This window comes from Diuraphis noxia, unplaced genomic scaffold (genome assembly GCF_037042655.1).
Source record: "Diuraphis noxia isolate RWA-SAM2 unplaced genomic scaffold, SU_Dnox_SAM2 contig0001, whole genome shotgun sequence".
NCBI lineage: Eukaryota > Metazoa > Arthropoda > Insecta > Hemiptera > Aphididae > Diuraphis > Diuraphis noxia.
This window is the reverse complement of record NW_028301711.1, coordinates 83,661,916-83,734,004: the sequence shown is the minus strand read 5'-3', so window position 1 is coordinate 83,734,004 and position 72,089 is coordinate 83,661,916. Positions and strand designations below refer to the sequence as shown.

Below are 72,089 nucleotides of genomic sequence, written 5' to 3'. Positions count from 1 at the left end.
AGAAGGGCTAACCTTTTTATGTTTTTACGTAGCTCTAATAGCTACCGTGAATTATACCTTTATTTTTATTATCTATTAATTTTTGCTGTGAATTTTATTATATATATTATTTAGTATCATTTATACTTGATATACTGAATTATACGGGCTACAGCTCTAATAGCTGCCGTCATATTATATTGTCATTTGCTTGGCCATAAGGACCGCTCATTTATATTTATATCTAACCTAACCTTGTTCTGTTGGGCCAGAAGGGCCACAATATATTATATACTGTTATAGCCATAAGGGCTTTAATTTATTATACATACCTACCTATTATATTTTTATACATTTGTGTTGCTGTGATTTTATTATTATTATTATTATTTGTATTATACAACAACTATATATTTACCAGCAATTGTGTTACCCTTTATTTTTTATTTTAGTTTCATTAATTATACACACATCACATATAAACACACTCGTACACAAAAACACACCTTTCGCACAACACGCATTACGTAGTTCTACAGTATTTGCCCGGCAACCCCGACCACTGCTGTTTGAGCTACTACACCACTACACACCCAGCTATCTCCATATTATTTATCCGCCCTAGGTGTTAGTGGTGCCCTAAAGCATTGGCGTTCGGGCACGCGTAATATTATTTTATGCTTCCGGCGCGTCCAATAATAAAGATATCTGTAAAGGTGTTAATGTCCAAGATGAAAATCTGAAATTTAAAAGTGAAACCGTGTACATTGATGCTACATACAACTGGAGGCATAAAAATTGCTCTATTATACTTCCAGAAGATAATAAAAAAATTTGTAAATCATGCAATTTGGTTAATCAGTTATTTAGCAATAAAAAATATGGTAAGGGGTATGCAATCGCTTTTAAAAACTCCAATTTACAATAATTAGGATTGTCGTTTATTCGTTGTTGAATTGATTGCAATCTGAAATTGCGTTCCACACCATATTTCTTCTTCTTTATTTGATGACCGGATATTAACAGTTCAATCTGTGATTCAGTTTCAGCTTGAATTTTTTGCACAATTGTAATAAATTTGTGAAGCCCTGAATAAAATATATAAAATAAAATATTTATGAAACAAAAATATAAAAATATGACTTTTACCTGAATGAGGAGATGTAAGTCGATTTAACTTTTTGTGCCACGATTCAGCTGTATTGGTTGTTCTCGGAAGTTCTAACCTAACACGATTGGAAACTGACCAAATGTCTGGTGAAAATAATGGAGGATTACGTGAAGGCACATTATTAGGCCTACCCCTTGTTCTCATACCGATTTTTCCAAGTACGTAAGTTTCTTCAACATATGTTATTAGACTATTTTCTTCATCATTATTATTGAACAAAGGGTTTAAAAGAGACCATGCTTCTTGAATCTAAAATCAAAATAATTATAAAAATATCATAACTAAATTAATATTTTAATTATCTAATGACTAATACCGTACCATGTCAATGGAAAACCACAACCGCCCAACCCGTGCAAATACTGCGGAGGGCCTCACTGGAACAGTGACTGCCCCGGGTACACACCGGCGTCGGGAAACGGCAACTGAGTCGGCGGACATTTGTCCGCGCCGCCGTCTCACACACACACACACACACACACACACACACACACACAACAACGCCACCACCAGCAACACTCGGCATCACGGACGGGGATATAACTGTCAAACGCGCATCAACAAGCTCGGCGTCATCAGATATATCACCCGCCCACACACACAAAATTTCATTATGTAGTAGGTCGTCACCACCACACACAAACACACAGACCACTACTATGAAATTCACGCGTGCACCGTTGGAACATACAAGTAGCACAGAGGCAACCGAAACGGACGCTCTGATAATGGCGGTGCAAACCGCTCACCAGAGCACCGGAAACGCGGTTCAGAACCAGTTGCCCCGCTACAGTACACAACCAACGACGAGGAACGAAAAACGAACATGCCCCGACAAAATTCCGACCCCCGCGGTCGAGCTCGAATTTAGGTCAGGCTTCGTAACAGCGCTACTCGATTCACAAGCACAAAAGTCATATGTAAGCCCGAACATTGCACACACATTTGGCACACCACACCACGGACAATCCACACACGTACGAATGGCGGACGGACACACCACAATGACAAGTGGTACCGCCACATTCGTAGCCAGGATCGGAGATCTAACGGTCACTTTCACCGCAGCCATTCTGGACAACCTATACTGCGACATGCTCCTAGGTCACGACTTCCTCGTACACAACGAAGTCACCTGGGACTACACAACGAGCACGATCCACTTAGGTACACATAGGAGAACAACGGCATGCTGGAAGTTTCGGAAAAGCCACCACCACCCTACACCAGACATCGATAATTTGGTAATACATGGCGACATACACACGCGCGCGAAAATAACCGAAGTAATTCGCAACTACCCGGACGTTTTCAGCGGCGATGTGGGTCGCATCAGATTAATCGAACACGACATACTCCTGAAGAACCAAACACCGATAGCGCTCAAACCATATCCCTACCCGCAGGGCCGTATTTACAATTTTTGCGTCCTGGGTAACCATATTTGTACGCCCCCCCCCCCCCACCCACTCCAAAAAAAAAATAGATCCACCTTTTTGATTTTTCTTAATACACTTTGATTTGTCAATTTTTCATGTTTTAATTACTATTATTAAAATGTATGCATAATAGGTATAAGAACATAATATATTATATTATATAAAAAAATTATTATTGCAAAAAAATCTACAAAAATGAATACAATATGTAAAGTGATTATAATTTTTTTCTAGATTGCTTATTAGCAAAATCTTCAATTATATCTTTGTAGTCTAATTCCCTTGTAATTTCTGATTCAATGTTGAGAACAGCTAATGCGTTCAGTCTCTCTTCTTTCATCGTCGATCTTAAATAGCTCTTAACTCTTTTTAGTGTAGAGAAAGACCGTTCAGCTGAACAATTTGTAGCTGGAGTACAGAGTATCATTCTTAGTGCTATGTCAATATATGGATAGACTTCTACAAAGTTGTTGTTTCTTATATAAATACTCATTTCTAAAATTGTTTTTGGAAAAACACATTTTTGTTTTTTTAAACTTTTAATATGACTTTGAAAATGAATACATTCTATAGAAAATGAGGATCCTAAATCGTTTCTGTATATACTTTGAAGTGACTCAGAATTTTTTTTAACTTCAGCAGCTGTAAGATCCGTTAAGTGATAAAAAAAATTATACTTTGAAGTTAAATCGTCATAGGTAATTTTTCTTTTTTCTAGATCAGATTTAATCTGGTCTAATATTATAAAATAAGTGTTTACTTTAAAGTTTTCAAATTCATCATCAAAGACTTGTTCCTCACTGTTGTTTTCATCAAAAAACCTTTTACGTTTTTTTTTACGTTTATTATTTGTATTAAAACTTGAAATGCCATATTTCTCAATTGCACGAGTTTTGTAATCATTAAACATGTCATCACACCTAATATCATGTACAAAACCTATCAACGACTGGTAAATTTCTACCACAATACCCAAATCAATTTGAATTGACTGTAGTTTCTTACTACATGCATTAAACCGTTCTAATATATCTCCCCAAAATATGGACATAAATGATGTTTTTAAGGTCTTTATACTTTTCAATAAACCTTTCGGGTAGGCTACCCGCAGGCAAAACAGGCCACAATCGACACCATGGTACAGGATATGGAACAACAGGGACTTGTGGAGCAAAGCACATCACCATGGGCCGCACCCATCGTCTTAGCAAAAACGAAAGACGGATCGTCCCGACTGTGCACCGACTACAGACGACTCAATGACGTCACTGAGTCCGACGCTTATCCAATGCCGGACCTCAATACGTTGATACGTCAAATGCGAGGCGCAAAAATATTTAGCATTCTGGAGCTTAAGTCGGGATACTGGCAAGTACCACTTAACCAAAACGCTCGAAAATACACGGCATTCCGGACGCGTCGGGGTCTGTATCAGTTCCGAGTCCTCCCCTTTGGCCTTAAGAACAGCCCCATGACCTTTGTACGTTTAATGAACGAAGTATTGAGAGGGTACCTGGATGAGTTCGTCCGCGTATATCTTGATGATATAGTGGTGTTTTCAAATACTACGAACGAACACCAGTGCCACTTGGACAAAGTCCTGGAGCGTCTACAGAGACACGGGTTAACATGCAACGTCGAAAAATGCAGTTTCGGATCTACCGAAATATCATTTCTCGGACACCTAGTCACCTCCGACGGCATAGACAAACAACCGGAGAAACTAGAAGGCATCATGCGGTACCCCACACCAACCAAAGTTAGGGACCTACGGAAGTTCCTGGGCGTCTGCAACTGGTACAGCCAGTTTGTCGACTACTACGCGGACACCATAGCGCCACTAACAGACCAGCTCAAACAGGGTACCAAATGGTCATGGACCGAGACCGAACAGGCGGCATTCAATACAATAAAACGCGCCTTGTACGACTCGCCAAAACTGTCGACACCAGATTACGGAAAACCGTTCTGCCTACAAACGGATGCAAGCGAAATAGGAGCAGGTGCCGTCCTTTTCCAACGGGGTGACAGACCGGACGAAAGACGGATAATCGCCTACGCAAGCAGGAAGTTTAGTGACACACAGAAACGGTACGCCGCGGTTGAACGCGAGTGTCTCGCGATAATTTGGGCAATCGACAAGTTCAGACCATATTTGGTCTGAAGCCCACCGTTTTGACCTTTACACGGACAATGCAGCCCTAACGTGGCTCCACCGAGCCAAAAACACAAACTCCAAGTTAACCAGGTGGGCACTACAACTGGCTAACCTGGACTACCAGACCACGCATGTGCCCGGCGTACAGAACGAGGCGCCGGATATGCTAGCACGGAATCCGGCACCCGGGCCACCGGTAGACGAGGAACACCTCGAGGAGCGACTAGTAGGGGTACCCACACCACCACACAACACCACTACTAGCGCACCGGCCGACAATCTGTTCGCCACTACGGACCCGGACAAACCAAACAACGACCACACCATCACACACACTATGCTCGCAACTTGGCAGGCCAATGACCCCAAAACACGAGACATAGTGGACAACGGGACACCGGACAAGCCGGCGCACAACACCAGAAACATGGGCCGCGTACACAAGGGGGTGGGAGGACCGCACTGAGGTCTTTCGAAAGGCGACGAGCGGCGCCCCCACAACGTTGGTACGCACAAACCGGTCGCGTAGTCCCCGGCGAGCGGCAGTACCGGCGTCGACAAGGCGACCAGCAGCCACACCACGACCGGCGACCACGGTGCAACCGATCCGGCCGCTGCTACAGTACCCGGTACCCACACCACCGCACCAACCAAGACAAAGCACAGTCGGCCGCCCTGAACCACCCACACAGACGCCAACAGCCGCTACCATCACGCGCACACCCGGATCAGCCGTGCCGAACGCCCGTCAACGCCGGAACCAGCAGCGCCTGCAGGACCACCGGGCGAAAAAACAAAATGAGTCCCAGCAGCACCGCCTGGAGAAACCGGCACCAACCACGGCCCCCCCAACCACTAACCCGGTCCACACCGCGGCCACGGCACCGGAGGTAGAAATACCTGCCGGAACAGCCGGGACCACGGAGCAACCAACAGCCACCTTTTCGCAATCCGCTGATATGGAAATATCAGCGGAAGAGGAGGCGGAACTGTTGGACGGGCCGGACACGCACCTTGGTGACGAGGGGGACATGGAGACCGTGTTCGATAACACGTTCCATTGTCTCCCGGCGTCACCCCGACGGCAGTAGACACTCCGGGGCCACGTCCGCTGCCACCAGCCGGAACCCCGGAAGAGTGCCCACAGCCGGCGTCGACAATCACACCCAGACACCGCCGGGTCACGTCCGCTGTAACCAGCAGGAAAACGTGCCCGCGGATAAGGTGTCTACCACAACTACACCCCACCACCCACAACCACGCACCACCGATACTGGCTGGCACACCGCCATCGTTGTCGGTTTGGGGGGGGGGGGGGGAGTATGACGCGGCCCCGCGTAATAGTCGTTGGAATTCAAACGGCCTTTGCGCGGAAACCTGCGCCGTCTATTCTCTCTGTCAACCGCCAATCGACGGCGGCCGACACCGACACGCGATAAGCGCGCCTGGAAATGTCGACCGCCGGTACCGTGAACCGGCTTGTAGTAAGTTTAGTTTTACGACCGCGCTTGAGTGACAAACACCACGCACCGATCGTCCTCACCCGTGTCATATCCTCATCACACATATCTTTTTGTTTTTTTTTTTTTTGTTGTCTCTTTTGTCATACCAATAAACAACAACCACCGCACATCTGCAATAAAACGAACGTGTTTTTTTCTCCCTAACGCACCACCATAACTATCGTTGTGGGATCCGTCCAGGACCGCCACAAACTCGGCGCAGCCAACTAGGCGTAGGGACAAGTAGGCGCGAGTTGAGTGGACGCAAGACAAGTTGGCTCGAAAATTTAATGAAAATTCACTATACTACCTATCTACAGTATTACTAAAATAGTTACAAAAATTTTAATTATATAAAATCAAAAATAATTTACAAGTAGGTTTTTCATATATTCCTGAGTAGGTAGGCCGCTCCACTATATCTCGCTGTACTCCGAGATGTGCATGTAGGGGGCAATTAGATAAAATACTATAATATCTATAATATATATAATAATATAGGATGTCTTTATATCGATTTATAAACGGATATCTAGTTAGGTTAGGTTAGGTTAGGTTAGGTTAGGTTAGGTTAGGTGGTTAAGGACGACGCAGGTCTCGTAAACTTCCTAGAAAAAGCATGTGACAGCTGTATGCCCAGAAGATCGTTCAAAGGTCACAAGAAACCGGTACATTGGTGGACGGAGAGGATCGCCAACTTACGTAAGGCAAGCTTCCAAGCCAGAAGAAAATACCAAAAGGCCCGAAAACGTAAAGGACAAGACGACTGCAGTGAGGAACACCAGCTTGCAAAAGACGCATCAAAAGCACTGAGACTAGAAATCAGGAGAAGCCAAGAAAAATGTTGGGCCGATCTGTGCAAGCAAGTTGACACTGATCCTTGGGGCTTGCCCTTCAAACTGATAACTAAGAAACTAATTGGTAGGCGCCAGATCCCAGGCCTTAAACTTCCTGGTAGACTGGATACTATCGTCAACCACCTATTCCCTTGCAGCAAACCACCAGTATATCCAGCATTATCGTTCCAACTTCAGGAATCCGAAATGCTTACAACAGCAGAACTTGCGGAGGCAGGGCGCAGTCTGCCTAGAGGGAAGGCACCGGGACCAGACGGCGTACCAGACGAGGTGCTACGGGTCATAGTGCAGGTACGTCCAGACTTGTTGCTACCGACTTTCAACGATTGCTTGAAGAAGGGAGTATTCTTGGACAGCTGGAAGGTAGCAACGCTGGTTCTTCTTCGCAAAGGTGATAAACCTCTGGACCAACCGTCGTCATATAGGCCATTATGCCTAATAAACTCGGTCGGCAAACTGTTCGAGAGGCTATTAAAAATGAGGATAACACGGCACCTGCTAGGACAACCTGATGGCATCTCTGAGCACCAGTTCGGATTTATGAGAGGTAGATCTACTAATCAGGCGATTGAGGCAGTGATGAACATAGTGAACAAAGTGGGAAGCGGCCAACTTTACAATCGCAAGCTGTGTGCGCTAGCTTCGCTTGATGTGGCTAACGCCTTTAACTCCGCACCATGGGAAAGGATCGATGCTGCTCTAATTAAAAAAAGGGTACCAGCGTATCTCATAAACGTGATAAGATCTTACTTCAACGGGCGGAGAATCATAAGCGATGGTGGACAGCGCCTAGTGACTACCGGAGTGCCACAGGGATCGGTCATCGGACCGATTCTATGGAATATTTTTTACGACGAGTTGATGCGGCTAGAACTCCCAGATGGTGTTAATATAGTGTGTTTTGCAGACGACGCGGCAGTGGTGGCCACAGGGTATACCACTCGGCTACTGGAGGAAGCCATGAATGACTCGCTACAGATTGTATCTACGTGGATGAAAAAACAAGGCTTGTCCTTGTCGAGCAGTAAGTCCGTGGCAATAATGCTCACAACCAAGCGAGGATACGAAAAGCCTTCATTCCAAATTGGCGAAGACGAAATAACACTTGCGAAGGACATACGATACCTTGGAGTACAGCTTAGCTCCGTACTAGGGTTCAGAAAACATATACAGACAGTCAGCGAAAAGAGCATGGGAACAGCTACAAGACTTTGTCGGCTTATGCCGAATGTTGGAGGACCCATTGCTGAGAAGAGAAAACTACTGATGACGGTTGTACATTCACAATTGCTGTACGCTGCACCGATCTGGAGCTATGCACTAAAGCACGAGGTAAACAAAAAGAAAATCGCTTCTCCGCAGAGGAATATGGCATTGAGGGTCACGAGTGCTTACTGCACTGTGTCTAACGTAGCCATAATGGTGATATCTGGTATTTTACCGATACACTTACTTGCTGCGGAAAGAGCAGAAATCGATCAGGCAAAGAAAGACGTGAATGACGTGAAAAAAGTGAAAAAAGAAGCGAGGGATAGAGCGATGACTAATTGGCAGTGCGAATGGGACCAGAGCAATTCAGGTCGTTGGACATACAGGCTAATACCTCGGATTGATAGGTGGAAGAACAGAAAGTGGGGACAAGTTAACTTCTATGTCACACAATTCTTGTCAGGACATGGATGTTTCAATGAGTACCTGCTGCGCTGGAAGAAGAGGAACGATGCCGAATGCATGTACTGTGGCGACCCACATGATGATGCTGAACACACGTTCATCGGCTGCGACAGGTGGTGGCAAGAAAGGCGTAATCTGGAAGTGGAGTTGGGGATGGATGCTACACCAGAGCGAATGGTAGATTTCATGCTGCAGTCCAAATCGAAGTGGGATACGATCGTGAAGTACATCACAACAATCATGAAGAGGAAAGAAGCTGATGAGAGGAAAATACAGACGGCAGCTGTTGCAGATTAAGTTAGTTAAGGCAAACTACAATGTGGCTCGAAGAGCAAAAATTACAGGGGTAGAGCCCTGTTACCATGTATACTTATTTGTAAGGGACAGTGTGTGGGGGATTGGCCCACCACCTCCCGACCTGTGATGTAAGTTTGTAAATAAACGATGGTTGACAGGGGTAAGTAGTGTGACGCGAAAGCAAACAGTCCGCCCCTGTCAATCGGTGGAAAAAAAAAAAAAAAAAAAAAAAAGGTGGTTAAGGACAGCAAGCAGAAAACCAATATGGCTTCAAGCCTAAAAAATCAACGGTCGATGCTATGTCCAGGCTACTCACGCTATTCCAAAACGCCAACGGCCGAGGATTTGCCCGAAACGAGTACGTGGGCATGTGGACGTTAGACGTAAAGAATGCGTTTAACAGTGCCGCCTGGGACACAATCGTGCGAGCCCTCGAGCTACAAAAGGTACCAAACCACTTGCGCAACATTCTCAGTCAGTACCTGTCAAACAGACGAATCACATACACCATGGAGGATGGGTCTATACACGGAGCCGACATGAGCTGTGGAGTCCCCCGGGGATCGGTCCTCGGACCCGATCTGTGGAACCTCTTGTACGATGACCTCCTTAAGAAACGGCTTCCGGAGGGAACAGAGCTAATAGGCTTCGCGGACGACGTAGCTATAGTCACCACAGCTCAGGTGCCCTTTCTGCTGGAGGAGAGACTAGGCGCTGCACTTGAGGACGTTGTCGCGTGGATGAACTCGAACGGATTGGAGCTGGCGCTCCACAAGACAGAAGCAATTGTTTTCACAAACAGTAACAAAAGGAACACGATGACCGTCGAATACCCTCCATATTCGTTTGCTTCAAGAAATTGTATTAAGTACCTTGGGGTGTACTTCGACCAAAGAATGCACTTCAAGCAGCACGCAGTGATGGCGTCAAAACGCGCCGCAGAAGCTACTCGTCAGCTGGGGCAGATCCTTCCCAATCTCAGGGGAGCCAAGCAAAAAACGAGGCGTGTCCTCGCCACAGTTGTGACCTCGAGGCTCCTCTACGGGGCACCCATTTGGAAAGAGAGAATAACATCCAAAGCGCTCGGTGACATGGAGTCAGTCTATAGGAGGGTCATGTTAAGAGTAGCCTGCTGCTACCGCACGACATCGACTGATGCAGCTGCAGTTGTATCCAGCATGCCCCCTCTCTCATTGCTGGCTGAGGAGAGGTGTACATTGTATAAGGGCACAGACAAAGCGGTAGCCCGAGAAGCGTTGTTGAGGAGTTGGCAAAGCCGATGGGACAACTCCAGCAAGGGAAGGTGGACATATCGCCTCATAAGCGACATAACACCGTGGTTCAGGAGAAGGCATGGTGAGGTATCTTTCCACTTGTGCCAGGTACTAACAGGCCACGGGTGCTTCAACGAGTACCTGCTGAAACACCACAGACGGGAATCGGGAGAGTGTACGCAATGCGGATCTACCCCTGATAGCGTCGAGCATGCGGTGTTCGCATGTGATGCTTGGCACAACTGGCGGAGAGAAGCCTGTGGGTATCTCGAAGTGGACCTGCTAACACCAGACAACATGATTGGGCTGATGTTGAAAAGCAAGGAGTCATGGAGGAGAATCGAGGAGCTACTCACAAGGATCATGATGTGCAGGGAAGAGGAAGAGAGGAGGATCCAACACGGCCAAAGAGTGGCTACCTGATCCCATATCTTTGAAGAACGAGAACCCAGGCCGGCTGGTGCAGGAAACCGGGTCGAGAAGAATGCGCAGAATAGAAAGAACGGAAGAAAAAACTCAAACTAGTTAAGTCAATATAAGATGTAGGCTAACACGGCCAAAGTAGTAGGGGTAGAGCCCTATATTTTTTGTATAAATTATTATATTCTAAAAGTATATGTATGTAAGGTTGTTTTTTCAATAAACGATGGGCGCCGGGGGAGAAGTAATGCTAACGCAGTCCCTCCCCCGGTTCTCGGTTTAAAAAAAAAAAAAAAAAAAAAAAAAAAAAAGGTTAGGTTCCTCCAGACCTCCCCACGGGATCCGCCTTGACGTGGCGGGGAGGCTTGCGGGCTCTTAATTGAGTCTTACTAAGTGATCCCGGTCTTAATTAGACCAAAACACAGAGCTTGACCTTAATTGGTCGGGCAGGTCTGGTCCACCTGCAAGCGCCTGCAAACGGACATAGGTGAAGGTAACACCGAAATAAAATCCCCCTGGCGGCAGGGCTAAAACGCAAGGGAGAGTCACTCTTTAAAAAAACTACAAATGGAAGTTCAAAACGGAAATTTGGTTACCGCACCAGGGGATTCGGACCCCCAGGTGCCGGCAGTCGGGAGTGCGCCAGCAGGCTCCCGGCGGTCGTCATCCAACGACTGCAGGGATACAGGGGTGGGCAGCCAGGCCCCCGTCATCCTCCCTGCTACTAGTGCTGACACTGTTGTGACCCGCGTTGGCACACAACTGTATGACTCCTGCAGGCACCTCCGGAAGTGTCTAGCAACACATGATGGCGGATACAAGCTGCTGTCCCAAAAGGCAGCAGCCTTGGAGCAGTGGTCCACTAAGGTGAGAAGCCCTGAGGTCAAAGTCGCTATTGGAGATCTGCTGGGAGTGATCGCCGCAATCAAGAGGAGCCGCGATGATGTCCACATGGCTTTCAACGACTTGTCCCATAAAATCCCTAGGGGCGACACATTGCTAGGATCGGTCAGCAAGGACTGCAGAAGTGTCTCAACGCAGACAATCACAGATCAGCGCAGAGACTCTGAGACACGAATGACCGAACAAGAGTCTTGCTGCCAATTATCAGTGGAGGCGCTCGGTGCGACAAAGCCCGCCACAAAAGACGCTGCTACGGACACTCCGTGCTGGTGGGAGGTTCGGCCCTCACGGCAACCCCTGCCAAACAACTTTACAGAAAACCTGCCGTCGGACAAACCTAGGTTCAAAGCCTCAAGTAAGGAGCTGCCAGTCAAGCAGAGCCAAGGACAAGCTGTGGAAGACCCTGATCTTCCCGAATACACGGTCGTCAGTCCGAGAAGGCGGAAAAGGCGGAAGAAAAATGCAACCGTAGCTGCACTGGCTAAGGTGGACCCTCCAGCAGAGAAACCACCAGAGATCAAGGCCGCCAAACATAGGCGTCTGCCCAGGACGCAGGCCGTGGTGCTGGACAAGCCTGCCGGCACCACCTTATACGCAGACATGGTGAGAGAGGTCAAAGCAACTGTCCTCAAGGAAGCCTCGTCTTTCGACATCAATATCAGAAGAGCCAAGTCTGGTAACATGGTCCTTGAAACTTCGGACAAGGCGCACGCTGATGAATTAGCGAGTATTCTGGCGAGGAAGTACGGGGACGCCAAGAGAGTCAGACGCCCGTGTCCTAGTGTGGCTCTGGTGCTAATCGGGATCGAGGACTCGATCGACGTGGCGGAGCTTATAAGCACGCTCGCGGCTCATGACAGCGAACTGAATTTAACTAATATGGTCACGATCAGGGAGAACTCTGGCGGTGTTAGGACGTCAATTGTCAGAGTGCCTCTAGCACCATTCGAAAGGTTAGGGATTCGAAAGCGGCGGGCTTAGGCCGGCTTGAGAAGATGATCGCAGAACGAGATGTCCAGGATGGCTGGCTCAGTCCGGTCCGAGAAGACGGGGCAGAACGAGATGTCTAGGGTGGTGGACTGTCGGCCCGAGAAGATAATTGAAAGGGGAAAAATGTATTTGTATATAAAACTGATGTTAGGGGATTGATGTATTGATTTGTAAAGTCATAACAGGATAGGGATATTCGCATATATACCAGATTGCTGTGGAATGGGTATCCCCAGACTGTTATGACTAATCATTTGTGTAAATATTTATATTGTTTTTATAAATAAACGATGTTACATGGGGGCTAAGCAATGTGAAAACAGTTCGGCCTCCATGTAGCGATTTAACCAGAAAAAAAAAAAAAAAGGTTAGGTTCCTCCCCACGGGATCCGCCTTGTCGTGGCGGGGAGGCTTGCGGGCTCTTAATTGAGTCTTACTAAGCGATCCCTGTCTAAATTAGATCAAAACACAGAGCCTGACCTTAACTGGTTGGGCAGATCTGGTCCACCTGCAAGCGCCTGCAAACGGACATAGGTGAAGGTAACACTGACTTAAAATCCCCTGGCAGTAGGTAAAATGCAAGTGAAGGAAATCACTCTAAAAACCCAATATGAACGGTACAAACAGGAATAATGTTACCACCTCAGGGGCCTCGGAACCCCAGGGGTCGGCAGTAGTGGGTGGATCTGGCATAATACCCAGATCCAACGTAGCGGGCCCACTACGGTCGTCATCTAGCGACCGTGAGGGTGCGGGGGTGGCCAGCCAGGCCCCCGCTACTCTAACAAGTACTAGAGCTGAAACAAGTGCTGACAGCGACGTGAGCAGACAGGCATCCACTGTCAACCATGGGGTTGCTAACACGACTGTAGGTGCAGGTGCCGTCGACCGGAAAGTCGCTTCGGCTACTGCGGAGGCCACATCGGTGACTGGAAATGAAACAGCAGCGGAGGCACTAAGAGCTGCGACTAAACAGCTTGGGTCCAAGCTTTGCACACAACAGGGTGGTCTGGACCTCCTGTTTGAAAAGGCGTCCCACCTGGAGCTTGTGTCTAAGAAGAGCCAAAGCCCCACGGTCAGCTCGGCGATCAGGGACATTCTGGAGGTGGTGAAGGGTATCCAGAAATGTCGAACTGAAGTAACCTCGGCATTAAACCATTCGCTGCGGTGCGTGAAGGCGCTGGTAACGATTAGCGACTCGAGCACACCTGCCAAGCGAGAGGGCAAGGATACGGCCACCAACACGATGGCCCCCGGGGCACTCGTCGGCCGAGAGGTCAAGGACGCTGCCACTAACACTGCTCCCCCGCTTGCAGTTCCCGAAAAAGAGCAGCAACAGGGGAAACAGCAACAGCGGCAGAAACAAAAACGGCAGCAACAGCAACAGAAGCCACAGCAACAGAAGCCACAACAACAGCAGCAGCAGAAGAAACGCCAGCAACCCTTGCAGCCGGAGGTGCAGCACGAGCAGCGACAACTGAAGCAGCCTTGGCAACAGCAGGAACCGCAGCAGGATCCCCAGCAGCAGCAGACCTGGAGCGAGGTCGTTAGAAAGAAGAGGCCACCGAAGCCGGCCCAACAACCACGCTCGGCCACCGACCAATTGGCTCTCCTGCGGAAACGGGCTCCACGATCCATGGCGGTCACCATCGACCGCCCGGCCGAAGGAAGCTCCCTAGCCTCCGTGATGAAGAAGGTATCGAGCTTGATCAACCTTCAGTCCCTTGGCGTCAAGGTCCTGACGACAAGAAAGACCAGGGCGGGAGGAATTCTCCTCGAGGTCGGGGGGAGTGAAAAAGCCAAGCTACTAGCCGGGAAGATCCGGGAGGTCGTAGGAGATGAGGCCAGGGTCAGGTTACCCGAGCCGCGTACGCCCGTTCTATTGCTGGGAATTCCGGAATGGGCAGAGGCAGAGAAAGTCGTTAAGGGCGTCACACATGCGGGAGTCACTGGAGTCACCTCTGAGAACGTGACCATCCGCAAGAACTCCGGTGGCAGAGGGGAGTTCGTCGCGAGCCTCCACTTGCCTCTCAAGGACGCCATCACGCTGGCGGAGAAGAAAGCGGTCACCGTGGAGTGGACCAGGTGCAGGGTCAAGCTGTTGGCTAACAACCAACCAACCTGCTTCCGCTGCCAAGGGAAAGGACACCTGGCTGCTGAGTGCCGGAACGAGTCATAGCCCCGTCGCTGCCACAGGTGCCAGGGGGAGGACCACCTTTCCAGCATTCAACCCAAGCAACCCAAGCAGCAGGCTCCACGACGGCTACGAATGCAGTCAACCACTTCTACCCAAGGTAATGGGGTGCCGGAGGAACCGGCAGAAGCGGGGACGACGAACCACACAGATGATTAGCTTCATCCAAGTCAACCTGAACCACTGCAGAGTGGCTCAGGACCTCCTCTATCAGTATATGGTCGAGGAAAAAGTGGACATCGCTCTCCTGATCGACCCACACAGGATCGAACCCACAGCTAGCTGGTACTCCAACTATGGACAACAGAGAACAGCCATATTCACCATGAGCGACCGAGTGACTATAGCCAACGTATTGAAGGATCCAGAATTCGTCTCAGCACGCATAAATGGCGTACAGGTGTTTAGCTGCTACGCGTCCCCGAACCAGCCTCTTGTGGGCTTCACCGACTTCCTCCAGCGCCTGGAAGACAATATCAGGACCATCCCACAAGGTATGCCCGTTCTAGTCACCGGAGACTTTAACGCCAGGTCCCCAGCCTGGGGAGACTGGGTCAGCAACGCGAGAGGCGAAGAACTAGGAATGTTGATCGAGTCATTGGATCTCCTCATCATGAACTCCGGCTCTACCTCCACATTCACAAGCGGGGCTGGATCAGTTATTGACCTTACACTGGCATCGGAGCCACTATCAGGACGACTTAGCGGATGGAGGGTCATGGATTCCGAATTCAACAATAGTGACCACCACTATATCAGCTTCCATCTCACCGATAGCACGACAAACCAACCACAACCAGCTGCCGGAGACTCCCAAGGTTGGATCACGTCCGGCGGGATCGACGTCGAAGCCCTCCGCACGGGGCTGTTAATCGCTAAATGGCTGGACGGAGGCCATCAACGGGATGCCCAAGACGCCGAGGCTGAAGCTAGGACTCTCCGTTCGAGAATCGCAACAGCGTGTGACTTCGCACTGCCCAAACGGCGGATCGCGAAACCAGGGAAGCGGCCAGTTCACTGGTGGAATCCGGAAATCGGCACCCTGCGTGCGGAACCAAAAGAAACAAGGTCAGAATGGTATCCCGTATATCACGCCTGCGGGAGCGGGCCGTGGGGGATTTCGACGAGGCCCGAGCTAACGATGAGCTGAAGAGAACCAATGACGCGTTCACGGCAGCCAACAAGCAGCTAAAGCATGTGATCTCACGCAGCAAAAAAGCCTGCTGGAGCGAGCTCATAGCCTCCGTAGACAATGACCCATTTGGAAAACCATACAAAATAGTGATGCGTAAACTGAGGGGACCTCCGGCTACCGCAATTATGGAGCGCCAGACTCTGGAGACCCTCATCAGTACGCTCTTCCCGACACACGAGCGAAGACCCGCTTGCCCCACTACACCTGCTGAGCAAATCGCCGAGTTCACCAGAGAGGAAGTGGATGCAGTAGTCGACAGAGCCAAGAGAAAGTACAAAGCCCCAGGTCCGGATGGTATCACCAGTCGCATCCTGGCGGCCGTACACAAGGCCGACCATCGGACTCTTATTGAGCTGTTCAACACCTGCCTTAAGTGCGGGACCTTCCCATCCGAATGGAAGTCCTTCCGGGTAATACTGCTCAGGAAAGGGGACAAACCGGAAGGCATACCATCGTCTTACAGACCACTGTGCCTACTCAACGACGCGGGGAAGCTTCTGGAAGCCCTCCTCACTCGCAGGTTAGAGGAGTCCATTTCCAGAAATGGTGGCCTATCCCCAAACCAGTTTGGCTTCAGAAAGGGGTTGTCGACTGATGACGCCATCCGCCAAGTACACCAAACCATAGTGCAGAAGGTCAACGGCGGTAAATTTTGCCTGGCGATTGGAATTGACATTCGAAATGCGTTCAATTCAATCAAATGGAACGACATCCTAACTGCGCTGGAAACGTGGAACACCCCTCCGTACCTAGCCAGAATGTTCCATTCCTACTTCTCAAACAGACATGAAACCACGGATCAAGGTCCCTGTAATAGTGGACACGACTTCGAAATCATGGGAGGAGTCCCCCAAGGCTCGGTGGTTGGACCGCTGCTATGGAACGCCACGTTTGACCGGGTTCTCAAGGAACCATTAAGCCACGGGTCAAAACTGATGGGTTTTGCTGACGACACCCTAGTATTGGTGACAGCTGACACCGTGAGGGACCTGGAGTACAGGGCCAACAACGCTCTGCAGGAAGTGGAACAACTGCCTTGGCCTAGAGATCGCCACCAACAAAACAGAGGCCGTCATGTTTACCCACAGGTATAAATACGAGTGGCCGGTACTTATGCTGTGTGGTGAAAACATTCCGATATCATCAGAGATGACATACCTGGGAGTGACCATAGACAAATCACTACTCTTCAAGAAGCATGTATGTAAAGCTGCAGCCAAGGCTGAAAAAGTTGGGTCACAACTCGCAAGGCTCATGCCCAATGTCGGTGGTCCGCGGGAGGACCCGCGGCGCCTACTGTGTACAGTCGTCCACTCCGTGTTGCTCTATGGCGCACCGGCCTGGGCCCACACATTGGACCTCGTTCCCGCCAATGTCAAGACGATCAACAAGGTCCAAAGGAAGGTCCTACTCCGCAGAACCTGTGCCTATCGCACAGTATCCGAGGCAGCAACAAGTGTGATAGCGGCAACTCCCCCAGCGGACTTGCTGGCCAGACAGCGTGAGGCGGAATTCCTTAGACGCAGACTCGGGGCAGGCGCTCCACCAGCATTTGAGGTAGTTAATAACTGTCAAGAGAGATGGGAGGCATCTGGATGTTGGACTAGGAAGCTAATCCCAGATGTAAACCTGTGGTACACAAGAAACCTCGGTAGGACCAACTTCCACCTCCCCCAGTTCTTATCCGGCCACGGCTGCTTTGGTTACTATCTGAACCGAATTCGAAAGCTGGAGTCACCTGCGTGCATAGACTGCTCAGCACCCCGTGACGATGCCGAACACGCATTTTTCATCTGCGACAGGTGGTGGAGACAGAGGAGCGAACTGGAAGCGAAGATAGATGCGGAATTCAAACCGGAGACTGCAATCGAAGTGATGCTCAAGTCTTCAAATAACTTCTCTGCAGTCAACGTCTTCGTGGGCAATGTGCTGAAGACCAGGGAAGACGAAGAAAGAGAACGTCAACGCAGACCAGATAATTTTCAACCCTAGTTAAGATCTGTCGTATTGTGGGCCGAAGGCCAGTTTTTCCGATGGCCTAGGGCCATCATATTTTTTGTAGTAGTGCGCAACATTGTAATATTGTAATATTCCATTGTAAATATTTGTGTTTTGTTACCAATAAACGATGTGGGGGAGCTGGCGAACTGCCTCACCGGGTATTTCCGGCCCCCCACGATACACCGTTAAAAAAAAAAAAAAAGGTTAGGTTAGGTTAGGTATGTGTAAAATCTAAAAATCATTATGATAAAAAGGTTCACAGTGAGGACTTAAGGATAAAAGATCTAATATTACTTAAAGATAAAACTCAAAAGAATAAATTAAGCGCGTTATGGAAAGGACCATATGAAATTCTAGAAGTACTAGATAGTGAAAACGTGGTAATAGCGCGAGGTAGACAGCAGGTCACCGTGCATAAGAACGATGTAAAGAAATACTATGAGACCATAGTATAAAGTAAATATAAAAATTGTATAAAGAAAAAAGTGGTAGACATAAGTAATAATATAGTAGTACGCAATTAGTGAAATTAGGTATAGATATAAGTATTAAATAAGCGAAGAAATGGAATAATAATAAAAAGTTCGATAAAATAGGGAGATTACTGAACCTCCAAGAAACGCATGATGTAGTTTGTAAAAAGACACATAATATAACACATGCCCATGATCCTCGGACTGATGTACAATTTACAAAATGTATATTTGACCACGTGATAAGAAAAATGGGGTATGATAATTTAATTAAACATTTTAGATAACTATAGGTAGAGAATAGAAAACTATGGATGGACCGCTACGACTTGAGACCTATGCAAAATAGTCGTAACGGATATGTCCATAAGTTGGAATAGATAAAGAACACCGGAAAAACCGGATAGTACCTATAAACTAGAATATATATATATACACTTAAAACGTATAGAATGTATGGTTAAGGGAATTAAATTAAAGGGATAAGTTAGTTAGAGAACCTTTATTAATATTGTTATAAAGAAAAAAAAATGAAATGGGAAAAAAAATAATGTAAACTATGGTTATGGGAAAATATTATTATTAGTATTATAGGACAATTATGTTAATCAAATAAATAAACAATTAATGGAATATACATGTACTACTAATACAATCTTTATTATTATATAAGTACAAACAAAAAAAAAAATATATTATTAATATAACTATTAACCAAAAATATATCATATTATATAAAACATTAATATTATTGTAATCTAATTATTGTAAATGCGATAGGCATATAGATATATTTATAGATTATAATCATTGCATGTAAAATTACGAAATTGTAAGAACTTGTAAAACATATAACATTTGAATTTGTACACAAGCTAAAGCTTGTAAATGTAAGAATGTAAAGTAACTGTTACGATACTATTTAAAGATTTCTGTCTTGAGGACAGAAACCTTTTTTTTAGGGGGGAGGTGCTATGTACTGACGTCCCGCTGAGACATCTAAACACGCATATACACGTAGATATGTATAAGTGACCCTGGGGCGTATGATTTCGCCAACCAATTATATTGTGTAGGACCTCAATAGTTATATCGAAGGCCAAACTTCTAGCCTTTCCAAAATATTACCATAATTGGAATTAAATATACGAAATATTAAATATGAAATCGTAGTCTTGGCAGGCGTATCTAGAGATATGATGAATGTCGTCGGGTTATTGAGATTACGTATCGCGAATAACCAGGATGTGGCCGACCGGTCGCATGGGTGTGGGAAGCTGCGATATTAAAATAATACACGCGTACGCTTTTGCACGACTCGGCCATGGACACATACGTATCTTATCGATAGGAGAGGAAACGCAGAGAGTAGGACTATCTGGACTATATAGGAGAGCCCCGATTAGACCCAATTCAGACGTGAGCCACCAGAGTCAGAACAAGCACCTTCACGCCAGACACCAGTCCAATTTAATTATTCGGACTTAGAATATTTTGCAACCAAATCATTTTGTGCAGTAAAAGTGTTTTATTTACATAGTAATCAAATAAATATCTAATAAATTAATCATAAATTAAGTTGTTATACTTATTACACCCAAACCATCTTCCTCAACACCAGTCGTTTGTCCTCCTGTATGCTGGGACGCTACAATATTCTGAACCTGATTCCCTATTCCATTTACATTTACCTCTTCTACTAATCTTTCTTCCGTTTCATCATTTGCATTTTGAGAATTATCTACATTTTACCCTGAATTTTATCATTTTAAATTATGTCTCCATTTATACAATATTTTTCATTTACAATCGAACTATTCAAATTTCTTGTAGACCTAAATAAGTAAATATTGGTTAAATTATACCAAAAAACTTTAAGAAAAATATAATTTTTTTTGTTCACACTTTCTATTTTCTAAGTATAGTAAAATAAAAGACATTTGATGTTCATATTTCCATGGAGTCATTTTTTTTGCAGCCTGACCACTTTTCTTATCGCGACGTCTACTCACTGCGTTGCAAAAGCACCTTCTCAATTTATCAATTTATAAATTAATATTTTCCGCTAAGAATAACATAATTATATAAATATGGGCATTAAAGTTTTTCCTGCTTAATATTATTGAATGAGTAAGTGAAAATATAATAAAATATGATATATCAATCATTCAAACTTAACTTATGTTTTAAGAGAACGTTATACTCGCATGTGTTGTCTCCGTCTTACAAGTGCATTATATAGTATAGTAAGGTAAGATTATTATCTCGACAACCTCATATGCTTTTTATTATATATTAAATTTAAAGCGAGTTATGAGTATTTTAAAATTGTAAATTTTTTGTGCATCTTAAAATACTCATAACTTGTTTTAAAATTTAAATATAATAAAAAGAATATGAGGTTGTCGAGATAATAATCTTACCTTTAAATTTTATAAGAGGTCAGTTCACTCTAATTTTTAAGCTAACGGAGCTACACGTGTTCTGCTGAACGTAAAATTTACTATATAATACACTGTAGGATGGAGACAACACACGCGGGTATCACGTCCTCTTAAGTCGTATTTTAAACAATTAATATATTTATTTTATATTAGATTTTCGGCAACTGAAAATCCTTTCGAAGCATTGTATTTAACTATTGGATGGGATTTAGCACCGTCAGAGAAACAATTATTGAAGTTTGTGATGTTATATGGACAAGATTAAGGCCCATTGTAATGCCTCAACCCACAGAATTTTTTTGGAAAGGTGTCGCAGAAAGGTACAATACGTTATGGAAATTTCCTAATTGCATGGGAGCGATCGACGGAAAACATATTAATATTCAATGCCCAATTAATGCCGGGTCTACTTTTTATAATTAAAAAGGTTGCCATTCGATAATACTATTATCACTTGTTGACGCTGACTATAAATTTACAGCAATTGATGTAGGTTCTTAAGGGAGGAACAAAGATGGTGGAATTTTTTCAAAATCAACAATTGGAAAAAATTTGGAAAATAAAACATTGAATGTGCCCGAAGACGTTCCTTTAGTTGCGAATGGAGTACCACAGCCATACGTCATGGTCGGTGATGAAGCATTTCCTCTCAAACGATATTTACTTCGTCACTATAGTAGGTGCCATTTAGGAGAAAATGAACCAAATAAAATTTTCAATTACAGGCTATCTAGAGGTAGAAGAGTGGTGGAAAATGCGTTTGGAATACTGGCAGCACGTTGGAGATGTTTTCGAAGATCATTAGAGGTTCAACCAGAATTGGCTGAAAAAATCGTATTAGCAGCCTGTTGTCTCCATAATATGTTATGTGCAGATAATATACATCCTGATGCAGATCATCAAATGAAGATTTGGGCATGCAAAATATAAGTGGTATAAGAAGAAATTGTACGCGGGAAGCATTTGACATCTGAGAAAATTTTAAAAACTATTTTAACTCCGCCGCTGATAGTGTACCTTGGCAACTAAATTATGTTTGTAGGGGTCGACTTCAAGCTGATAATGACTAATAAAATTATATATTTTTATTTTTAATAATTTAAATACTTAATTAATTTAATAATAAAATATAATTCATATTACTACATTACACAGTGTTATTATTTTGTAATATAATACATTTAAAAATTATACAACATTTTAAACCATGTTATTGAATAATTTTATTTAAATTTATTAGGTATATGAATTATTATTTATATGAAAAATATTTCTTGTGAACACTGACCGTTTTTTGAATAACGATGAGCATTGATTAAATATACATTATATATTTAATCAATACGATGAGTAAATCAATAAGCAACAGTTATAATGTCGTCGTTAATAAATACATACCAAAATACTTAATAATACTTAGTACTTACCAAATTTAAGGAATATATTTCATTATTTAATAATAATATATATTTATAAATTCATCGAAACATTACAACCTAGATAAAAAATGATGGTTTGGACAATAGACCTATTAACTTTAGGTCTACGGTCCGGACTAACCGAGGTAAAAATAGACATTTTAACCATGTTCGGCTATGAGATCAGTGTCAAATACATGTCATTTTTATTATAAAATACCATATGTTATGCAAAATTCAATCATTCTTCAAAATCATTAAAGTATAAAACATGCAAATAACTTAACAAATGCAATTTAACTTATAAAATATAAGTGTGTGTTCCTGGCATTTGCAATTTATTCCCTTCCGATTTCTTCCCAAGCTTCCTGTCGGATATTTTGGTCCCTATAGCTAGTCAATTTACAATTGTATAAACCTTCGTGAACTTTAAATTGTTAAATTCATTTTTCAACCATGTTTTATAAAAAAGTTCATAAATTGGTTTTAAACGGCAAGCAACAATTTCACCAAATTGAAATAAAATGTTATGTCACGTAATATTAAATCCGAGAAACAATAGAAAAATAAAAACGTGATATCACGTGAGGTTCAATGAAATATTACAATATTACGTGAGTGGGGGTTAATGTGTTTCTAATATATTAAAACAGTATGCATTAATAGGTTTCAATATTATTTGTGTGACGTGACGTGATAATAGTGTCTCCACCATTAAACTTATTAAAATGAGATATACTTCTTCGATTTTTACTGCAAAAATTTTTCATAGGATTCTCCTTTTTGACATCTTATTTATAATATTAATATACATATAAATTGTAATTAAAAATGTATCGACCTTCAATATTGGTCGATGTTGTCCCTAACTTGAATTTCCTAAATCCAAAGATCAGATTTTGAATACACACATAATTAAGGCATGAAAATAGGAAGAGCATCCTTAAAAAAAATGGCTATGTCTATTATATATTTAAATATCTATACCAAAAAAATTGGCCCAAAATACAATTTAACTAGTGATATAATTTATTCATTCAAGTTTTAATTTAATTAATAATTTTTAAGTCCACCAAACATTGTTTTTCAAGGTAAAAATATATTATAATTGCCCTATATATTAACTCCCATTTAAACTTAAAAGAGAAATAATAGAATATTTTAGATAAATCAATTGTAATAACCAAAAACCAAAATCTACAATTCAAATTACTTGGTTTAGATTATTTGGAATAATTTTAAATATTAAATCTAGTCTCTTGTACAACTAGTGTTAACAACACATAACATAAAACTTTTGGACTCTTAGCCATTGATATATTATTATGTTGACTACAAAAATGTACAAATTATGTATCATGTTCAATATTTTTCTTATAAATATGCTATATTTAAAACTCGGGTTAAGAATTGTACATTAAATGAGAGACACATTAATATTATTTTATTTGAGTTTATCTGTAATATTCCCTTCATAAGTTTTACTTGTTGCTAAGCATAAATACACTAAAAAAATACATATAACAATTAAATTAGTATTAGTATGAACTTTTTGAGTTATGAGGATATATTTTAAATACATGTTGAGCGATACTTCTTTCTGTAAATGTTGCATAAAACATATCATCGGGTGTCCACCAATTATTCTGAAAAAAAAAAAGCAATTTACAAAAATAATTAAGAATATATTAGTATATATAATATACTATAATATACTAGTATATATTATATTAGTATTTAGTGATGAACTGATAAGTATTAGAATACAATTAAAGGGAATGTTGTATATTATACACATAACAAAATTATAAAATATTAAAATAGCGGTAACATACGATGCAGAGTCAATCAAACCGAGTCATCAAAATTACAACGACTACATAAACATAAGGCGACGTCTGCGACGGGAGCGGGGTTATAGAGTCATTTCACTTATTGTCGTAGTTAACGACCAGTATTTTACGTTTCTTTTTATTATTTTTTTTTTGATATATTTTATTGTATTTATTTTATTTCTTTTAACCAAGTGTTATTTGTTTTTCTTTACTCCTATTTTTGAGTTTTATTACTTGTGCATAAGGAGACGTTTGTGGTGAATATCACTTTTGGAAAAGGTAGTAAGACACTGTGGTACTTTCTTTCTTTTCCAGTACTCGTTATTGTTGGTAAATCGAGAAAGAGTAAGACATTACCTATGTTAGAGATATCTCAACCACGAACGTCCAGTACTCGTAGTCGGTCGTATCCCGTTTCGCCACCGAATTAATCTCAATTTGCCTCCAACACACTTCACCGTTAAATTCTCTGATTATTTTAATTTTAAAATATGATGGTAATTTTGTGATTTGTAAAGCGATAAAATACAGATACTGTAAAATATTTATCATTTGAAACGATCTTAGTACTAAACTATTTGAATTCTTAAGTTATCGATTGATAAATCTCCGATAATTATATAAATAAAATAGAATGAATTCAGAATTGTGTGTATTTTGAATTGTTATAACATTATTAGACGATTTAGTCGATATATTTGGAACCACTAGAATAATACAGAATACAGATAAGTGAACAGTTGTTCACGAACGATTTAGAAGGTTGGCATTATGCATTAAATAAAGCAGCAATTTGAAATCATCGCAGTATAGGTATTTGAATTTATAGTTATATTACGAAAATAACTTTCCAAAATTGAGGATGACATGAAACTTCTCAACCATGGAAAATAAGTTAAAAGAATTCTCAATTAATACATTAATACATCAAGCTCGAATAAAGAATTTGCTATCTTAAGAAGTGAGTTACAAGTGATCCTCCACAGGTAAAATGGATTGATTATTTGGACATTTGTTATTGACACAACAAATAATTTTAATTATTAAAAAAAAAAACATTTTTATAATTTTATTATTATTACGTATAATTTTTTTTATTCATGATTAATGATGTAATAATCTAACCTTATATAAATACATAAATATAATTAATTAGTTTAGAATTTGTAACTTAAGGGTTATATTAAGTAATTTAATCGAAAAACAAATAAATTAAAAATTAAAAATTCGGCAAGATGGAACGGCAATAAATTAAATTCGACGAAATGGTACGGAGGTGAAATGAAACGACGGCAAAATGAAAGTTGACTTCGAGGTCAGTTGTTCGAAGGTAAAGTAACCTTAGAGTTGTATAGTGTAAATCCTGTTGGACCTATTTAATTATCCTTTTGTACAGTACTCGTTAATGTGGTCACTAGAAGGAGAACTTAAATCAACTCCTACAGAAGGTATCAATTATTTACTCGTTTGAAGGTATAGGAATCAGAACCCGAAATATATCTGTTATATACGTTAAGGATTTGCGTGGCGTATACGACAGAACAAATAGGTAATTTGATTGAAACAAGGGATCATTATTTTATAAGTTAGATATTAAATTAAAATAATATTTAGTTTTCTGTTTTATAAATCATATACTATGTAGCAAAACATCGAAAGTAGTTATTTCTAAATTATTATTTTGCTTCTATTGGTATTTCAAAACTCTAGTTTAGTGTACATTAATTGTTCGGGATGCCAAAGCTTGTAACTTACAGGCCATTTAGGCCCTTTACTGTCAATACTAAATTCTTCCATTCTTCTTTATTATACGCATGGTTCATGTCTTCATTTAAATCTGCTCTAAGCTCCTTCATTTCTCTTTTGACTATATCTAACCAACGTTGCTTTGGTCTACTACGCGGTAGTTTTTTGTTTAAATTATTTACAAGCACCGCCTTGACAATACTGTTGTCAGCTCTCCAGGCGTGGCCTGCCCACTCCAATCTTGTACCTTTTACAAATTGTGTTATACTTCCTTTCCCAAATAGCTGTATTATCTGTTCATTGGACCGTCTCTTCTAAATTTGGGTGTCAGGATTATACACGGGACCATACATTATGTACTGAATAGGTTAAATTATAAACAATATAATATAGCCTATACAAATACTTCTTTAACGTTAATTATGTAAACCTTATTATGGTCATAATATTTAATTTTGTATTTGTCATTTTTTTTGCATATTGCTATTACAAATGTATTTGTAATTATAACAGTATTATGTTATATACATTTTATACCAAATAAATTCTAATTTCTATGATAATATAATCTATTTTGTTAATGCATTAAATTTACTTATCCACATTAATAGCTATTAATCATTACTTATAATGCATAATGAGAATATTCTTAGAATACCGATTATACCTATTATAAGTTACCTAAGTAACTATTATCAAACATTTATAATTTACAAATATATAATATGTATACAGGGTGTAACAGAAACCTGACCAAAAAAATATCGAATTTTAAAAAAATTCTAAAAAAACTACTTGACTTCGATTAATCCTTTTACCATCAAAATTGTTCTTATAATCAGATTCCCATCCAAATAGGTTATTTTGAATTTAAACAAAAACTTTTTCATTAAATTTAAATTTTTTATTTTCAGTATTAAAAATATTAATTTGAACAAAACTTATTCCAATAGTCAGTTCTATCTATGTATGACTATTTTAATCTATTGCATCTATACAAATACATCAATTAGATTTAGACATCTTATAGATTTAAGATGTTTAATTGTTTTTGTTACTAAACAATTTGATAAAGGTTTAGACACACAGCTAACAACATAACATAATAATTATAAGATTAATATATTTTTAAAGATCAAGAATATTACATAAATTTAAGTTACTTACCTCTATGACACCATGTGTGGCTAATTCAATAATAATTTGTTCTCGCATGCTTGTATTAGCTAGTTTTCTCGATAAAAATTTTATTGTAGTTCCAACCAAAGATACAGGACACAAATACTAAAACAGAAAAATTATTGTTATACTCATGGGTCCCCATACAAAATGTTTAGTGGGGCTCATTTTTTTAAAAATAAATAAGAAAAGACACACACACACATATATATATATATATATATATATATATATATATATATATATATATATATATAGTTAATGAGAGAAAATCATTTTTATTTGTAAATTTAAAATTTTACAAATAATTACTAGAAATGTATTATTAATGAAACCCTAATAATGAATTTTAAATCTCAAAAAGGTATAATTATAGCCATGACATATAATTGAAAATGACAACAAAAACATTTATGATTTCTAAATAAAAAATTGTTACAAATATGTAAAAACTATAATTTAATATGTTTTAATGAGATAAAATTAAGTCTATAACTCAATAAAATAGATTTATTTGAAAAGATTACACCACTAATACATTTTGATTTAATAAAATAATTTTAATATACAACATAACCTAAATAAAATAACAATAACAAATAAAATCATATTTTTTTTCCAATCGTTTGATAACACTTCTGAGATAATTTAGAAATTCAGTTTTTTAACTCATAAAAATATAAACACAAAACATTTAAAAAAAAATATTTGGTCACTAATCAGAATTATTAAGTAGTTATTAATTTTAATAACTTAAAATTTTATTTTAATCTTAAGATAATTGTCTAAATAATTATAAATATTTAATTTTCTTAAACAAATTTGTCATTTAAAATTAATTCTCATACATTAATTAATAAAACTTGTTTTAATTAATAGAAAAATAAAATGATTATTTGTCTAATTTGAAATGATTATACTTACTTCTCCGACTATGCTATATGGTTTAACTATTGGTACCGGCGGGATATTAAACTGTCTTGGAGAATTGAATGTTGGTTTTTCAATATATTTTGGTATAAATTGAGGACTATTTTTTCCAAATTGAAAATTCATCAGTTCATTCTTATTCTTTGTGAATGATGCACTATGAGTAACATTGTCATTTTCTGTAATTGATTTTTGAAACAATGAATTAATTTAAATTATTATATTATATGAACATTTTTATTACAAAACAGAATTAAAATTTTAATAAGTTACATGGGTAACGATGAATACATAATTAGTAATACTAGGGAAATTATTTCCATTTATCTAGTACATAACATAAAATCACATTTTTATAATAAACTACACAATGACAAAACATACCTTTTATTTCATTTGTCAGTTTCTTGAAGTTGTTAGAATTACCTCTATTAGATTGTGAATTAATATTCCTTGGTGGGAAAAGGGCTGGACTATTATTAATAGAAGCTGATAGTAATGAACTATTTCCCTGATATTGGTTTTTAAATGATTGTTGAAAAACATTATTTCTTGGCGTTAAATCTTTGCGGTACCATGGGTTTGGCTTTCTAAATGTATTCTAAAATTATATGTTAAATTAAAAGTAAATACAATATCGGATAAATAACATAGCAATAATAATTTTAATGGAAACAGTAATTAATGCATCAAAACTTACCTTGTATTTATTGTTGTTATTAGAAACCGGTAGTAACAAATTATTTCCCAGATATTGATTTTTAAATGTTTGTTGAAAAGCATTGTTTCTTTGCTTTGAATCTTTGCGGTACCATGTGTTTGGCTTCCTAAATGTATTCTTCTAAAATTATATGTAAATAAAATAACAGAAATACAGCACGATAATAATAATAATTTAATGAAAAATGATAACCAACATCAAAACTAACCTTATAATAATTGTTTATGAACATTTTTACTATTATTTTTTTTTAAATGTATTAACCATATAATCTTTTATTATTTTATAGCTCATTATTTTAAAATATTATTGTTATTTATATACAAATATATTGTGAATTGTACATTTGTCCGTATTAATAAATAAATAAATAAAAATTATATTTGTAATTACCCTTGGTAAATCAGAAAAAGTAGTATATAATATAGGTAGAAAATTATCAATATCTCCAGTCTTAAAATCTGATAAAAGAGGCAAACATACCCATCAACCATATTAAGTTCCCAGGAAATTTGATAGATTGAATAATGAAACATATTTAAATATTCCCATTAGTTGACTATCACTACACAAGACAGAATTCACAAAAGCAATACTTAGAATCAGATCTTTCAATTGAAAAAATGTATTACTTTTATGTAGAATGGGCAAAAGAACAAACAGTACCATTACTCCAAATCTCAATCTGAGACAATCTGATGTTTTTAACAAATCATTCAATCTGTTTTTTTAAACCAAAAAGATACTTGTGTGACCAATGTAAAGAAATTAAGATAGCTAGCTCAAAAGAAAAATAATTATTAAAGTTAATGATAAACATTTAAAAGAAAATTACAAGAGATACAAAACGAACAATTTATGAACTAGAGCAATGTGCTGCAGTTAGGTATTGATTTACAAAAAGTCCTTACTACTACTCAAAGTGAAGAAAATTATTTTTATTATGAAAGAAAATTGTCAGTATATAATTTCATAATATATGGTGTAGGTAAAAAAACTGGGTTATAGCTACATATGGAATGAGTTTGGGGCAAAGAGGTTCCAATGAAATAGGGATATGTTTAGTTAAGTTCATGAAGTGCATGATCTAAGAATAATAATTTTGTTTCTACTCGGATAATTGTGGTGGTCAAAACCAAAATAGATTTATATTTGCTTTGTAGAAATATGAAGCCTTTACCTTTAATGTTCAAATCACAAATAGGTTTTTAGAATAAGCACTTACCTAAAATGAGATTGACAGGCATGTAGGGTGAATTGAAAATGCCCAAGAAGGTAAATCAATATATGTTACTGTTCAATGAGTAACATTAATCAGATGTATAAGCCAGAAAACCGTACAGTTTTTGAAGGAACAGACAAGGAATTTATAGATTTCAAACCCCTAGTGGATGATAAACAATATAACTAAAAAACAGCTGGTGATAGTAGTATCATCAAAAAGAATAACATTAGTAAAATGTTTACTTTAAAAATCAATTTGAACTCAAACTAAAATATGATTTAAGTGCTTCAGAAATCATCAGAATGAATATAACATCATTGATTTTATAATATTAAAGTATAATACATTATAATATTTTATAGTATATCATAAAATCAATGATAACACTTAAAAAAAAAAAACAAAGTGGAAGACATCAGCATCACTGTAAAGCTATAAAAGCCTATGAACAATAATTACCTATTGGAAAACCTAAAATCATAAATTTATTATAATTTTTTTTTTTTATCAACATACATTGACTTAGCATGACTTTAATAAATCACTTCAATTAAAATAACATAATATTTTTTTAGTTATTGTATCATATTGGGTATGTTAATTGACTGATTTTTTAGTAATCCGTTATAAAAGTTTTTTGTACTACACCCAAAATATTTTTAGATGTATAAGATATTAAGATGTATATTATAATTATATTTTTTTCAACAGACACCAGTGAAAAAGGTTGTAAGTATAGACACTACTTTATTTTTCCAAGAAGCATTTCTTAAAATTCCATTTTAAAAGCCAAAAAAAGTAATTGAAATTATTCATCAATGAAATAATTGAATAAATTAAAGTATTATTTTCTATTTTTTTTTTAGGAAAATTTGTATGTTGATTATCATTTTTCAGTAAATAATAATAGTTGCTATTTAATTGCAAATGGTTAAATTTTAAATAATATTTGAAAATTTAATGAAATAGCATGAAAACAAGAAATTTTGTATCTATTATATATTGATTGGGAGTTTCATAAAATACAATTTTAAGCATGAGTAATGTATCATGAAGTAAAAAGTTTTATCAAGTACTTTAAAAATTATGTATTATGTATTTAAAATCGTTACATTTTCAAACACAGCTAAAAACTTACTTTATTATTGTCAGCTTTTAATGAGAAAGAAAAATTTTCCAATTCATTATCTGAAAATGAGATATCACTGGTATCAGCACCTAAAAGTATCAGTTAAACAATATTAAATATAGTAGTTCAAGAGCAAGATAATTAAGATTAATTTTACCAGTTGAAATAGCTTCAGAAATATGTTGTCCGTTAATTGATTTTTCCTATAAATTTACAATAAATAAATAAATAAATTAATTTGATCTGAAAGAAATATTTAATTTAGAAATAATTACAAAACAAAATTTCTAAAAATATGTTTTACAAGCATATGTACAATGTACTTTTATCTAAGTATTCAGATATTTTCAGATTATAAAAAAGTCTACTCTTTGTATGGTTACTTATTATAATTATATAACATTCATGAATGAATGTTGGTTTTAGGATAAATAAAAATACCTAAGCCACTATAAATAATTAGAAAATAACATTTCCGCATTAATTATTGGTTGATTTGACTTAATTTTTAGTACATATTGTTAAAAGGACACTACACACATATTTGTTGTCTCAGTCTTACAAGTGCGTAACACGGCAAATTTACGCTTAGCAGATCACGCTTAATTCCATTAGTTTAAAATTTTGAGTAAATTCACCTATTATGAAATTTGATGGTAAGAACATTATCAGTGTTTTTTTACGATTACTTAATTTTTAAGTGAGTTATGAGCATTTTTAATTTACTATTTTTTATATACACATAACTTTTGCTACAAAACCGAAATATCATAAAAATCCCACATACAAACACAGATAATGTTCTTAATATTAAGTTGCATAATAGATCAATTCACTCTAACGAAACCAAACGTTATTTGCTAAACTTAAATTTGCTATGTTATGCACTTATAAGACGGAGACAACAAATGGATGTATAGCGTCCTCTTAAATTATTGTCATAATGTATTCAAATATTCAGGGCCGGCGTTATGGGGGGGGGGGGGCAAAACGGGGCATTTGACCAGGGCTTCGTGCTTTCAAGGGCTTCGCGCTTAAAAGTTAAAATGTACACTGAAAAATATGTTGTGTGGAAATCTTGTAATAAAACAAAATAACAATATATTATTACATTAAATTAGTATACACCAACGTTGATCGGTATGGCACGCCGCACACGGTATAGAAGACCTGGATTCTTAGAAAGATTATCGCATTTCATAAATGTAATTAGTCATTACCTGGTATCGCGAGCAGCTGTCATATAGTGATTCGTGAGTCGTAACTGCGTCTGCAGATTACATAATGTGCCGCCTATACGATGATTACGACGATACCTAACTGCTATATATAAACGATTTAATATACCTATTATGAGAACTTTAGTGCTAACGAATAACGACAAGCCGAAAATTTTCAATTATTTTTCGACTGTCGCCCAAGCTGTTTGAAGAGTTTGAAAATTACAATTTATTTCTCCAGGTAATAATTGTTAAAATATTGAAATATTTAATATAATTTATAGTCAAATACTTAGTTTAACAATTTTAAATTCTTTCTGAGCGTGTACCTACACTCAAAATATCTGTGTCTTGACCTGTGTGTTGTATAAAAATATCGTAATTTATCAATATATATTGTTATATAATTTTCATTTTTTAATTTGTTATTATAAAACAGAAAAAACTAATAACATAATATGAGTAGTCGGCAGCAAGATAAGTATCGTAAATTTGATTCTGGCCACCAAAAACGAGAAAAAAAACTAAAACTTAAGAAAAGTCTAGAAAAGCAACGTGGTGCTGATAATACTTTAGATCCAAAAACGAAAAGCGAAGCTCAGTCTTTAGATACAAATGAACTAGAAAGTTATGAATTTATCCTAAGTTTGATAATTTGGTATGAAATATTAGTCGAAGTAAATACTGTAAGCAAAACTTTATAGAATATTAATATTCATTTGGACAAATGTAGTAACCTTTTAAATGGTCTTCTAGAAATTTTAAAATCATTTTGAGAAAATGGTTTTTAATCTTCAAAAATTAAAGCTAATGAAATAGCAGATATCTTGAATATTGACAAAACATTTAAAAAGAAGTGTCTTAGAAAGATAAAAAAACAATTTGACTATGAAACTTCAGATGATATAAATGATGATCCAGAAAACAATTTTCGAACATTTTATTTTAATGTAATTACCGATGGAGCTATATCTTCATTTAGTGAACGATTTAATCAATTTCAAATTTATAACAACAATTTCAGTTTTTTACACAATATTGGCGAACTTTCAAAAATAACTAATGACGACCTAATGAAGAATTGTTTAGATTTGCAAAATTATTTAAGTGATGGAAATTTATATGATATTGCTTCTGAATTGTATGAATAATTACTAATTTTTCGTCATATAATGAAAGAAGATTATACATCTATAGGAGCACTCAGTTTTTAAAAACAATGCCTGGTGCTTATAATGCTTTTCCTAACATAGTAAGTTCACTCTGAATTTTGTTAACCATACCGATAACCGCGGCGTCGGCAGAAAGGAGTTTCTCAAAGCTCAAAATAATCAAAAATTACCTCAGAAACGCAATGTCTCAAAACCGATTGACTGAATTGGCTACGATTGCAATAGAACACGAAACAACAGATACATTAGATTTAAAAAAAGTATCTAATAGAATTGTTTGCGTCCAAAAAGTCAGGGAAAAATGTTTAAATATTCAAATATCAATTTTATTTATTTTTTGTTTAAATTTATTATTATATTAAAATATGTAATATAGATAATACCTAACGAATAATTACCACATTTTTAAATTTATAGTAATATAATAACTTTTGATAAAATTACAGATCATTTGTATACGTTAATAAATATTTTGTAAGTCGTTTTTATATAAAATGTAAATTGACAAGTGTAATACGTTTAAAAATAGTCATTAAACAGTTGAAAATTGATATTCGCTATTTCGCTAATGTATTTTTTATATCCAATGAATATCAAAGGAGTAACTAGGGTCAACATTTTGGAAGAGCTTAACTTTGTAATATATTAAATTAAATTTAAAAAAAGGCGGGTAAGTCGTGGATGTCACTCTGCTGTACAGTAGGTTACAAGTGGGTTACTGTGATGGATGGAATTAAATTTGAATCCAATTATATTATATCATTGAATACAAAAAACGATTCTGAGCGAAGGCGGTTTATCTGTCTAGGATATATTATAGATTATTAAAAATTTTCAAATCTTAGATTTAAAAAGAACAATTTTTATGAAATTCTAGTTTAAAATAATTTGCGAATATTCGAGATTTTAACATATTGTGCCAACATATTTCTTTTATTTTTCATCTACAATTGCAAAAATATGTTAGGAGCTTTGTATTAAATTTTCAAGTCTTAGATATAAAAGGAAAATGTTTTATGAATTTTCGTGATTTTTACGTATGTTGTCAAAATTCAAACTTTGAATGCACGTAAAAAAAATTGTAACTATGAATTTATTTAATTTTTCAACTGCTATTGTTAAAATGTGGTAGAAGCCTTGTATTAAATTTTTAAGCTTTTCTACCCAACAAATAATTTTTTTATCGATATTTATAGAAAAAAAAAACTAAAAAAGTTGAAAAATTAAAATGTCAGTAAACAGCTCAAAACAAATCTTAATATTTTGAAAATTTTATCAAATGCAGAAAATGCGTATATAAACATTCAGTGAAAATTTCAAGTATCTGCGGTCATTTGTTTTAGACTTTTAGAGTTACACCAAAATAAGAAAATCGCTAAATGTGAAATCCAGTGGAAATCCAATGTTAAAAAAATTTAAATTTCAAATGCTCATAAAAATTTAATTTGAATTTCCGGTGGACTTTTTATTTGTGGTAAAGATTGACAAACTTGTAAGGAATCTTGTATTAAATTTTCAAATCTTAGATTTAAAAACGAAATTTTTTATGAATTTCTAGCTTAAAATAATTTGTGAATTTTCGTGATTTTTACAAAATATGTTGTCAAAATTCAAACTTTGAATGCTAATAAAAAAAAATGTTGACTATGTATTTATTTTATTTTTCAACTGCTATTGTAAAAAAATTTTAGGAGCCTTGTATTAAATTTTCAAATCATGCGATATAAAAGGAAAATTTTTTATGAATTTCTAGCTTAAAATAATTTGCGCATTTTCGTGATTTTCACGTGTTGTAAAAATTAAAATTTGATTGCTTGTAAAAAACTATTGTGAATATGTATTTCTTTTATTTTTCACCTGCTATTGCAAAAATATGTTAGGGTTATGATAAGTTTTATCAAGTATTTTATAAAAATTATATATTATGTACTTAAAATCACTAAATTTTCAAACACACATTAAAAACTTACTTTAATATTGTCAGCTTTTAATGAGAAAGGAAAGTTTTCCAATCCATTATCTGAATATAAGATGTTACTTGTATCAGCACCTAAAAGTGTCAGTTAAACAATATTAAATATAGTAGTTTAAGATCAAGATAATTAAGATTAATTTTACCAGTTGAAATAGCTTCAGAGGTATGTTGTCCGTAAATTGATTTTCCCTATAAATAAACAATAAAAAAATTTTAAAAAATTAATTTTATCTAAAAGAAATATTTGAATTGAAAATAATTACAAAAAAAATTGCAAAAAGTATGTTCTATTAACAATGTACAATGTACTTTTATCTAAGTATTCAGATTGTAAAAAAAAAACTACTCTTTGTATGGTTATTTATTATAGTTATATTATATTCTTAGCCCTGATCGTACACAGAATATAGTGAATCCTGAAAACGATTCACCTGCTACGACGTCAATACAAAGCCAACAAACTAACAATGGAACACTCACAATCATGCTATTAAACTCAAATAAATCCAATTAAACCATACAACCAACACCTAAAAAACCTAAACGTGTAAATTCTATAGAACAAATTGTAAATAAGCTGGATGAATTACTAACACCTGCCAAATCTACTTTCAATCAAATACCGAATCTAAAAATAACCTTCTCCCAGCTCAAATATATTATAGAAAACACGTTCAATAATCCTATCAGCACACTCAAACAATTCAATATTTCACCGATGGAGATGATCGAAATTATTGGCACCATTCATGCGAAAATAAATAACCTCAGTATTAAAAAGAGGCTTATGAGACTAAACAAAGCATTAGTCAACATTAACCCTCCAGAGGACCCATCTTCACTGCAGCAATTATTAATACCTAAAAAGATAATAAAAAATTAAAAAAAGATGAACTTGAACTAAATATACAAGATCATAATCTAAATATAATATCCTTCCAAGAATCAAACTTCAAAGACAATTACATAGCTCCCCTCAAAAATTATAAAGGTTACAGAAAAAACCGTCTAGAAGCAGGTAGAGCTAGTGGTGGTACGTTTATCCTATTTATAAGATTTTATATCAAACCAAACCATCCACAGTGAACTAGAAGTCTTGGCAGTACAAATCGAAATGAAAGAAAAATTCACAATATGCAACATATATATATATATATATATATATAACATCTCCCCAACCAAAAAAATGTCAGCCCTATGGATATAGATCACATTATGCAACAACTTCCCACACCTTTCATCCTTCTAGGCGACTTTAATGCTCACATGAGGATCCACTAAAACAGACCTCAGAGGTAAAAAAATTGAAAAACTACTTGACAAAGATAACATCACGATACTTAACGACTCAACCCCTACACACACTAATTTAGCAAACGGAAACTTTTCATGTATTGATCTGAGTGTCTATTCATCCTCCCTAGCTCATAAAATCGAATGGAAAGTATTAACCGGCATATTCAGTAGTGATCATATTCCAATAAAAATAACTTTCACCCTTAGGACCGGCGGATCAAATAAAAACAAAAGTCAAAGATGGAACCTTCAAAACCCAAACTAGATCCTTTTCGGTGAAATAGTTGATGAAGAAGTTACCAAACTATCCACCACTAACCAACTAAACATTAATGAAATGGTCAGAACATTCACAACAATATTAACCTTTACAGCGGAAAAAACTATTTGAAGCCACACAAATCAAACCTACAGACCAAAAGTTCCTTGGTGGAATTATGCGATTAAAGAGGCCATACAATTTTTTTAAAAATGTACTGAACACATAAAAAAAAACAAATCTCACAAAAACTTTATTCAACTTAAAAAACTAAGAGCCACATTTATGTTCTTAATCAAGAATAGTAAAAAGGAATCATGGGAAAAACTCGCAAGTACCATCAATAAAAATACACACCCATCGCTTATCTGGAATAAGATCACTTAAATCAAGACCAGGAAATCCACGTAACTCATGAGTTGGGAACAACATCCGAATCAGATAAGGTTGCCCAAAAAATCAGCACTTCCACGAAAACTTCAGCGATAAGATTTACAAACAACAATTTCTTGAAGGCATAAAAATGACAGTAGAAAATATATCCATACAATCTTGATGTAAATCTTCTTTATCCAGACCAAATAAGCTTAAACGAACCTTTCTCCATAAAGGAAAGAGAAATACCACTTGTAAAATGTAGAAGTAAAAGCCCCAGACCTGACGGAATACCATACTGCTTCATTCACAACCTAGGTAACACCGCCAAAAACCACCTACTATAAATATATAATACGATATGGCGAATAGGAACTCTTCCAAGTAAGTGGGAAAGTGGCATAATTATTCCAATCATTAAACCTGGAAAAACACTCCATCGACAGCTACAGACCAATAACTTTGTTAAACACTATGGCAAAAATAATGGAAATAATTTTAAACACAAGACTCAATTGGTTCCTTGAAAAAAAACAAAATTATAAATTAAGAACAAAATGGTTTCCGTCAATCAAGATCCACAATCGATAACCTACACATAATTAAATCAGAAATCGACATACCTTTCGAAAACAAACAAACACTAGATATGGTAAGCCTTGACATATCTAAAGCCTACGACTCAGTATGGAGGCACAGAGTGCTCATCATGGTTTGAAATCATAGGGGGCAATTCATATCATTATGGCAGTGGTAGAAGCTCTAGAAAAAAATGTGGAGGACTTTGTTATTAATAGGACATAAATTCAACGTTGTCGACAGATTTTGCGTAAGGAGAGAGCGAGTATAATAAAAGATAAATTTCAAGAAAGTGATCTTAAAGCTGTTGTATTACACTGGGACGGCAAGCTTCTTCCTAATTTGGTTGGAAAAGATATTATTGATAGGCTAGCCATTGTAATTTCAAGTGGTGATACAGAAAAAATTTTAAGTATTCCAGTTTTACAAAAAGCAACGGCAAATAAACAGGCAGAAGTTATTTACAAAACTTTAATTGAATGGAATATACAAAATTTGGTTAAAGCTCTGTCGTTTGATACAACTGCAGTTAATAGTGGTCGATTGGGTGGTACTTGTGTATTATTAGAAAGGCTTTTAGGAAAAAAATTATTTTATTTGCTATGCAGACATCATATTTATGAAATAATTTTACGAAGCGTTTTTGAAGAAAAATTAAATAAACCATCAGCTAAAGAAGTATCTATTTTCAATAGATTTCAGCTCTCGTGGAATAAAATAAACAAGGACAATTTTTCTCCAGGTATTTCGGACAAACAAATTAAAGAAATTATTAATCCACATTCAACAAGAGTCTTAGAGTTTGTAAAAGAACATTTGAAAATTGTACAACCTCGAAACGATTACAAGGAGTTACTCGAGTTAACAATGATTTTTCTTGGCGCTAAACCAAATAATACGACTTTTTTCCATACTCCCGGTGCAACTCACCATGCAAGATGGATGGCAAAAGCTATTTATTCTCTTAAAATATACATGTTTCGTAATGAATTTGAATAAGTAGTTTTGAAAAAAACGGACTTCGTGATATTTGTATATTTGTAGTTACAATTTATATTGAAGCATGGTTTAAGGCACCTACTGCTGCAGCCGCACCATATCAAGATTTACTTTTTATACAAAACTTGTACAACTATAGTTCAATTGATAATAATATATCTAGAGTAGCAATGAATAAATTTCGAAATCATTTGTGGTATCTAACACCCGAAGCAGTTGCATTGGCATTTTTCGATAAAAGTATTTCTATTGAATCAAAAAAAAAAATGATCGTTAAACTAAATTATAAAACAGATTCAAACGAGAATATCAAACGATTAAATTTAAAAGAATCAGAAATTTCAGAATTTGTGAAAAATGAAATAGAGTTCTTCGGTCTCAAGTGAAACTTTAGATTTTTTCAAAATATTTAACTTGGATACAGAATTTCTTTTAAATGACCCAGCAGATTGGAGTGAAAACTTATCTTTTCAAAATGCATTGCAAATGGTTTCTAAACTGAAAACTGTCAATGATACGGCCGAGAGGGGAATAAAATTGATTGAAGACTACAATTCAATACTCGCCACCAATGAGGAACAAAAACAGTTTGTGTTACAAGTTGTCCAGACTGCAAAAAGGAAACATTAAAAAAAAAATTGTGACAAAGCATATAAGTAATTATTTTTAAACATTATAATAGACAACTTAGTTTTAAAAATGTTCTACATTTGTAATTTTAATGAATTGTTTGGCTTACATAAATATAAAACAATAAAAAATGGTTTAGCCAGATATGTTTAGTTTTTACTTATTTTTTGCTTAAAATTGTAACTGTTCCAGTAATAAATTTTGTTATAATGAAAAAGTGACATTTTTGAAATCGTCATAAAATGTAGGGTAAACTTCACTACTTATATCAATTAATATTTTATGTTCTTTGGTTGAAAAAAAAAATATAACCTAATGTCAGTGATTTTTGTAAGAAATTACAAAACTACTGAACTTCAAGTTCCCGGGGGCACGGCTAAAAACTGAACAATTGATTTCAAAGTTTGCAGTTAATATTAAATTGGGCATTTACAAAAAACAGGTGGGTGCCACAAAAAAAATTTAAATATTTATTTTTAAGGGCCACCCTAAGGTACTTCCTATAGGCTATAACTATTTAAATAATTAATTTTTTGGATTTTTATCATTAAATGGCTCATCTACACACCAGTGTAGCGTTAAAAAAAATTGTGAAAATCGGCCCGGTAGAACTACAGGATATAATTGTTGTGAGAAATCTCGCCTCACGTTCTAATAATATAATAGACACTAAGTGACTCTTAGCAGCCTTGCTGACATATATAACCTGGTAAATCCAACAGACATATCCATGCTCAATCTAGAAAAAACCTACGAAGCACGTCAAAAATGAATAACGATTTCCTTTCTTTGGTTACGCGGACACTGTGGTAATCGCAGTTTAGTTGTCATAAATAAAATAAAATTCCACTATAAAAATAGTTAAAATTGTAATCGTATTATAGCAGTTTACTAAACAAAAATTATTTCACACAGGTACTCGGGATATCCATCAGGACGACGTACGATATTATTAAATTATTATTTATAAACAGATAAGGTAAATTAAGTATTAATTTGGCGCTATTTTTTTTATTTCCAGTAGTTATAAGTGAACATTTCGTTTAAAATTATGCAAAAAATCAAATGTCGACTTCTATAACTTGTCAGATTTGTAAATAGAAAAAACTTTTTATACAAAAACATTTAAAAAATAAATAAATAATCTATCCGACTATGTAGGAAAAAAGTAGTGTTTCCATTTAAAAATTTGAAAATCATAAATATATGTGTATTTAAGTACTATCTTTCATTCAGTGAAAACCCTATTTCAATACAAGGCCATCGTTCTGAAATATTTAGTGGTATCTCTTAGCGTGATCACACTAATATAAAAGCGTGTATTTAATATATTAGTCATTGATGTAGTACCTACCTAATATACTTAGATAATAATAAAAATAAATAATTTTGGTAAAAATGTTTGGACTTACTAACACTGATTGTTTATCCTAAGATTTACCAAATCTCGTTTTTTAAAGTCCGAGCTACAAAAATCATTCAGGGTTTGACAAAAAAATGTTGTATATCCTAGGTTTTAACAACAGTAGTCGGTGAAACATAGGATTTACCAGTAAATCCTAGGTTTAACCGGTATTCATACCTAACCTAACAAATATATATATTATATATTGATAAGGGGTTTCATAAATTATAATTTTAAGCATAAAGAATGTATGATAAAGTTATCAAGTTTTATCAAATACTTTAAAAAAATTATGTATTATGTATTTAAAACCACTATATTTTCAAACACACGCTAAAAACTTACTTCATTATTGTCAGCATTTAATGAGAAAGAAAAATTGTCCAATTCATTATATGAATATAAGATGTCATTTGTATCAGCACCTAAGATTATCAGTTAAAATATATTAAATATAGAAGTTCAAGAGCAAGATAATTAAGATTAATTTTACCAGTTGAAATAGCTTCAGAAGTATTTTGTCCGTAAATTGATTTTTCCTGTAAATAAACAATAAAAAAATATTTAATTTTAAAATAACTACAAAAAAAAATGGTAAAAAATATGTTTTACAAACATTGTACAATACACTTTTATCAAAGTATTCAGATATTTTCAGATTATAAAAAAAACTACTCTTTGTACGTTTATATGATTTCCCTTTTATGATTAAATTAATACGATAAGATAAAATATACGACACCCAGACAAATCGCCGCCACTGACTCATCACCATCGTCGTCTCTACTCGTTAGACAATAGTAAATAATATTTTACTTTTTTAATATTTCATTATGAGTTCAAGAATCGGACATTTTTATCGTAATATTATTTCTGACGGACAAACGTGTGAAGTATTCAAAAAGCAAACAGTTGCTACTTCAAAATGAATAAAATCATTTAACGTGCAATAAAGTGAAAGATGGCGTCAGCTGTGGCGGATATCTTAAAGAAACTACTAGAACAAGTAAAAAGAAAAGTTCTGGTGGATCATTTAAAAGAACAATTACATTAAGATGCACGAAAAAAGTGTGTCAAACTTTTCAATAAATAGGTACGTAATGGCAATCGGTTTTTTTTCATACACTGATCTCAATGGTAGATGTAACAGCAAGTTAAAATCAATGGAAATTATGGATTTGTTGTGGTTTTGGGTCTACCTTAACCATGTTCAAACAACAGTACTTTGGCAGGACGAAGCAGCCATACTGTTGTTGATTGATACAGTTTGAATAGAGATGTCGCAGTCAATTGTTTTTTAAAACGTCAGAAAATGGGTGGACAAGGTTGTTGTGGAAATCGGCGTATCACTTTTTCAAGAAAAAAGAAAATTTAATCGTGGACGTTAGGTTAGTTTGTTATATTCTGATCAAAGAACAGGAAATGAAAAAAATGAGGAACCACTAAACAATAACGTAACTGAATAATCAGCAGAAGAAAATAGAACCAATCAACGAAATTATGGTTCACGAGTACAAGGACCGTGGATATTTGGTCTATGTTGGCACCACAATGACCTTCTGAAGCACCGATATTTATAGTTCAAAAACGTGATATAGAAACACTTTTACCAATTAATCAAAGAGAAGCTGAAAAGGGAACGAGAATTCAGTGACCAGAGGAAGGTATACGCTACACTAAATGAACACACACTCAGAAAAAAGATAGTTTTAATTTTTATGAATTCGTTTCATAGATTTGTGGTTTTGTTACTTTCTTCAAAAATATTATAATTTTCTTTAAAACAATGATAAAGTCATCAGCTTAAGAATACTTTTTTTAATTCAATGAAAAAATGTTTTCATTAAATTTATTCATTTTCATTAATTGTAATACTTATTTTCCTTTAAAATTAAGAAAGACTATGATTTAAATTTCAACCTCATTGTCTTAGAAATAATCTTTTATCTATAGAAATAATGAAAACTGTATCTTAATTATTATGAATTATAAACTTAAATTTAATGGCAAATAATATTACTATATTTAGTTTTCATAATAAAATCGTCTATAATATTACATTAATTGTATTCCTTTCGTCTTTAAATCAACAACATTTTTTCTTAGAAATAATGTTTTTATATTTCAAAATGTATGATCTATAAATAGTATTGTTTTTATGATAATTATAATCATTTTGTTGAAATATTATTTATGGAGTATCTTTTATCAATTTAACAACTTCAATTTAGATTTGAATTCATGGAAGATTCCATAAATTTAATAATAATTTTCATTAATAGTTGTATTAAATACTATTTATAAATATAACGGGATAAGAAGTTTCTATTCTGTGGGTTATATCGTAATGCCATTGTAATATGTGGTAATTCCGTCAAATCGTGAAATCAATCGCACATTAGCGCATTATTCTATATGATTCGTGCATCACAATACGGTATTTAAGATTTCCGATATTAAAATTATAAAAATTGTCCTGTGTATTATATTATTTTTATATGGTTGTTATTTCAACCCTTGTGTAAAGTCTTGTGAGTGTTCGCGAGTGTTTATTTGAGACAAATTAAACGTTTATTACCTATTGTGTTACAATTTAAATTAAGAATGGATGCTACTGTTACTCATGATATTATAATGAATGCTGACATTTCATTTTCCGAAGATATGTTTGGTTCACCAATTCATAATGGGTGTGAAGAACTATTTGGAATATTACAAGAGTTGAAAGGAGAGTGTTTTTACCAATTATTTAAAGGTAGGTAGATTATTTCAATTATTTTTAACTTTTAATATACCTCTATACGTAGATGTATAATGTAGTTAAAGAATATGCTATTTTATATAGATAAATATCTATTATATTTTATTATGTATTATATTTATTGACATAATGTAGGCGTCTTCATGTGATAATAAATTACAATTGACTACTATATACAATGTATGTAACAAAAAATAAATACCTTTTGCAATACGTATATTGAGTACCTATTAAATACCTAGCAACTACCAAGTAAAATTTTTTTTTATAATTTGTAGAATGTAGTATAACTTTGGAAGGTTTGAAATTAATGAATGGTAGACATTTAGTTGCTCTGTGCCCAAAAGAAAAATTAGGCCAAAGAATAATCTTTGAACATAATTTGATCAAATGGCAATCACAATTCAATGTTAGTACACATTTTAATTACCTACTATATTTTATTAACAAATTTTAAGTATTGAAATTGAAATTTTTAATTAATTTAATATGTATTATTTATTAAGGAGCCTGTCAATTCAAACAACACATGTATCAATACTAATTCTTCTGATAATGAATATACTAATTCGGATAGTTCTATTTCTACAGAAAGTGATCATGGCTCCACTATAAACTGTGAGATTAATGTAAGATAATTTATATTGGTTATAATTGAGTAATGAACCATGCAGTATACTATAAACTATAAAGTTCACTTCAATTGGATTCAATCTGATTTTTTTTCTGTGAATCAATTTGTATTATATTACACTTGCATAACTTGCATTGTTAGGTCATACAAAATTCTTAGTTAATAACTAATTTTCATAATTTCTATATAGTTTAATTTAGAAGACTTATTGACTAGCTCTGGAAAAGGAGATATGGTATTACAATATTTCTCAAAAAATCACAGATTAAATGATCAGTGTCGCAAAAATATTACAGATATTGTTATTGAATATTTACTTCAAAAAAAAATTCATGCAAGTCCCAAACTTCTGGAAAAAATAGCTGTGAATATAGTTAGTTATTTTACAACTGAAGTAAAGGTTTGTACCACATGGAAATCAAATATTTGTTAGGTATAATATCTTTATTTAGGTACCTATTTAAAAATAATTATTGAATTATTTATTATAATTTTGACCATATTATTATATTCTAACAGTATAAAGTTGCAATTTTCTATGAATATCTTTGATAATAACTAAAATTTTAATAAAATACAATCAATATGCATTTGATTGTACTTTTAAATAATATAATTATATTAAATCTGTGATACCTACTATTAAATTTAATACACAATATAGTTATTCTGTACTGGCTTTTTGTGAGACACCTAATTTATTGTATTGTCTGAGTATGAATACAAATTTAATTATATTTCATGATTTACTATATACAGGAAACATATTTTATGCCGGTGCCTAAAAAAAAGCCAAAAGGATCTTTGTACCAAAAGTATCACAATACTGTTTCCAAGTTACGCCGAAGTGATCTTTGGGTTGATTCAAAAAAAACTTTCACACACATTCCAAAACAAAGTTCTGAACAAGAACACCTACAGCCAACTTATGGTAAATATTTAAAATTTAAAATAAATAATTATTAGAAGTTTTGGTTTAAAATTTTAATATAAGTTATAATTTACAACTTGTTTATTCATTTTAGATTTGAATACAATTAAAAGCATCCAAAAATGGCTTCAGTTTAATGTAGAACCTTTAGATGACATTTTACTTAAGTGGAAAGAAACTGCTAATTTTCGTAAACAATTTCTTGCTTTGAACAGTACTACTATTGTTGATATTCTTGAAAATTGGCCAATGTATAAACAATCTTTTGGACATCAGTTGGTAAATATATTATAATAAACAAATTTTTATAATAATATATGGTCTTATACCGTATGACCTATAATTGTTTGGTATAAAATACAATGTTTACCTAAAGAATGAATTTAATAATTTATATTTAAATACGGGTTTATGAATGTTTTTAAATTTTTATTTCAGATTGATATTGATTTTGAATATTTACATCCAGGAAAAGGTGGATTGCTGTTTAATAAATGGGACTGTTTTGTGGAAAAAATTATACCATTAATGAAAAGTAAAATAAAAGATGCAAACAGCAGAGATTTATTGGAACAATTAGAAAATATTTGTGATGCTAATCAAGGTATTAAATATTGAAGCTAAATGAGTTTGTATTTGTTATTATTTTTTAGTTATTGCATAATATTTAAATTACAGATATAAGGAATGTAATCATATTTGATTTAATGAACTCATTATTGGTTCCAACATCCAAAACATGTCACATAGACAAAATTAGTAATAAGAAAAGAATTGTGAAGACTTCTATTGCTGATGGCCGTAAAACATTTTTGCTTCAAGTTGCATGTATGAATGATCTTCATTCTCAAATACAAATTGAAATTGATAATTGCTACACAAATAGACAATCTTTGCAGCCATTAATTTGTGTTGTGGGAATAAGTGGTGTTGAGGCAACTAAAGAATATTTTGTTTATTATCTTGATACATTCTATAAGTTTTCTAATATTGTAAAAGCAGTTGATATATGTTTTAAAATTTTTCACACTTTTAATTTACAATACCCTATGCAATGTATATTAGTGTGGACATTTTTTCAAAGGTATATGTATGACATAGAACATGATACTGATGTTAAAAATCCATCGCTCGAACTACTAATTTCTGATCTTAAATAATATTTTTTCAAAGTTATTAAATTACTATGTATTTAACCTGTTTTATTTGTAAGAACAAATTTTCAAATTTAGATCCATATATATCCCATTTAAAATTATATCATTCCTTGACATCTTCAAGTATTTATAAATGTGGTATTACTCATTGCACTCAAACTTTTTCATCATTTAGGTCATTTTCCAAGCATGTTAAAAAAGAATTTAAACATACACCCATAGATATTGTCCCATCTTTAGAAATAAATAAAGATAATTCCTTACCAAATAATACATATTTGTCTAATAATTTAAAAGATGAGATTTTAAACACAACTAATGTATTGTCTACTGATGTTATTAATAATTACAATATAGATTTAAATTCATTAAAAATGTCTGCCTTACAATTTTCTATCCTATATTATAGTAAATTCAATTTATCCAGAAAGGATGCATCAGAACTTCAAAATAATATAACAAAAATAATCACATCTTCGATTTCTAAAGAAATTAACAATATAATAATCCATAATAATACATTAGATAAAGAAACTAAAAATGCATTTCAATCAATAGTTAATTTTTGTGATAATCCATTTGAAGGTATTGATACAGAATATAAATTTTTAAATAATTTGCAGAATAATGATTACTATGAGAAACCTAATGTTATAACTTTGGATAATACTATAGGAAATGTTGTTTTGCATAATGTAAACACTGTTGATGAAAACAAAACCAAAGCTGTAATCCTTCCTCTTAAATTTCAATTTAGGAAATATTTTGAAGCACCAGGTGTGTTAGATTTATTTGTTGAGAACCATAATTCTTTAAATTCAGAAACTGATTTTACTAATTTTATTAATTGCCAACTATGGAAAGACAAAATATTATTAAAAAATAAAGAAGATTCAATTTTAATACCATATTTTTTATATTTCGACGATTTTGAGATTAATAATCCTCTTGGATCGCATGCTTCTTCTGTATTAGGTGTTTATTATTCTTTTCCCTCAGCTCCAGATTGTTTAAGGTATAGTTTAAGTTCAATATTTGTTGCTGCTCTTTTTAACACCAAAGATGTCAAAAGTATTGGTAACGATAAGGCATTTTTTAAGTTAATTGAAGAGATAAATGAATTGGAAATTATTGGTATAAAAATTAATTTACCAAAAAAAACCTTCAACATCAAGTTTATTTTGGGATTAGTTGTTGGTGATAATCTTGGTATTAATTCAGTTTTAGGATTTTCAAGATCATTTTCATCTATTCACTTTTGTCGTTTTTGTGTAAATAATAAAAAAAAAACTCAAACAATGGCTACTGAAGATAATAATAATTCACTTCGAAATAAAGTTAACTATTATGAAAATGTTGCACAAAATGATTTAAAGCAAACTGGGATTTCTGAAAATTCAATATTTAATTCAATAAATTCTTTTCACGTTGTAGACAATTTTTCTGTTGATATTATGCACGATATTTTTGAAGGAGTTGCTAATTATAATATGTGTCATTTAATAAATAATTTTATTAGATTAAAATATTTTACTTTAGAAACTTTAAATATCAGAAAAAAAGGTTTCAATTATGGTGATTCTGAAATAGGCAATATGTCTCCTCCTTTAAAGTTTGTTAAATCAGATAAGTTGAAAATAAATATGAGTTCTAGAGAAATGCAGACATTTTTACATTTCTTCCCTCTATTGATTGGAGATTTAGTTCCAGAAAGTGATAAATATTGGTTATTTTTAATTAATTTCATAGAATTAGTTGACTTGTTGTTATTACCTAAGTTTAATGATTCAAATCTAGCAAAATTAAATGAATGTATAGCATATCATAACAGTAAATACATACAATTATTTAATGACACATTGAAACCCAAGCATCATTTATTAACTCACTATTGTAATATTATAAGGAAATCTGGACCTTTAAAGTTACTATGGTCTTACCGTTTTGAATCAAAACACAAACAACTTAAATCTTATTGTAAAAATATAACTTCCAGAGTTAATATTCCTCTTTCTTTATCAATTAAGTGTTCACTCAATTTTGCTGAATTAATGTTAAATTTTAAAATAAAAAAATGGTTTCCTTTAAGTACAGAATCTCCAGTTTCTTTTTCTAAATATTTTTCTACAATTAAAATGTTATTTCCACAAAATGATTTGCTTCTACTAAATTACTATAATTGTTATAATTCAATTTCTTATTGCCATACCATTTACAAAGCCAATCATATCCTTACAACTTTTTCGGAAAATCATCACACTGTGTTAGCTTATAAAGTAAAAGAAATTTTATGTTTAAATGATGATATTTTTTTTCTGTGTCAAAATTTAAAAATAGATTCATACAAAAAACATTTAACAAGTTATGTCATTAAACAATGTTTACCAAAAACGTATGCTTTAAAAAGTATTAAGGAATTTATAGGTCCTCCAATTCATTTGTATGAATTACCTTCAAATGAAACAGTTATTAGATTGAAAAATTATTTTTAGAAGTACTATTATGTAATTATATAAATTAAATTTGTAATTTGAATGACTGTTAAACTATAGAAAATCATTATCATTAATATTGCTATTGTATAAAGATTAACTATTCTTTTTAGCTGTAATTTTATAAAATATTTTAAGTGAAACTAATGGATTTTTGAAAATTATATTATTTTATTTATAGTTTATTTCTATTGCTATTGTATATAATAAACATATGTTTTATCACTTTTATCCTGTTATACTATTTATATTATTATAATGCTGTCTATTGTTTAATAAATAACATAATTATTCATTTTGGTTTTAAATATTTTTTTCATAATAAATGAAAATTTGCATAGTTTTAGTAATAAAACTGTTATCAATTTGAACACTTTTTTCTTTAATTTGAAGACATAGATAATTTCAATTTCGTTAATATGATACAACTATTTACTGATTTTAAAGGAAATTTATCTTAAAATGGATAAATAATTTATTGGTTTTTAACAATAATATTCCTTTAATTTAATGTCTATACCTTATAAAGAAGAAAATTAGTAGAATTATTTCATTGCTACAAATTCATTAATTTAAAGTAATAAATCTTCTAATCAAGGTATCATATTTTTAAATACAAAAAAAAGGTATCATTAATTTGACTGTATCAATTCCAAAATTCTAGTAAAATGGAAATCATATTAATGCAATTTGGATTTAATTTAATAAAGTTATAAATCATTGATTTTATGAAACATTAATGTTTATTATAATGAATTAATATTATAGGCTCGAAATCATACCCGATTTTCATTAAAATAATATACGTTTTTCATTAAATATATGATATATTTTTCTGAGTGCAGGTTTACACACAAAACAGTAAATCATAGCCTAAATTTTATTGATCCAAGTACAGGAGCACATACTCAGCCATTCGAGGGCCTTTGGCGTATTGTAAAAAAAATACACGGTATAAAAGTAAACGGAGCTTCACTTTTACTCGAAAGGCAGTTGAAATAAGAGTGGTGGCGATTACTTAATCCATCCATAGATACAATATTTGACGATTTTCTTTCAGACACGAAAATAACATTTTTAGTATAAGGTATTTTCTAAAAATAATACTTGTATAATATTTGTATTCTATTTTTATCAGGTAAGATAAAAATAATACAGAAATTAAATATTATTTTTGGTAGATTTGGGTAGATCGCGCACTACTTGAAAACAAGTTTGGTAGATCGTGTACGACATAAGTACCAAAGTCTGTTTTATAAACATATGTACAATGTACTTTTATCCAAGTATTCAGATATTTTCAGATTATAAAAAAACTACTCTTTGTATGGTTACTTATTATAATTATATAACATTCATGAATGAATGTTGGTTTTAGAATAAATAATCATTCAGCATGCGCGAAACGGTCCCGTACTCGTTCTTTCGTGAGGCATACTAATTTGTATTTTATATTAGCGAACGTATATTATAAGGCACGACAGTTTTGCCTTTACGACAAATCAGTTTACAGTTTTGCCCAAATGAGGTTGGTCATAACTAGGTTTGCCCAAGGATTGTGGGCAGTTCGCGTTTTGACCGGGCATTTCCGAGGTTTGCCAGATTTTGACTTTTGCCCGAAACATATATTATATAAATATCAATAACAATAATGATACTAAATAGTTGCCATTGGTTACATATCATATTATTACTATTATAATGTATAGAAAGATACCAAGTACATTTTTAGGAATATAGATATTTATATCAAAAGAAAAATCTTTAGTACGAGCAACATTGGGCGCAGCAACTTGTTATTAAGGGTCATAAGTTAAACATAAGACACTCATTATATCAAAAAGTAGTTACTTTTTCAAAACTTTTGATTCTTATTGTTCTAGAATTGTATATGTATTAAGTTAACTACTTTCAACTTTTGATCTTCAAATGGCAATCTATATTAAAAATCTAACCGAACATTAAAATGTATTAATAAATTATTACCTGAGTATTATCAAGGTTAAAAGAGAATGTTTCCAATTTATTTTCCGAGTCTGTGTTGAAGTAATCTAAAGGAATAAACACAACTATTAATATATCAGCAAATCAAATTGGTTGCAAACATTCAAATATGATAATTTTTAATCAAACATTTAAATAGTTAATGAAACCAACATATCAATTCATTTGTATTCCTTTATTAAGAGAAAAATTTTTTTTTTTTATTACCAAGGTAATTGTAAGATAAAACTATGGTATTATGGTTGTTGATAATTGTAAGATATCATAAGCTTTTTTTGAAGATTATACATTTACAAAAACATATAAGGTGCTTTATTAAAATGAAAGAAAAATGTGCAATTTATTTTGTAACTATAACTATAAAAATATAAAAAATAGATAATAATTACCATTTACGATTTCAGTCTTTGGTTCTATTTTGACAAATTTTTGTTCACCCTGAAAGAATTCATTAATTACATAAAAAGTTTAGTTAACAGTAGAGCATAACATTACTATTTTTTAATTCTCAATTATTATATTTTTTCCAACATAAATAAGTTTTTTTTTATATTTGTTATTAGAGAATATAAAATCTATACCCAAAGATAAATAAGTACTTTTTTAATTTTCATTTATTATAATTATTTTTTTCAAATATAAATAACTTACAGGGGGAAGTGTTTTATAGAAAACATTCCAATTACATTCATTTGGATTGTGCTCATATACACCATAGTTCTCGTGGTCTTCTAGAAGTTGAAATACAGCTGAATCTTTACTAAATTTTTTTTAAATGTTAAAATATTAACTTCATACAAAAATAAATCATAAGATATTTGAAGAAAAAAAATATTACCCAACAAATTCTACATCAATCAGGTTGGTTGAAGTCCTATTGTTATCAACTACTTCCTGAATAATAATAAAAAAGTATCAAATATTTATATATTCATTAAGATTTTAATTTACATTATAGGTACATTAAAATTATTTAGTATTTTTGTGGCATTTCATTGTTTATACTATCAAAAATATAAATAAAAAGTTTAGAAAATACACACTAGGTACTTAAACATGTTAGATTTTAAGATTTAAGATTATCTACAATATGAAAGATACTATTCCACTGTAATGAAAAACAGGATATCAGACCATGTGCAGTGTATGACACGAGAATAAGCTTTTTCACTACAAGGACTTAAACAACAGATATAATTGTAATCTAAATATGGTATACATTTTAAAATTAGTTTTTTTTTCATAATAGACATATCTTTGAGAAAAACTGCCATATTAACAGTAATTAGCCAGCTAACGATTATTGATTGGTTCAATGTGTCATGTGGTATGTTCTAATATTGTTCAAAAACAACCAAAGATGATGGATACTGTGATCAATCCAATACAGATTGACAAAGCCAAGTTAACTGGAAAAAGGAAATATAACCGTTGAAGATTACATAAAGGCGATCAACCCCCTTTATCGGAAGACAATGATGATAAAATATAGAACGGTCAGTCGGTCAGAAGCATTGACAAAGAATGGATAGGTCTTGGGTTTTTGAGGGACATTAAAACAGTTAATCCTTAAATCTACAATACCATTTATTTTTTACATAGTAATTAAAATAATGTTAGTTTTAATGTAATATACTTAAAAATTCTTACCAAATCGGTTGTTTTAATTTCATCAATTTTATTGCTATCAACTTGTTTATCATTGTATACTGGTAAATCAGCACCATCAGATGCAAGTCCTTCAAGAAATTTGTCAATTCTAGGTGATAAACAATAAATAAATAAATAAATAAATAAATAAAAATAATAATAACTTTTAAAACATATAAATATATAAATACATACAACTGACAAGAACAAGTGGACAAGGTACATTTACAATATGCATTAAAATAAATGAGATGTCCACTAGGTTGGCTTATTGTGCAGAAATACCTCCCGTATGTAAGATGGCGCTAAGTGAGTTGTGGTGGAGAGGATACTAATATTTTATGTTCGATCACTTTTTTTTTATAATTTACCATCTATAGTAATTAAGATTCTGAGTGATTAATATATTGATTTTAGAGTATTTTTTTTTTTTTTGTCTTATTCTCCTTTTATGATAGAAAAGTGAATTTAATTGGCATTTGGTGGTTGGGATCAAAAGTAAAAATTCCTAACAGTGGTCTTATTGAAAGCTTCTTCAAAACTTTGTACAATTTTAAGTTTTTATTTTATCTAAATATAACAAAACTGCTTTTTATTGTTAAAAATTAATTATTTCAAAACACAATAACTTTTTTTTTATATTTGTGATATCAAAGAAAAATATCATTGTACAGTAAATGTTCACTTATTATATAGGTAGTGTGGAAATTTGGTAGGTTAGTTTGGACTACAGCTTGAATTTTAACTGTAATGAAAATAAAAAATAGTGTATATTATTACTTATTTTGATTAAAATAAAATACACAAGTAAATGAGCATTTTATTAAATTCTACTTTTATTATTATTATTTTTAGTTTAAAAGATATTATGGCGAACCACAGGTTACAAAAAATACTAAATTTGTCATATCAAAATAACAGTAACAATTCCAAAACTAGTGGAGACCGTGGACACTATATTCAAAGCATTCTAGATATTATATTATCTTCTAAAATAGTTTCTGATGAAAACTTCTATTCTGCTGAATATGTTAATAATTATAAATCCTAATATTTTATATTGACAATGAGATATTAGCCTTCCCAATTTATGAACACTGTAGTAAAATTAATAACACTCATGATAAAAATATTTTGACTGAAGAAAGTGAAAATATAAATAATGTTGAAAAGTAAATGACAATTAATTAGAATATTTTTTTAATGTTGATGTAATGCAACTTCTATTTGAAATTAATAATCCTTCTATTGAAAGTTATATCCGGGAAAATAATAACATTGATAATATAGAAAACTAGGTAGTAGAACAAAAGATAAAAAGCAATATCCATGCTATACAATATGATCAATCTAAATCTTCAATTAATTATAAGCTATCATTTGATTAATCATAATATCCTATACCCAGAGGCGGAGTGGCCCGCCGGGCAACCGGGACAATGTGGCTTGGTCCTGGTGTGATGAAAATAATTAATATTTAAAATATTTAGCTATTTTTGATGATTGTAAAAACAACGAAAACAAATTAATAATGTGATATGTGAACCACCAATTATAAGTAGTAAATACTCGATGTTGCGATAACTCGTTTTCTTATTATCGGTCGTCTTATCATTATTCACAAGTAAACACACAATCTATAAATAGTTATTCAAACGGGGTATATTATTTTGTAATTGACACAAAACAACAAAGTACCTATATGACAATGGTTGTAAATAACATCACAGGCTTGCATTTTTATTTAATAATACCAAATACCACAGATTATATTTGTAGTTTGTATAATCTGCGATAATACGATCAATACGGAATAAATCCAAACAAAGCCGTAAAGTTTTAATAAGATAATGTCCAATTTTTTATTTGTTTTTTATTTTCAATATGCATAAAAATTCCAAAAACCAGAACAAACGAAAAGGAAGACATGAAAGGGAACAAGAGAAGAATAAAAAGCTCTAAATTTGTAAATAATAATTCTTTATATTTTGACCTATCACTTTTATCTCCAAACAATTTCCCTCTTAATGATGTGCCTGAAAATGTGTTTTTAACATTGGCTAAAAAGTTAAAACCATTTTTAAAATGTGACGATGGAGATGATCTTAAAGAAATAAGAAATTAACTCTTAGATGAACTATTGAATTTCAGCAAATCGTGGAAGTATTTGAAAAACTCTAGAAGATGAATATCATGTCCATAGTTTATCAAATGATATGAATGATGAAGATGAAAATGAAAATCAAGAAGAGGAAGACCTAGAAAATCAATTAAAACCTTGCAACTCTACTTGTAAAAATTGTGCAATTTGTTGTTACAGATTACTAGTTAAGTACAACTTATTTTTTAAGAGGATGCTATACACCCGAAAATTGTTACTAAAACATGCTCTTCGCCAAACTATTTTTCTCTTCACCTATTTGTTGTAGACTTAAAATTAATATGTCATTAAAAAGAGGAGAACTTTATCTATTATCTCTCGTCGGATTTTTTCTTTATCTTAATTTTTTATCCTGAAAATTGGCCGTTAAAAAACAAAAAAAGTCAAAAACTTTATCATCAATTGTGGACGTTGTATTAAAGTTATTGAAAAATACCGACGAGAGATAATAGATAAAGTTCTCCTCTTTTTAATGATACGTTAATTTTAAGTCTACAATAAATAGGTAAAGAGAAATACAGTTTGGCGATAAACATTTTTTTTGAAATTGAAAAATGTACGCCACGTATACAGCATAAATAAGTGCTGCTCTAGTATGTGAACGACAGTTACGGGTACTACTAGAGTAGTAGACTCTTCACTCCACCACCACTATTGCAAGGCAGGCAGCTGAATGTATTGTTTGCGCGCGAACTACTGCATAATAATTGTGTCCGATGTTCATGCACAATGTTATCTATGTTTTCGGAAAGACGACAAAATAAGTTTAATTTTGTACGGCGGGCGGGCGGGCTAATTATAATAATTCCATCAACAATGTATGGTTCGTAGGAACGAATAACTCGTTATTATAGTCTAATAAAGTTTATAGATTATAATGATATAATATATTTAAATCAAGAGATAATTTATAATATTATATTATGATTATTTCTTTTACAAATAATTTTATTATGTATACTCTATACAGTGGCGTAGTTATAAATAACATATTTGTATATTATTCTCATTAAAAAGGCTTAATTTAGAATTATTAAACCGAATTACATTCGATTATCGATCGATTGATTATCGTAGTCTCGTAGAGACTAGTCTTATAAATTTCTAGCTTCATTTGTCTTACGAGTATAAATGAATTCAGACCTATAAGCTATAAGACAAGAAAATTATATTTAAATAGTATTTACTAGTTACTACTTTAGACCTTAGTAGTTAGTACCTACGTTATTTTGTTTTATTTTATTTGGCGTTTTGTGTTTGGATATTATTTTTTTATTTTTTTATTATTTTAATTCAAATAATTAAAAAAAAATGTATGTTAAACAACTGATTGCAAAGAAACCAATTAGTAAACTTCAAAACCGTTTACGCATGAAATGTTTAAGAGCTAAAAACAACAATATTGCGAATGAGATCAACATTCCGTAAGTATCTATTCCAATGTTGATTACTTATTTCATATTTTAAAATTATAATCATTTATTCATTTATACTTGATTAAACTAATTTATAAATAACAAGTTATTATCTTTTGTAGTATTATAAAAAAACTCATGAAATACATTTTTTTTTTGTTTAGTGAATTTCCTAATGGTGTTCCTATCAATTATATTGATGAAACAATAATAAATATAACTAATATTGGATCACCAGAATCTGCTACTATTGAGTATACTATATTGCATTTATATAATTATATATTATATTAATATAACATAATGCTAAATTATTATTTGCTAATGTAGTATGCGATTTACCTTGTCCGAACGATTTATACTTGAAATATATATATACAATATACTCATTTGAATTATTAAACTAAATTTGTAAATATTTATTTTACATAGGCGACCAAAATGGATTATTGTTATTGATAAATTTTGTATTTCTTTTTTTATAAAGTAAAATAAAAAAAGTCGTGGATGTCGCTATGATGTACAGTAGGTTACTGTAATGGATGGGATTAAATTTGAATGCAATGATAGGTATCATTGTATACGAAAAACGATTCTGAACGAAGATGATTTGTCAGTCTAGGATATATTATATTTAAATATTGTCATATATATTCTATTTTGAAACAAATATTTTATTTTTCAATTAGGACGCATTTTGCATAAGGCATGGTTAATCAATTTTTCCAAAAACATTGCATGTAGTTATCATAATTCATAATAACTTATATTATCATAGATATACATATACCTGGTTTGAGGATAAATCGTTATCATTACGCGATTTCATAAAAATTTAAAACTCTAACGCTCAAATCATTTTTCCTATAATGACGCTTCAAATTTTCTCTATAGCTATTTGAAGCAAAACTTATGGGAAACTTGGTGTTAAATTTTATAACCTTAGATATAAATACAAACAATATTATGAATTTTGAACTACAAAATAATTCGCAAATATTCATGGTTTTGACGAATTTTTGTCAATATTTGAAATTCAAATGCTAATAAAAATTTAATTTGAATTTCCGGTGGATATTTTTTTTTTGTGATAAAGATTGACAAATTTGTAAGGAATCATGTATTAAATTTTCAAATCTTAGATTTAAAAAAAAAAATTTTATGAATTTCTAGCTTAAAACAATTTGTGAATTTTTGTGGTTATTACGTTTTTTGTCAAAATTCAAAATTTGAATGCTTATAAAAAAAAATTGTGACTATGAATTTATTTTATTTTTCAACTGCAATATGTTAAGAGCCTTGTATTAAATCTTCAATATTTTCTACCCACAAAATAAAAATGTTATCGATATTATTTTAAAAAAAACTAATCATGATCGAAAATTGCATAATTAAAATTAACCTAACCTATGAATAGTTAAACTTAAATCAAAATTTTTAAAAATTTCATGGTGGATAGAATATAGGTACTTATATAAACATTCAGTGAAAATTTCATGTATCAATGGTCGTTCATTTTAAAGTTACATCGAAAATCAAAATCGATTTTGTCGAAAACTGATTGTACGTAAAATTTCCCGTTTTTCCGTTAATTTTTAGTTTGTTTATCCCGATTATTTAGAAAAATATTAAGAATTTTTTACTTTTTATCCCCCAAAGTATCAACTAGATTCACTTTCTGGTTTAACAAGGTACTGAAGTTACAAGTCAAAGCAATTTTACTGCCCCAAAACGTAATGACAAACACAAAAAAAAAATATTCATGGTTTTGACGAATTTTTGTCAATATTTGAACTTCAAATGCTAATAAAAAAAAATTATGCCTATGTGTCCTTATAATTTTTTATTCACTTTAAGAATAACTTATGAGGAACTTTGTATTAAATTTTCAAGTTTTTGATATGGCCAAAAAAATTTTATCGACACTTCAAAAAAAAATTTTCAGACAAATTGAAAATTTCAGTCGTCTATAAATATCTCAAAAAAAGTCAAAATATTTTGAAAATTTAATCATGTAAAGAAAATACCAATCCTAATAACTGGTAAAATTTTCAAGTATCTAGGACTTATACTTTTTGAATAATAATAAATATTTAAAATCGTTTCAGGATAAATCGTTATCGTTACGCTATTTCGTAAAAATTTAAAATTCAAACGCACTTAAAATTTTTTCTATAATGATACTTCGAGTTTTCTCTATAGCTACTTGAAGGAAAACTTATGGAGAACTTAGTGTTGTATTTTTAATCCTTAGTTATAAACGCAAAAATTTTTATGATTTTTCAACTTCAAAATTACTTGCACATTTTCGCGTTTTCGACAGATTTCGTAAAATTTTGAACTATAAAAGATTATTAAAAAAAATTGTGACTTACGATTTTTAATTTTTTTTAGCTACAATAAAAAAAACTCATAAGGAACCTTGTATTAAATTTTCAAGTTTTTTTGGTCGTCCAACATTTTTTTACCGACACTTCAAAAAAAAATTCTCAAAAAAAGTGTAAATTTCAGTGGTCTATAAATAACTCAAAAAAAGTCAAAATTTTTGAAAATTAAACTGTATATAGAGAACACTAACATAAAAATTTGGTGAAAATTTCAAGTATTTAAAGTGATTATTTTTTGAATTACAACCATATAAAAAAATCGATTTGGTCGAAAACTGATTTTGCGTAAATATTCCCGTTTTTCTGTCATTTTTTTTTTGTTTTTCTCGATTTTTTTGAAAACTGTTGGAAAATGTTTACTTTTGACCTCTATAATGCACCAAGGATCTTCAATTTTACATCGGAAACCACCCCCAAAGTTTGAAATCGAAGCATTATTTCGACTAGTTATGCTGTACACAGACACAAAAAAAAAAAAAAAACAAAAAAAAAACACACACATCATTGTAAAATCTATACATTCATCACATCGTTCAGAATCTAATAATAATGTATAATATTATATAATATTATATAATATATAACATATTAGGTACAAATTGGACCACATACGACGTACGGCACATACCATATTATATTAGGGACGTGTAGGTAGATCGCATACTTACCGCATATTATAAGCACCTGTTACATAATATAATATGTATACTCGTATATTATTAAATTTTTCTACTAATTAAATATTAATCATAATATATTATTATTATTTTTAGTGAGCATATTATGTTAACATGTAATAGTAGTAATACAAATACAAATAGCGAATCAAATTGTAACTGGAGTTCATCAGTGTTGAGGTATACCTACACTGAAAATATTAGTTTTATATATCTATAGGGATGGGTTAGAAAAAATTGATTTAAATTTAAATTAGATGAATACTCATAATAATACACATAAATTCCTCTTTAAATAAATAATTGATTTTAATGAGTTTATAAAATATGATAATATTAAAATTCGACCCATCTCTTTCGGTAATATAATACTATTGGTATTTTCTTAAATATTTTATAACAATAATAAACTTATTATTTAGTAAACAAGATACAGAAGTTATCAACCAAAATTTACAGTCAGTTCATGAATTATCTACACTGGAAATGGAAACTTCAAAGTACCTACCTATATAAAATATAGATAACTAAATTTTTTTTTTTTAATAATACTATATACTCGTACTTTATATTTATGTAGATTACCGATTGGTCGTCGTATAGTAAATATAATGTATGTATTTGATCAAATATTAAATAACAAATGTCAAATGCATATCCAAGGGATGGGATATTCATTTATTGATTCAAAATTTGTAAAAGAAATACGTAAAGGATTTAATTGCTCGTGGATTTTTAAATGCGAAATGTGTAATATCGAAACAAAAATAAATTCTGATATGACTGATCAAAATATAATTTCAATAAATAAAGCTGTCACTAGTGCATCTTTGGCGGTTGGAATTGGTTATAGTCAAGTTCAAGAATTTACAGCATGTATTGATATTCCGTGTATGAGCGAAAAATCTTTTATAAAAAATTCAAATGATATAGCTAAAATTATAGAAGAAAGTGCATGGGAAGAAATGAGACTAGCTGGTTTACAAGAAAAACAATTAGCATTAGATCGGGGTGATGTTGATACGGACGGAATACCTATGTGTCCTGTAGTGGCAGATGGCCAGTGGGGAAAAAGAAGTTATAAAACAAAATATGACTCATTGTCCGGAGCAGTAATTTTTTACAATACATTTTTATTTGAATAAAATAATAACTATAAACATTTTTTTAGGCAACAATTATTGGTTTTCATACTTCTAAAGTTCTTTTTGTTGGTATAAGGAATAGATATTGTGTAATATGTGAACGAAGTAATAATTTAAAACAGAAACCAAAAGAACATGAATGTTTTATGAATTGGCGAAAATCTTCAACTAGTATGGAAGCAGACGGTATTTCAGAAGGGTTTTTGAGAAGTATAGAGTTACATGGTCTCAAATTTAATCGACTAATTGGTAAATAATAATTGAACTTAGTTTGAGTGTGTAAATTAAATAATATAATATATATATATATATATATTATATTCAATATTGTATAGGTGATGGTGATAGCAACGTGACTAAACGATTGAAAGAAATTATTCCTTATGGTCCTACACGTTTGGTAGAAAAAATTGAGTGTAGAAATCACTTATTGCGTAATTTCAGCACAAAAATTGCTGCCGTCACAAAAAATACAAAGTTTCCCGTTTTACTAAGACAGTTCATTTCATCAAACATAATTAAATTTTCTACTGCTATTAGAAAAGCGATTGAATATCGTAAAAATTGTAACGCACAGGAACATGAAAAATTATCAGGTGATATAATAAATTATAATTATATAACGTGTAAAATGAAAATAATTAATTAATATGAAATAAAATACCAAATATATTAATTTTAGGGCTTATTAATGATATTAATAATAGTTTTTATCATATACTTGGACAACATGATGAATGTGAAACGTATTTTTGCAATAATAAATCTTGTGGTGAAAATTTAGTACCCGTTGCATTAAAATGCGGTTTAATGGCAGAACTTAAAACTATTGCACGACGACTAATTGATAATGCAACAAGTTTATTGCTAGATGTAACTAATAACATTTGTGAACAATTTAATAGTGTCATCAATAAATTTATAGCTGGAAAAAGAATAAATTTTTCACAAAAAAATGGTTACAATACTCGTGTAAGGGCTGCAATAATTTCTTTTAATTCGGGAGGAAATTTTCTTAGACAAATACATAAAACAATTACAAACAAAAGTCCGGGTATGTATATAAAATAATTACTTTTACATACTAAATGGGTATATCTTACTATAATATTTAAATGTAACATTAATTACAAATAAATTATTAAATATATACTGATAGATTTATAATAATAAATAAGTATATTTATTTTATATTGTGCTAATATGTGCATTAGCTTTATGGACAAATGAATTAAAATAAATTTTTTTTTTATCATTGTACTAATAATAAATGTTTAAGTTATTATATATTTGTTTGATGATAGGTATAATCGGAAAAAAATTTTTGTCATATAAAAGCCAAAAAATTATGAATAATCGAAAAAGAAGACAACTTTTTCCAACGAAAAAATCAAAGAAAAATAAAAAAACTGGACCAGACGAATTTTATGGACTCGCTGAACCCTTAAAAGACAACGATATACTAAGTAATGAAGAATTAGAAATTAAAAAGGAACAATTCATTTTACAATTAAAATTAAATATCGAGGAATATCAGAAGTTAGAAGCAAGTACAAGAAATCAAAGGAATTGCCAGCAATGGTTTAATGAAAGAAGAAATCGTCTTACTGCGTCCAATTTTGGAAAAGTGTGTAAAATGAGGCGAACTACATCGTGCAAAAATACAGTACATACATTATTATATGGTACACAGTTTCAAAATATTAAACAATTGGAATATGGGAAAAAGTTTGAATCAAAAGCATTAATTCAAGCTTCCGATATATTAAAAAAAAATATAGATTCTTGTGGATTTTTTGTGGATCATGAAATACCATTTCTTGGAGCATCGCCTGGTATAATTGTATTATAAATATCTTCAATTAATAATAATGATTATTATATTTTTTTTATAGATGGTGTAATTGAAAATAAAGCTCTTGTGGAAATTAAATGTCCTTATGCTGCTAAAAATACAAGAAATATAAAAGAAGCCATAGACAATAAACAAGTTAGTGGCAATTTACATATAAATGATGAAATGATGCATATTAAAATTTAAAAAGATGTATAGGTAAATAATTTAAAAGAACTATAATTATTCATTTATTTTTATTTTTTTTAGCTTCTTTATGTAGAATTAGTAAATGGAAAAATGTCCCTTAAAAAGGACAGTTATTATTTCTACCAGGTCATGGGACAACTTAGAATTTGCCAAAAACAAATTTGTTATTTTTTTGTTTATACACCAAATTGGATACAATATGAATGTATACATTTCGATGAAACATTTTGGCGGACAGAAATGGAAAATAAACTAACACTGTAAGATTTAATTTTATATTATGTAATAAAAATATATTATTTTATAATAATCGTAATCGTATAAATTATAATATTTATGATCTTTAGGTTTTACAGAGAATGTTTGCTCCCAGAAATCGTAGATCCTCAATTTGGGAAAAGATTACTAAAAAGTGATATACGTGAACCTATTCACATACAAAAATGTATTGACGACAAAAAAAAATATAATATAATATATTTTATAATACAAAATACAAAATTATGAATTAAAGTGTACCTACATAACAAAATACGATAATTATTTATTGCAAGTAGTTCGTAGTTGATTATATATATATACCAATTTAATCTACCGAATAAAATTATACTATCGCTTTATAATTGCCTAAAAGACAGGTTTAGAAGTTTAAGTTTTAACCCTCACTCATTCGACATAATACATACATTTTACAATATAATAATCCAAAAAAAGACTTGAACATAGAAAACTTGATTTTGTTTAATAAATTTATAATAATTTATATAGTTTAAGTAATAAGTAATTATGTTATTACACATCGTAATTCATAGGTAAATACGTATTAAGTAGGAGAAAGGTAAGATCTTATATAAAGAATAGATGGCTTTGATATGTGTAACTGTATCATATTTATAAAATACTTTAAAATTGTCATAAAAAAGTATACGTGGTAGTAGGTACAAACCAAAAATTATAACGTAAAATATACGCAATAATGCGATGTATTTATAGGTATCTACACTAAAAATCTTATATTTAGATATTTAGGTAATATTAGTAAAGATTATTGTTAAAAATTAGGTAACATTTATATTTTTTATGAAGTTATTATCTAATAATGCAATAAATACAAATCGGATGGGTATCCGCAAATATTAAAAATATTACGACTGCATTTACTTGTATATTTACGTGACACGCCAATAACGAAGGTTCAGAAAATAATAAACGTCGCTCCCGAATTAAATTGTATTATATTTTTACAGATTTTATTTAGAGTGTTTACTACCCGAAATAATAGATCCACTTTTCGGAAAGCGATTGTGTATCTCTGATATAAGAGATCCAGTGCATATTTTAAATGCAATGAAAAAAAAAAAATAACAAATTATAAATATTTTTGTTAAAATTATTACTATCAATGTATACGTTCTCATTTTTATTATTGTAATTATTATACTACACTATATAGGTATTTATATGTGTTTTATTACTTAGGTATATGTACCTATTTCATATTATTAGTTTCAATACTATAAATTAAGTTAAAAATCTACACGCCTCATATGGTACTTCTTTTTAAATTATAACCAGGGTTTGGAACTTTATAAACGTAATACAAAATAATACAATATTTATATATATTATTTTAAGGTTCACATGCACGGGTAACGTATTAGTATTTTTCTGTTTAATTGTTTCTGTATGTATTTAATTAAACGATATTAATTAAAAAATTGGTTGGAGGGCACCCGTGGATATTAAATGTATATTAGGGAAATAATCACAAACATATTTATAATGTTTAACGCTATATGCGCACACCAAGATAATTTTTTTGATATATATGTCGAAAAAGAATAAAACATTATTTTACGAAAAGTATTTCTGGTCACCTATAAGTTAATAACGTAAAAACGCAACACATTTATTACAAAATGTATTTAATCATAATAAATGTATTATTTTACATGTATTTTAAAAAGTAATTAGGTTATACATATAATTCAAGCTACGTTGTATAACAGATTATATTATGCTTTATGTAATGAAAATATTATTTAAGTAAACAGGAGCTTTATTTGAGAAATGGTGTGTGACTTGCGGTAGGAGCGAGCGCGCCGCCTGCTAGTAAAGACTACTACAGAATTTTTAGTACATGGGTAATACGTTGAAGCTAAACGTTCTCTACAACCGTCTGTGTGATAATAATGTACCTCTCCCGCGACTAAGACGCGCAAACCTCGTCACGTAGATAATGGGCGTGACTACGGACTGCCGAGACGGCGGCGATATGGCGCAGAACGCCATCTCTTGAGCGTTGCATACGTTTCACTTTCGGTATAGCGTCCTCTTAATGCATACAGCTTATTAACTCTAGTTTATAAATATCTGTTAACGCTACCAGTTACTCAAGTGTCCTGTGAGAGATCTTTTTCCACATTGAAGTATATAAAAAATAGACTACGGAACTCAATGACTAATGAACATTTAGAAAAATTTATGTTAATGTCAATTGAAAAATCAATACTCATAGAATTGGATAACAATGTCATTACAACTCATTAGAGTTGGGCAGTAAAAGTAATTTACCAAGCAAATTGTTATTGTAAAATATTATTTAATAAATTTCCTAAAACAAGAAGCTTAAGTGTTTTTATAATATATAAGTATAAAAAATAAATTTCTATAGTGGTGATATATTTGTGTTAATATAAAATAATATCTGTGTTCAGTTATAAGATTACTTAGAGGGAGTTTTTTGGTTCAAATACTTGATATTATAATGAATAAACTTTGTTATGGTTAATACTACCTACTTTACAATAGAAGCTAGGAAGAATATAAAATGTGTATGCTATAATAATTTGATAATATCTTCTAGCAATATGTAGACTACATAAATTGTTTTATACTTCACCCAATCAAAAAATGGTAAGCACACATCTAGCAATAAGACAATAAATGGTAAGAAATTAAATTTGAAAAAAATGGCCTGAAAATATCTGTTTGCCCGGTAAGAATTGTTGAGCCACTCCGCCCCTGTCTATACCTAAAAAACCTATGGAAACAAAAATATCAAAATTCAAGATAATATTAAACATCAACTGTATAAATTTGAACCACTGTATAGTAGTGTATATTATAGTAGTCTCAACCTGTATGCCGTGACATACTAGTGTGTTACGTATTTCCACAGTATGTATCGCCAAAATATTATATCATATATATATTTATAAATTACGTCATAGGATATTATTTCAGCATTAGGATGAAAGAGTAAAAACCATAAATTATTTAACATCATACATGTGTGAAACAGCAATTTTGACATTAAAAATAAAAAAAAACCATAAAAAGGTTTACCCTTAAAGATATCAAAAATAAACTACGCCCCCAAAAAGCGAAGACCTAAGTTCAGTTCCTCACAAATTTCAGCCTAACTTCCTTTATGTTTATAATTATTATATAATATTTTTTTTTTTTTTTATATTACTTTCATTGAATCATTTAAATCTTAGTTAAGTAAATTACATTTTTTTACTAAAATGCTAACATATAATTTATGTATTAATTTACAAAAGTTTGTAATTTTTACTTTTTCAAAAATCTATTACTTAAAGTGTGTCACAAATTGTATGGATCTAAATTAGGGTGTCACCATCCAAAAGAGGCTGAGAACCACTGTAGTAAACCATTAACTTAAACAAAAAAATCTTACCTCAATACACTCATTCTTTTTTTATCAAATACTTTTACACCTTTAAGATTTTAAAACAAAAACTGGGGTGTAGATATTAGATTCATGTTAAAAGATATTTTTATTTTTTTATTTATGTTTAAGAAATTGACCTCAATGGAATATTATTCTATTTTATTTTTTTCAAGGACTGATATCCATGTAACTGCTCTAGTTCTAAAAAAAAAAGGTTTTTTCTAATAAATGTGTTTAATATGATGTAATTTAATGGTTTTTTTTATTTTGTAGTTGTACAAAAAATGTTTTAACCAAAATAGGTTATTATTATTCAGTTTGCTTTTATTTTATTTGATTCCGTGTGTTCTTTGAAATGATGAATTACCATCAAATGGACTATCAAGTTATCCAACTGATGATGAATTGGATATCAGTCAGGGAACACTTTTTATAAATAATAATTTGAAAAACTAGGTAACGGATTTGAATGCAAATTGCATTTTTTTTTTAATATCAGAAAACATTGATTTCCAAGCACAAAGTTCATTTCATACATCGGGTTATTAAAAAATGTGACTTATATTTTGTATTTTTAAAGCATTTTTATGTTTTAAGTCATTTTTGTATAGCTATGAATAAAATTCAATAAAAATAAATATTTACTATCTTTTTACCGATCAGATAAACCCAGACTTCAGACAAAATTATTGTTGACAGTTAGGCAAAGATAAGATAAGCTATTCATTTAAATTGTAATTTTTTATTGTACTCTTAAATTAGCTAAATACAAAATTGTGATTTTATTGAATTTAAAAAAATTTTAAAAGTTTTTTAGGAAATTTTTCTTATTTTTTATGACATTAAAGTCAATTCTCTAATGAAAACCATATCATTATCATGTCATCTCCTAGTGCACCACCTTCTTTAGCAGGTTTGCGATCGGATGGATCAAGAGCAATCAGATAGTCCATCTAATTTTTTTAATTATTCAAAGAACCCTGAAAAACATTAGACTAACATGATAACTGATAAGTAATCAAGTTTATTATGGAACATGCAGATTGTTACTATGTATTTTGGTGAGTTAAATATTTTGTTTTAAGGACTTCAATTTAAAATTATTATATTTTGTTAGTTGTACTTATTTTTAACTCATATTAAAACAGAATATTTTTATCTAGTAGATAATTTAATAAAATTTAAGAATTTTTAGTTGACATGAATGATACATTTTCAAATAATATTAAACATATTAATTAGAAATATTGAGTTATTTATGAAATATCATTGTAAGGGAGGGTGTAAGGAACTTATGAAAATAATTGAAAAGACACTAAGCCTAATACCTATACATACTCAATTATCCTAAATAGGTAAATCTAAAAAAGTAATACATATATTTTATATACTTACTGATGTATATATGTAAAAATTTTAATTATATTATCAACAAAGAAATATTATATTAATAATTTTTGTGAAGAGATTTAAATATGTTATTAAATATTCATATTAACATAATTATTATTATAATTTATAAGAATATTATATCCTTATTTTAATTTCATAATACTTATATGTAATGGGATATTATCTAAATATATTATATAAAATGTAAACTATGAATAAAAATACTGTAAATGGTTTATATCATGTCTAAATAAAATGTAGATTGTAAGCAATTAGAACTATATCAAACATTTAAGTGTATATATCATGAAAATTGCAAATATTTCTGTCTTACAGACATAAATATTACTTTTGGGGACAAAGAACGACATTCTATTTATTCTTTATATACGACATACATAGGAAGCCTGGATTCCATAATCAGATGTATCATAGCCACAAAGACCTAAACATCTTCACGCCACTCAACCTCACGAACACACACACTATTATAATTTTAATTTAAAATAAAATTAGGGTTGCCATAATTTCATCAAACAAAACCGGGACAGACAAAAAAAATAGTAAATACATTTAGAAATAAATATCATTAAATTATATAAGCCATTGGGTATGTATTAAAAAAATGACACAATAGGTTATAGTGTTATAACTTATACACTTTACTGTAACAAATTAACAATGTAAACTTTTTTTTTTAAATTTATTGTTTAATAATATTTAACAATATTAAATTCGTCACAAAAATGACATTTTCTTTTTGGGACCATAATAACAAATAAAATAATAAAAACGAACAATTTAGGCTACGACCTATGTAGTATGTTCTACTGATATAAAAGTCATTAGTCTGCCTCTGTATCACCCGTATGGATATGGACGTTTGATTATTGATCGAATATAAAAATAAAACGTAAACTGCACAGTGCACACGACTCGTTTGTTGTCCTCGAATATTCCCGATATTATTTTATATTTAGTTTATGGATTTATCAATTAATTTTTATCTCTAACAATAACATTATGACCCTCGATTTCAATTATTATACGAAAAAAAAATTGTCAAAATTAAACACTAAACATTTTTTCCTAAAACCGGGACATATAGGCGTCCCGAAAACATTTTTCGGGACACCGGGACACAAAGTCGAAAACGGGTGACAGTCCCGGTTTTCCGGGACGTATGGCAACCCTAAATAAAATATAATTTCTTCATAGTTTTGACATTATCTACTAAGTTGTTATCATGTTGATTAGTGGAAGGTCGCATGCAACAATGAATATCAGGATATAGTTTAAATTTTATAGGTAAATTATGAACATTGTATACTTGTTACGTATATTAACAATAACTTAATTCATAATAACAAAAATTAAAACTCGGCACTCACTCGTGTACTATATCCAAAGTGCTGCCCAGGTCATCCAAATCATAGTCGTTTACGTCGTCAAGCCCAGATGCGGCGAATGAACTCGGCGACGGCATGACCACAAAATTCGCTTAATTATTTACGTGACAATAGTAGCCGTACTTTAGTTTGGTTGAGAATGTGAGTTCGGTGATTTCCGTATTAAACTCGTTGAAATGTAGCCGAGGTTCACAAAACCAACGCTAGTGTGTATAATCGCGTGTCAAGGGAGCTTGGCGACCGCAGCGCAACCAGTGGCAGTTGCTACTCATTTCGACACGTTTTTCTTCGAGTGGCAGATAATTTGGATTGGCTTTTTAGTTTTTACAAGTTAGACCCATTACCACCCGATACGTTTATGAAGAATCCATAAGAAGCTTAACCTACCTTGCTTACAATAATTTTGATATTGAGATTATTCATGTTTTTGGAGGATAGAATATGGATTATTTTTAATTATAACCCGTTATACATTTCAAAGATTGTAAAATTAAGCATTCATAGTTCACACACATTTTTTTTTTGTGAATTATTAAATTAGGTAGGTACACAATAAGCCTTATTCAACTAGACATTTAATTTGTATACTACAGATTACAGACGGCGGTGATGTACCTGTGCTATCTTGACGATAAAATACAATTATCTATATATCTAAATAATATCTTACCACACTATCATACATAATATGAATAACTCGGTGGCATAATTCTAGTTTAGCTCCCAAGCGATTTTTTTGAAATTTTTTTTGTTTTGAAAATGTGTGTTTTTGTATACTTTAAGTGGTACTTTCAAAAAACATCACTCAAATTTCCGTTCGATGTTATGTTCCAAAAACTTTAAAATATATGATTTTTCAAAAAATTTTATTTTTGAGTTTAAAAACCGAGAACTTGTAGTTTTGGAATTTCTTTTTTTTATAATAATATTAGTATTTGTATGCTTAATGTTTTGGTGAAATCAAAATATATCTTTCGTTCTTACTTGTTATTTCTTATATTAAACATAAATACTTGATTTCTCAAAAAATCGTGTTTTCAAATTGAAATTACCAAAAATGAATCACATCATATTGTTGAATTAAAATTTTTTTTGAGCCAGTATCCGCAAAAATAGATACATGATAATAATGAGAATTCTACATTTTTGTACCAACCCAGAATCTGAATCTGAAATCAAAATAATATTTTTAAAATCGAACCAGTTTTGAATTATTGTAATAACATGAAAGACGTATATCAACTATCGAAATATTTATCCCTTGACGAGTTCTATGGCGTGAGTGGTTGCTTTTTAAACAATATATAAAAAACAAGTGATGTAAATACGATATGAAGTTATATGTATATGCTTACTGAACTAATAGGATTGTTACAAAAAATATTAATACATACATTGGTCAAGATACCGATGTAAGTTCAGATATGCCCCACTCTGAGTGTGTCATTGACCAATTAATGGAGGATCATTTATACAAAGGATACTCTTTATTTATGTATAAATATTATAACAGCGTCAATTTAGCCTATCAAATTTAAGGAAAAACACGTATTGTGCTAGAACGCTTAAAAACGATAGAACAAATAATCCTAAAAGTGTAATTGCAAAAAAATTTAAGTTGGAGATTCTATAAGTACAGTTGCATATGAATTCCCCTAAAAACATTTTGCTACCGTATAACATAGGGTTGACGGTATTGAAATTTGAAACCGGTATTGCGGTATTAGATTCGGTACCGGTATGAAACGGTATACCGTGATACCGGTATATACCGAAAAACCGTAATACCGGAAAACCGTAATACCGAAAAACCGTAATACCGGAAAACCGTAATACCGAAAAACCGTAATACCGGAAAACTAAAAAACACTGAAATTATGTGCTGAGGGAGTAAACAATTTTTAAAAAACATTATATTACAATATAATATGTTATATATAAATATTTATTTTATTATATAATTATATAGAGGGTATGGCAAAGAAACTACCTTATTTAAAAAAAATAATAACACAGTGTCATAGTGTAGGGGATGTCTTTTTTTTCAATTTACAGGGAGTCATTAAAGTTAAAATTTTTTTTTTTTTAAATCATATTATTAAGGCGATTAAAATAATTAGGGTCTTTCCTCAGGTCTTTATTTTTGTAATAAGACAAGATATGATGAAGGAGTACCTTCCCCCCTTAGGATTTTTTTTAAATTGATTTCATGAACACATCAAAAAACATGTTATATCAGGGTCTGTAAAAGGCAAAAAAAGCACACTCTGAAAAGGATTTACAAAAAGCTGAGCACACCACTAAAAACAAGAACTGTTTCTAAATAATAAAAAATTATTAAATCAGTAAAATTTAAACATAAAATAAACAAATTTATTAGTATTCTTTTACTAATAAATAAATATTAACAATACAAGCCCTGTCTTTAACAAAATTAAAAATTATTAACTCAGTATACTGTATAACTACTATAACGTTAACATAAGTTCAAAAAAAAGTATTAGAATTAGTCATTAGATATTACTTGGAAATAAATTTTGAGTTCATTGATAAAAAAATGAGTTCTTCAGCATGTCCTGGAGATAGTAATGACCGATGATCTGTAATAATATTCCCTGCAGAGCTAAATATCCTTTCACTAGGCACACTGGTGCCAGGTATACATAAGTACTTCATCGCTAGTAATGATATTGTAGGCAATTGTGAATGATATAGTTTCCACCACTGAAGAGGATCAGCATCAAGAGAAATAAATGGCAAGGATACATATTTTTCCAATTCAATTTGGTTTAAGGCTTCGTCGGTCACATTGTTCATAACGGGACAGTCAAATTTTCCAAAAATGCTGCTAATCCTACAGTATCATTAAAACAATATTGATATCAGAAATATTATAGTTTCAGTAAAAATATTTGAATAAAAAAAAACCAATCTTTACTATACATACCATCATTTTTCTGAACCTTGAGTTCCTTACTTTTAGCTTGGTTGCCTATTTCATCCATTTCAAGTTGAATTGAATTTTTTACTGTATCTATATCTCTTGGATCAATATATGCTGATTTGTAC

General features: G+C 32.2%; 6 protein-coding genes and 1 pseudogene across 6 annotated transcripts in view; 4 read left to right on the top strand and 3 right to left on the bottom strand.

The window, feature by feature from the left end:
* Positions 1–786: 786 nt before the first annotated feature.
* Positions 787–1,347, bottom strand: LOC149062141 (uncharacterized). Its single transcript, XM_089217957.1, has 2 exons — positions 1,129–1,347; positions 787–1,067 (listed from the first exon to the last, which is right to left on the bottom strand). Exons 1-2 carry the CDS (start codon positions 1,292–1,294, stop codon positions 838–840), a joined length of 396 nt encoding a protein of 131 aa, XP_089074083.1. The 5' UTR covers positions 1,295–1,347; the 3' UTR covers positions 787–837.
* Positions 1,348–13,274: 11,927 nt separating this feature from the next.
* On the top strand, positions 13,275–15,017 carry LOC149062140 (uncharacterized; annotated as a pseudogene).
* Positions 15,018–15,075: 58 nt separating this feature from the next.
* On the top strand, positions 15,076–16,008 carry LOC107170553 (uncharacterized). Its single transcript, XM_015520704.2, has one exon. It carries the CDS (start codon positions 15,076–15,078, stop codon positions 16,006–16,008), a length of 933 nt encoding a protein of 310 aa, XP_015376190.2.
* A 7,803-nt stretch (positions 16,009–23,811) lies between these two features.
* LOC107170554 (uncharacterized) lies at positions 23,812–69,267 on the bottom strand. The gene is made up of 17 exons (XM_015520705.2): positions 69,003–69,267; positions 52,694–52,802; positions 51,882–51,937; positions 51,695–51,803; positions 51,433–51,481; positions 51,026–51,090; positions 41,558–41,603; positions 41,410–41,489; positions 35,665–35,710; positions 35,517–35,596; positions 31,312–31,357; positions 31,164–31,243; positions 28,780–28,920; positions 28,464–28,680; positions 28,074–28,258; positions 27,138–27,254; positions 23,812–24,035 (listed from the first exon to the last, which is right to left on the bottom strand). The coding sequence occupies exons 1-17, from the start codon at positions 69,095–69,097 to the stop codon at positions 23,928–23,930; spliced, it is 1,629 nt and encodes a 542-aa protein (XP_015376191.2). The 5' UTR covers positions 69,098–69,267; the 3' UTR covers positions 23,812–23,927.
* On the top strand, positions 43,669–46,550 carry LOC149062139 (uncharacterized). Its single transcript, XM_089221533.1, has 8 exons — positions 43,669–43,819; positions 44,104–44,234; positions 44,332–44,454; positions 44,650–44,859; positions 45,219–45,390; positions 45,485–45,669; positions 45,829–45,994; positions 46,069–46,550. Exons 1-8 carry the CDS (start codon positions 43,669–43,671, stop codon positions 46,548–46,550), a joined length of 1,620 nt encoding a protein of 539 aa, XP_089077659.1.
* On the top strand, positions 56,166–63,029 carry LOC149062138 (uncharacterized). Its single transcript, XM_089221526.1, has 10 exons — positions 56,166–56,278; positions 59,756–59,833; positions 59,914–60,445; positions 60,505–60,727; positions 60,814–61,074; positions 61,161–61,532; positions 61,783–62,313; positions 62,374–62,468; positions 62,583–62,782; positions 62,870–63,029. Exons 1-10 carry the CDS (start codon positions 56,166–56,168, stop codon positions 63,027–63,029), a joined length of 2,565 nt encoding a protein of 854 aa, XP_089077652.1.
* Positions 69,268–71,540: 2,273 nt separating the features above from the next.
* LOC149062137 (E3 SUMO-protein ligase ZBED1-like) overlaps positions 71,541–72,089 on the bottom strand; it is a 2,618-nt gene continuing 2,069 nt past the window's right edge. The window contains exons 3-4 of the mRNA XM_089215231.1: positions 71,949–72,089; positions 71,541–71,874 (exon numbers count right to left, since the gene is read on the bottom strand). The exon at positions 71,949–72,089 is cut by the window's right edge and continues 1,326 nt beyond it. Of these exons, the coding sequence (XP_089071357.1) occupies positions 71,541–71,874; positions 71,949–72,089 (475 nt within the window). The remainder of the gene's footprint in view (positions 71,875–71,948) is intronic.

What these genes read in the sequence shown, in the direction of transcription:
- LOC149062139 (XM_089221533.1), top strand. Translation starts at nt 43,669, where the DNA reads ATGGATGCTACTGTTACTCATGATATTATAATGAATGCTGACATTTCA. An exon ending in AATGGCAATCACAATTCAAT is followed by an intron (nt 44,235 to 44,331) that starts GTTAGTACACAT and finishes TTATTTATTAAG; the next exon opens with GAGCCTGTCAATTCAAACAA. An exon ending in TATTTGTGATGCTAATCAAG is followed by an intron (nt 45,995 to 46,068) that starts GTATTAAATATT and finishes TTTAAATTACAG; the next exon opens with ATATAAGGAATGTAATCATA.
- LOC149062138 (XM_089221526.1), top strand. Translation starts at nt 56,166, where the DNA reads ATGTATGTTAAACAACTGATTGCAAAGAAACCAATTAGTAAACTTCAA. An exon ending in AATTACAAACAAAAGTCCGG is followed by an intron (nt 61,533 to 61,782) that starts GTATGTATATAA and finishes GTTTGATGATAG; the next exon opens with GTATAATCGGAAAAAAATTT. An exon ending in ATGGAAAATAAACTAACACT is followed by an intron (nt 62,783 to 62,869) that starts GTAAGATTTAAT and finishes TATGATCTTTAG; the next exon opens with GTTTTACAGAGAATGTTTGC.
- LOC107170553 (XM_015520704.2), top strand. Translation starts at nt 15,076, where the DNA reads ATGGTCGAGGAAAAAGTGGACATCGCTCTCCTGATCGACCCACACAGG.
- LOC107170554 (XM_015520705.2), bottom strand. Translation starts at nt 69,097, where the DNA reads ATGCCGTCGCCGAGTTCATTCGCCGCATCTGGGCTTGACGACGTAAAC. An exon ending in ACTTTGGATATAGTACACGA is followed by an intron (nt 52,803 to 69,002) that starts GTGAGTGCCGAG and finishes TTTATCACCTAG; the next exon opens with AATTGACAAATTTCTTGAAG. An exon ending in TTCTGAAGCTATTTCAACTG is followed by an intron (nt 31,244 to 31,311) that starts GTAAAATTAATC and finishes TGATACTTTTAG; the next exon opens with GTGCTGATACCAGTGATATC.
- LOC149062141 (XM_089217957.1), bottom strand. Translation starts at nt 1,294, where the DNA reads ATGAGAACAAGGGGTAGGCCTAATAATGTGCCTTCACGTAATCCTCCA. An exon ending in ACTTACATCTCCTCATTCAG is followed by an intron (nt 1,068 to 1,128) that starts GTAAAAGTCATA and finishes TATTTTATTCAG; the next exon opens with GGCTTCACAAATTTATTACA.